The 72,089-nt window shown below is 42.2% G+C and overlaps 1 protein-coding gene across 1 annotated transcript; it reads right to left on the reverse strand.

Moving 5' to 3' along the window:
• Window positions 1-3,515: 3,515 nt before the first annotated feature.
• LOC306715927 (sodium- and chloride-dependent taurine transporter-like) lies at window positions 3,516-36,890 on the reverse strand. Its single transcript, XM_079186428.1, has 15 exons — window positions 36,725-36,890; window positions 26,359-26,588; window positions 26,131-26,265; window positions 21,000-21,088; window positions 19,418-19,572; window positions 18,511-18,643; window positions 17,160-17,294; window positions 16,815-16,918; window positions 16,589-16,713; window positions 13,549-13,661; window positions 12,623-12,760; window positions 9,612-9,714; window positions 8,709-8,809; window positions 8,131-8,301; window positions 3,516-7,933 (listed from the first exon to the last, which is right to left on the reverse strand). The coding sequence occupies exons 2-15, from the start codon at window positions 26,585-26,587 to the stop codon at window positions 7,775-7,777; spliced, it is 1,890 nt and encodes a 629-aa protein (XP_079042554.1). The 5' UTR covers window position 26,588; window positions 36,725-36,890; the 3' UTR covers window positions 3,516-7,774.
• Between the last annotated feature and the right edge of the window lie 35,199 nt (window positions 36,891-72,089).

Consider the following 72,089-nt stretch of genomic DNA (forward strand, 5'->3'; position numbering starts at 1 on the left):
CAGTTCCCACGGTTTCTGCATCAGATGATTTACTCTAAAACACATGTGGTGGAAAATAATCTTTTTAACACACACACACATCAAGAATATATAGCAGGAGGTTGTTGACTTTTTGTGGGAAGCTGGCTTTCTATCCTGAAGGGCTGCCATGGTTCACCAACCAGGGATCACCTGGCAATCACTCAGCCCAACCAATCACAGCCAAAGGAACATGTTTCCTGATAGATTCAAGAACAGCATCTAAGTTACCGTAAAGCTACAGTTGCTGACTGTAATTAAAATAACTTTTTGTCACATTTGCTCAAACTGTCACTATTTCCTTTGGCGCTCTTTTTGGCGTTTGCAAGATTCTAATGCAGCCGAAGAAAAACAACCAATCGGAGCCGAGGGGCCTCTTAACATCGCCGTCAATGAGCTTGTAAAACTTCAGTCAAACTGTCGAACTAGGCGCCGCCGATCGAATATTAAATCAAGATTATGTTGCTGCGTTGCTCGTTTCTTTTCTCAAATGTTTTCAGAAACAGATTTTAGTGAACTGTTTAGCTGTAAAATGCTCGGCTGTTGTTAACACGGCAGATATGTCATAAACCTTCTCAGTTTACACTGAAATATGAATCTGATTGGTTGTTTTCCTTTGGAGTCTTGCAAACGCCATCAGGAGCGGAACCAGACCTTTCCACAGATGATCTGTTTTATGTGGCAGTTTGGGAAAACAGCACCGCTGAGTGTCGGCAGCAAAGACACTGAAAACGAATGAACCTAACTGGTGTTCTGTTTTGCAATCGGATATCTTTAAAAGTGTTTGTACTCTCTTATTTACCCACAATGCAGAGAACAGCGCTGATTAGGGGGATTTACAGGTCAAAGAATGTCTGGATTAAATCTGCTAAGAAAATCACCAACTCAAACAGATTTACGTTGGTTTTAGACGTTTTTGACTTGCAACTCACCAACTCAGTCAACTTCTTCTTACTCCCGACCCCACAAACAGCGCCGCTTGGTCAGTGGCCCCGAGCTTCAAACTACGACTCTGAGTCCACCGCTAGCGTCAGTTCTGGACAAATAGGGACGGCGTTAGTTTGAGTCTTTTTTTTAAATAAGCTTCAGTCCTGACAGGGAAATAGTTTTAGGCAACAACACCGCTTAGTTATAGGTTTAGGGTATGAGTGGTTAAAGTTAACTTGACTGATTAATGAGTCACGTGACAAGAGAGAAAATCTCTTTTAGCTTCGCACGAGACATAAACAGCATTCTCCTAAAAAAAGTCAGGTGTGTTGTGGAATATTTCTATGTAGATGCGGGATAAGAGTTGATTAAATAAACAGAGTCTGATGAATGCTCAAAGTAGTAAGAGTCAATTTAATGCTTGCAAGCAGGAGAGCGGACACACAGACACGTATCTCAGTGAACTGTGCAAACACTGTCAACGAAGTACAAGGCACATCATATTTTATGCATGCTAGAAATCACGCCTTTAGTTACCTCATAGGAAAGGGAGTATAGGTTTTTGGACACGGGTTGATTTGTTCTGCTCATTATTTTTGAGTCTTCCAGGTGCGTTCAACTGGGAGTCAGTTTCATACAGAGGTCAGAAACAATGCTTCCTTTCACCTTCTTCTCGTGTGTGCATATGAACAACCTTGGAAGATAAGACATTGGTTTCATGAACTAATTAAATGCCTCTGTAGGACTGCAGTGATCTTTCCCTGTGTCTCTGTACTTTCCCATCAGTAGAACCTCTTTCAAAACATCCCAAGATACTAAAATATATTTTACCATTATTATACTTAATACATATTTTACCATTACAGGTGCCAAAAGACATATATGTTAATTATATACATATAATTGCTTTTATTATAATTGGCACAAAGCTGTTTCCAACCCATTTGAATACTTTCACATATGTAAGGGAACCGGGCAGCAGTGAACGTGTTGGAATGCAGCCTCCTGCGTTGGCCTGAGTACCTTAACTCTTGTAATGCAGGATTTGTAGGATTAGAGTTTATTATGCTGTCGAGAGGATTTAGGTACATAAGTCCCACCAGTTGGGAAATTGAACTTGAATGGAATGATCTTTGTGCGTGTCTGTGTTACCCGTACATGAACATACAGACACAAAAAAAAACTCAACAGCTCATTTTCAGAAGACAAATTTTTTATTAAGAAATAAAAAAAGTTTTACACCTTTTGTAAAACCCGTTCAAACACATATTTTTTTCATATTTTTTTTTTAACCTAGCTTACAGGTTGGCCATAGAAATAAAAAATAAAACCTTTCAAATTCTTTTAAAATGTTTTTTTCTTCAGAAAGAATTAAAAAACATTTTCTAATGTACATTCCTTAAAAAAAGGAAGGGCTGGCATACAGTATAATGCAGGAGAGACAGAGGCATCGTCATTGGGAACAATATTCAGAGCGAGTCTGTCGACCGAGAGGATGGGGAGGAGGAGAGGGACTCCATTTCCCAGAGGACTTAGCGCTGAGATCATTGTTTAATTTAAAAAGAGGAAAGATGATTGTACGGCCAAAAGTCAAAACTTGATTAAAAGCTAAAAAAGCCAAAAATGTAATTGGGTTCCATGACGACTACGGTTCTCCGAGTGAGGACGACATCTTTTTCAGAACATCGAACCAAAGAACTAATTTGCTCTTTTTAAGGAAATGGAGCCCCGTCGATCCTCCTCCGCAGTCACAGTGACTTCAGTGATTAAACAGATTTTGTGTCACCTCACATCCGTTTGGTCTAATGTTGAATCTTTATCACAGAAACAGAACATTAGATTCCGAAACCTGCAGATATGGTGTTTTCATACCAGCGATGAAGACGATGTAGGCAACGCGGGATTTAAAATCAGGTCACATGGTCCTGCGTGGATGTAGTTTGGTTCTTCAGTTTCTTTGATAAAGCACTGAGGCTGCGGGGGGGGGGGGGGGGGGGGGGGGGGGGGCAAGTGGAGCTGGATTTAGAAATGTCTGAATAAGCCGAATGTAGAAATTGCATACAAGGTTTTAAAAGAAAAGCCCACATTTGATATGGTTCCATCTGGTTTTTATTGGATTTACTGCATTTGTTGCTGAGGGGCAGGCTTCCCAAAAGCAGCCGAAATCACTCCGATGTATTTGTTCCATCACAAGCAAATTAGACTTTCAACCCTCAGAGGGGCACTGGTCAGATTTCGGGTGTGTGTGGATTAGAAACGGTGAACTTTGGTGGCGGCGTGCTTTTGGAAAGCTGCCGGATGTTGTAGCAGCACAGCAGGACTGAGATGAACAAAGCAGGTAGAACGATGGCGGGCTTAGTGGCAGTGTTACTGTGTCTCGTACCCCTCACAAACTCACACTTTAGCAGTCTGTCACAAAAAAAATAAAATAAAATGTGTTTCGCTAAGAAATTCAATTTGATGTCACAAAATGTTAGTATCTCTCTCAGTGCATTTTAAACCACAAGATCTTTGATGGAGTAGTGGTTTGGTTTGGATTACTTCCACACTGTGGAGCATTTTGTGGCCGGTTTTAATTTAACTGGACCCTGAAGGTTCAAATTGTCTTCATCAAGAATTCACAGGCTGTCGTTTTCTTTTTTTTTTCAAAGGTTGGTACCACCTCTTGGAAAAACAGCGAGAAAAAGAAAAGTATTCTACAAAGTATTGCACGTAACAAACCTTAGCTTTTTTTTGTTGATTTTTTGCTTTGTTTTTTTGATTGATAGTTGTACAAGTTACTCCGATGACAGAGGTTCAAATACACTATATTTGGAATACAAAAGGCAAATGTGACAGACACACAATCAAAAATAAAATAAAACAAGAAAAACTGCAGAATTCAATAAAACTAGATCAACAAAAATAAAAAAGAAGGAAACTAATTCTTTGTTTTCACCCTAAAAAATAGATCTTCAGAAACTTTTACAATCACCCGCGGGCGACCTTCACATTTCAACATTCGGCGGTAAAAACTTTGTGCATCGCTTAATGCTTCGATTCTCTTGCAAATTCGTTTTTCTCTGAGAAAAAATCGGTTAGCTTAGGTTAAAGGAAGGTTTACTTAGGCTAACTGAAGGGGAGTGTAAGAAGGCAGAGGAACTGGCATATACTTTAAATATACACAGAGAGGCAGAACAAACCAATAAACGACTGCATTAGTTATTATTTCTGGTCCACGTTGCCCCACCAAAAGAAGGATCTCAGCACTAGGGAACGGTTCCATTCAGCTCCGAGAGGAACAGGTTCAGTCACATTTACCTGCCCCGGATCGACTTTTGTGTCTCTTTGCAACAGATATTTAGTTTTCAACATTGCTATTTCTTGTGGTCCCCACATTATAAAAAACATGCATTTCCATTTTGTGCATCTTATTTATGACCGAGACATTTAATAGATGCACCATGTAGGCAAAATGGTGAAACTGGATATTTAGCTTTCCATAGGTGCTCCGTGCGTTTCGCTAGGACTAGTTTTTTTGTAACGTTTCTGATGCTGTTGTTCTATCTGGCAGATCTTTTCTTTCAGCATTACCACCATTCTTCTCCCCACCTTAGTGCAAAGATCCTTCAGGGCACCGAGGGACCAGATCTGTACAAAAGTTCAACATTAAAACAAAAGCTTTGTATCGGTATTAAAATGGGAAGTCTGCGATGGGAGCGTAGCTGTACAAAGACGACTTATATAGGAAAAGTTTATTACTGTATGAAAATAGATGTCTGCTGTGGATTTGGTTTCACAAATCCCTTTTAATGATATGAACTACTTTATTCTAGTTGAAGAAATTAAATAAAGTGAAATAAAAAAAGGAAATGATCAAAGCTTAGATGACACACGAAATGACGCCCTGATTTCACGATCACGTCTGATGTGATGTCGTAGGTCAGATTCCTGCAATGCATGTGTACTGTATAACTGTATGTGTGACGTGAATGAATAGTTTAATAACATTTTGATCTATTTTAATATGTCTGCTGTTGTGCTTTTTGGAAAACAGAAGGGTGTCGACAGTATTCAGATTTGCTTTACTATAGAGGCCAGCGAGGCCCTGAATAAAAAGATGGCAGTGTTTTTCTTTTGGCCTCATCATTTCACATGAAGTCCAAATTATACAAATAAGGTGCGATAATATCTCACTTTGACTCACTCTTTTTTTTGTATTTCTGCCTTCGATTGCGGATTACATAGGCAGTAAAGGTGTGATATATATTCCATTCTATGTGGCAACGAACTGATCCAATGGCCTCTCAAGACGGACAATAACATCGTTCTCAACTGCTACCGTTAAATGTCTCTTTGTCGGCCACAGTTACAAGTCAAATTTTTTTGGACGCTGGGTTAAAGCAGCTAAAGAGAAAGTCCTGAGTGGATGGTCACTGGCGACACACACACACACGCGGGACACCCGTTGTTCCACGGACCTGTTAAAGCGAATGCAACGGTGGTAAATGTCTCAGATAATCATTCAGCCAGTGTCCCGTTTTTATTACATCTTATATAGTTGCCTAATTTCACAGCTTTAATTTACTAATATATTCGATCCGAAGTTAAGTTTACTATTCTCTTCATTTGTGTCTTTGGTTAGGCTTAATTAGAATTTCAGGCAGAGTCCGACTTAGCGCAACATTTCGAGTTTTGGACTTATTTGGATGTTGCGATTGTTCTTTTTATTTGCCGTCGCTACGCCTCGAAAATTCATTCTGATAATCCCAAATGACGACAGAACACCAAATTCCCACTAACTTCCGAGGTCGATGTTGCAACGTGTACAACCGTCTGCTACATTTCAATTGCTTTTCAGAACAGTTGAGGTTCCCTGTTTGATATGAAGCTTCTCAGCTCTCATTTAGAAGTGAAGTGGAGCAACATGGTGACTGTGGGGAAAAAATAAAAAAACGTGACCAAACTCCGTCGTTCACTGGCTCCGATCTGTCCGCAGCCAATAGAGTCTGGAAAGGAGTTTGACTACTCCTCGCGTGGAGTCATTGAGTTGGTGACATGTCGGTTTTACCATCTCATACAGTGCCCTGTCCGGCAGAATCTATCCAAATGAAATACAGTCCCCCGGTATTTACAGAAGAGGAAAAGCTATAAACCCCCAACACCTACCGATTTACAGATGGAGCCATTGTAGAATCCACATACTTTACTGTACATTGAACTGCTTGCCGAATGTTTGACCCACACCCCCAAAAGGAGAAAGTATTTGGGGATAAAATAAGTTGCATTGTTTGTTTGCTTGACGCTAAAGACGGAATTTTTGGCAGGGCCGACGCTGCGGAACGAGGATTCTCGTTACAATGGCTGCCACTGTAAATGTATGATTTGTATAATAGCTTAGTATTTTCACAAGTGTTCCTTCTTCTATGTAAAACTACAGCAATTATCATCAATAGTGAATAACAATAATATTATAGTCTTAATAAAAAAAAGAAAAAATCTAAACATTGACAGAGGAAAAACTAATAATAATGTAACTCCCTCTGTAGAAAATAAAATAAATCCAATCCAAAAGTGTAAGCCAAGAGTGCCTAGTGCAGTCACTAACGTACTGTAAACTGGTCTAGGACAGAGAAAGATAGATAGAGATAGATATAGATGGACTGATTAGCTACTACTGTACAGTACGCCACATACAACACACTCAAGGGTTCAACCTCCACACTTCAAATCCTTTCAGATACCTCTCTCTCTGTGCAGGAGCGGGTTTCCTCGGTCGCAGTCTCAGTGCTAGTTTTCTCATTGACCCATAGTTTCAGGCCATGGCGGATGGGGATGTTTGGGCTAAGGTGCATTTCAAAAACCAGGATCCTGGCTTGATAAGGGTCATCGGCTGTCATGGCTGTGAGAATACATTTACTGAATTTTTTTCTTTTTAGCTGCACCGGGCAATTTTGTGTACTAGAAATGAGAATACTGGAATTTCGATTGGTAGGTTTGGTCCTATTTCTCACGAAAGGTCTCGCCTTGTGCAGCTGGAATATCATCGAAATGTTTCAGACATGGATAAGAAATATGTTTTTTTTATTATTCATGCTGTACCTGCAGTGCCTCGATCTTCTACCTCCTCTCTCCTGAACAAAGTGGAACCGAATAACCCCCACGGCACACACCCTCAGAGAAGTGCACCATGTCCATTATATATATATATATATATATATATATATATATATATATATATATATGTGTGTGTGTGTGATATCATATCACAGGCAGAGAGCTGTTATATATTCCAAAAACAGACCCAAAAACTAATGTTGGTGATATGTGTTCAATATGGGAATTTCTTTTTTTTTCATTTTGTGGCTACAACATTCAGTTTGATTCCAAGACTCAATAACCACTTTCTTCTTCTTCTTCTTCTTCTTTTTTACAACAATGGCTGATATTCTGCAAAACGTTGCTGGCGCAGCAAACAGAAATGTACCAGCGTATGACCAGAGGCCGGTACTAATTTGCCACTCTGCTTTTAAACAAGACTAAAGTGGATCATACAAATAGGGGGAAAGGACCAGCACCATTGTGAGTAATTCAGAAATAGATTTGAAATGTGATTGCTACCCTCTTAAGAAAACCCACCAAGAGCAAACTACTTCCAGAGTATTCCTACAAGATTTGAAACGGGAAACGCTTTTTTTTTTTTCTTCCTTAAAACCCTTATCAGTCCACCAGACAGACAGATAGACAGATAGACAGAAAAGACTAGCTAGCTTTAGAAGCATTGTAGAGGAGAGGAGAGGAGAGGAGAGGAGAGGAGAGCGATCTCATGGAGAGCCTCCGCCTCATTCCTTTACATCATGGTTTCTACGATGGTGTGGGTGGGGGCCTTCATCAGGAGGCCCTTGTTCCCGTTGGGGTCCAGAGGGTAGGACAGCTCCTTGAGGCCACGGTGGTCTGCGGGACGGGAGCTGGCGCCGCCGCGAACCGGGGCTGCCACCGCCTTAATCCTCTGCGGGGCAGAAGGAGGGAGAGGAGGGCGGGGTTTAATTAAAGGAGAGGTGGAAACAACAGAGAGAAGCAGGTAGGAAGGGAACAGTATACGCTTAAAAAAAACGGACTAAAAAACAATCGCATACAAACAAAACCTAGAAAATCTGCGTTCGAAAAACAAAACCTTTCGGCAGAATTTGTGCATAAGCCACCCACCTCAATGAGCGGCCCGTCAGAGCGGATGATCTTGATGACAACCACCATGGGGATGCAGATCATGGAGGTCAAGGCCAGAGTCCAACCTATTCCGACGGCCCAGTCTGGATACTGGTAGATCTTGTTGTACGTCAATGGCTTGTATTTGACCAGGGAGAAGATAAAGCAGCCCTGAGGAGGAGGAATGAGTACGAATGTCAGCGCTGTCAGGGAGAGTTTCACAAACTAAATCCAATGCACACCGAGTAACACTGTGTGTATTATTGTGTAAGTCCACAACATCACAAGGTGACAATGACTCAAGGGTGTCAGTGTGATATATCATTTATTTCATTATGTTTTCGGTAAAGTAATGAAGGCAAATACTGCACATTTAATGTCAAAATGACAACGTGTCTCTTTAAGAAACACGTGAACGTCGTGAGGACTCAAACACGTTTCAGGAAGCAGAAGAACGGTTTTCATAAAAAGAGGAAGAAGAAGTCAAACTCCTTTTTGTTTTGCTGTGTCATAATCTGCAGACTGAACCTGATGATTATGGTTCACCGTCTATCACAGCAGCAGCAGCAGGCTCTTACCATGCACAGTACAGGAGTGATAACAGTCCAGCTCCATTTCATCCAAGCATTTGGTCTGTAGCCAAGCATGTCCTCAAGTGCATCGTAGAAATTATCAACGCCTGTGAAGACAGTCAAATACCCACCCAATGGTTATTTAATCTCCAAAAACACTTTTACACAGAATGCACCAGGACTCATGTGAGATCATGTGTGCAGAACATTTCAAGCACAGAGGCAAAATGCTTTAAACACAGTGTTGTTGCTGTTTACATCCATGTCTGTCCAAGATGTCAACACTTTATCATTTAATGCCATTAGACATTCGTGTGAAATTGTCATAACTAGCATGTGAATTCTTGATTTCGTGTTTTGCGAGGTGACCTTTCACCACCTACTTCGAAACGGTTCAACCTCGAGTACAAGTGGACCTTTGTGCCAAATCTGAAGAAATTCTGGTTGCAAAAAGAAGTTTGATTGTATAGAAGTCTATGAGAAAATGACTCCAGAGAGTAACCGTCAACTCAAATTTCCAATCTTTGGATGCCTTGTGCATGGTTCATGTTCAGCTACAACTTAATGAGTCAAGTCTGAGTTCAATGCATACTTCATACAGCTCCAACAGTGGCCCTGGTCTGTATTTAGCTCAACACAACAGGGCCAAACGTTGTCCTGAAAGTCAGCATGTCTTTTGCAGGTCCACAGTAACCTGCATCCCGTGTTCCATCAAAACTACTAGAATGTAAACATGTGTCTTTTGCGGTTGCATTCCCAGAAGAAGACAACACTGAGTTGCTGTCTCTGGATGCTTGCATGGAGACATTACAATCCAATACATTAGAGGCATTCACTTCCTGTAAGTACATGAAGTATACATCCTGCAGGCTCACGGTACTTTGTTGTATTCAGAAGGACGGTACTCACCATAAACCCAGGCAACAGCTATACATTCAAAGAATGCCACCCACAGAAGGCACACACCGCTAGCTGCATAGTAATCAAACAGCTGGAAAACATACATGCCACCCTGCAGAGAGAGACAGACAGACAGACGGGTTTAATATCACAGGTGGTCTTTACACACAATATTTCACTTTCTTCCTCTCACTTTAAATATGCAATATCAATATCAATGTACTTATGTGCACAATAAATACTCTGTAATACCAACACTTCATATGTCCGACTCCATACGTGCAATAATGTGTATTATATTATATTTACGATTGACTTATTTATTATACCTTTACTGTTTGTTCTGTTTTTATCATCTCATCCTAATAGAGAGAACGGCCTTTCAGTGCTCACCGGCTCAGTTTAGAAGTTCAAGAGCTTTTAAATGAATACATGGAGGGGGGGGGGGCAGATACATGAGACATAACCAAAACGGGAGACAGGCCACTGCAGCGTACACGCCTGTGTGTGCGCTCACGTGTGTGTGTATATGTGTGTGTGTGTGTGTGGGTGTGTGTGAAATCTGTTTTAACAATCATGGGAATCCTAAACTTGAACCAGGCCACGGCAGCCATAAAAAGATGTTGTCATGGGAACAGTAGAGGGAGAGGGGAGGGATGGAGGGAGGGATGGAGGGAGGGAGGAGGGGCAGGAAACAGAGAGACAGTGAGAAGGTTGGATGTTGCGTGAGACCAGGTTCGAGAGGAAGGAGAGGATGAGGATGGATGAAGAAGAGAGGGATGATGGAGGGTGACGGTATGATCATCTTGTGGTCAGAAGGAGAACGAGGACCGTGAGACTAGGTGGAGGAACATTTTCCACTATCAGCATTAGTTCAAAAGGTCTCATTTGGCTTTAAAGTAGTTTTTCACTGGAAAGAAAAAGGCCTGTAGCTCAGGAGACATGAAGTCTCTTACATTGGGACTCGTCATGTGACCTGCAGCGTGTAACTCAGCAGTTCCAGTCAAGATAGTGAACTGGTCTTCATTTAAACATTTTGGCGCATAAACAACCTTCATCTGCATAAGAATGCAGAATCTGAAGGCAACGGGACAAGACATTGGTATTGGAAGCCTTGTGGTTTGTAGTCCGAGTAGTATTGACCAATCACACCTGAGCAGGCTTTGGTTGAATGCAGGTAAACGGTGTGTGTGGAGAACTAGAGGCGGAACACATTGGCAAAAAAAAAGAAAATCGCAGAACCCACCGGCTGTGTTTGTGTAGTGATTTAGCTTTTTACTGGTTTAAAATGAGCTTGTGAAACACATCGTCTCGCATCGCAAGTTGCTGATCGCACGGAAAAGGAATACGCTGGCTACACTGAAGAAAACCCATCGGGGTCTTATCCGTCGTCAAACCGACATTCAACGGGTTCACAGATTGCACACATTTCTTTCCAAAGTGCGTTGTCACAGAGACAATAGGTGTGGCAACATATTTTCACCCTCTTGTCTTACGTCTCTCAACACAATCGGATATTATTTTCACAAAAGAAGTGTGATGGATTATTTTGGAACTGGATTCTGGAGTCACAAAACACTCCTCTTATAGACCCAACGGTGCTTTCAGTAAAGGTCAACATTACCACCGATGAGAAGCTTTAATACTTTTCTCACAGACAACTGTGCTTTGCTGAGACTTGCCAGGAGAAGCTCATGCGTAACACATGTTGGGGGATTTGGTTCCGTCTTGTGCAGGTGTGCTGCTCTGCGTGCACAACACTAGAGCCCTTTATCAGCATGACAGATACACTTGTATTTGGGAAGTCAAAACGTCCGCAGTGAGAAGGGTCGTTCGGTACGACGATACATCTCAATGTGTCCGTGTAACTCAAGGGGGAGCAAATGTCGTATTTGCGATGTGGAGAGGATGAACATTGGTGATGCGAAGAGGAAGAAGTTTTGAGAAACAGAAAAGAGAACAAGGCAAAAAGATTTTTTTTGGAAAAACAAATGAGAGAACATGACAGGAAGGAGGAAGACGTGATGAGAAACAGAGGGAGAACAGACGAGAGACAGAAATAGAAGAGAAGGAAGAGAAAAAAATTGGAAAAGCAAAGTCAGGTCTAATGCATCTATTAATACCAGAGGAGGGGAGGACAGTTCTCATGACTTGACACTATAAATAGCCCCGTCATCTCCACAGGGACAGACACTAATAGCTGTACGAACAATGTCGCTGCCGTTTAAAAAATATATATATTTTATCATCAATATGTGCTGTGAGCTCGTTTATACTGCGTACATGCTGTGATTGTGACAATCTAACTTTTCCTCTTCTATGAAAACGTTCTAGTACTGTTTAGTATACAGTACATGTGCTCTGAAACCATTAGGCTGTTTTCTTTAGAGTTGTCTGAAGTTGACAAAGTTCCTCCGTACGTTCTGGTGAACGGACCCTTTGTTGTTAAGCTCCACCCACGGCTGCTACCACCTCACGCTGTCAGCCCAACCGTCACTAACTGCACTCCCCACATACATATCATCTAATGCTTTGTTAAAGTATTATCAGACAGAAGAGTCTACATTATGTGTTTGAAGGATTTATCAGTGAGGACGGGTTTATTAAAAGATAAAGATAGAAGCTAACGCTACGGATCACAGTGTAAAAGTGAACCAACACGTCAGCTGGAGATACGAGACAGAAGATAACGACTTTAAGGAACAACTCTGTTCCTCTTTCTTCACCGTTACAACCATTAAAAGAGCAGAAGCAGCAAGTGTACACATTCAGTATACCTTCAGTAGCTAGCGTAGCATAGCAGGGCTAACTCTAGTAAACGATAGTTCGGGTTAATGTGCTCGGCTAATGTTCGCTCCACAGGTTTCTACGTAGAAACGTTACGTCCAAACCCTCCGGGTCACAAGCATCACTGTGATTGGCCAGTGTGCGTTCGAGGGGCGGGACTTAGTAAAGGGCTGGTTACTGGTGCTGGTTTTTTCTTTTTGTCTCCATTTTTTATCCTTTAATAGTGTTGTTACCTTGGTAACCATGGTGAGTCCAAGCAGGTAGCTGATGCTGCAGATGATAGCGATGAAGATCTCTCTGCGGTAACCCTTCCTTAGGAAGGACGGATACAGATCCACCAGTGATGTGATCTGCCCTTCCACCTCCACAAACTGCAGGGCACACAAAGAACACGGGATGGATCGCACCGACAACATGGCCGCCATTTACACAAACAATATGCTTTAAACCGTTATACTTTCTGGTCTGTTGTCTTTTTGTGACACAACGTAGAGCGTACGAGTCTCATCGATCTCCAGTTGATCTTCACTTTAATCATTTTCACTGTTTTGATCATCAAATGATCGTTAAAGCTGTTCAGCCTCTCAAATCAGGAGATTCCCCCGCTCTTCTGTTTTTCATGATATTAAACAGAATTTTGGAATAAACATTATTTTAAAGACATCATGTTGGACATTTTATAGACCAAAACGATTCATTGATTTATCTCAACAATAACTACAGTAATCTTTGATTAAATGAATCGTTGGTATGATGTATGTTGGTTTCTTCTTTTTTTTTGTTAAAAAGCTTTATTGAAGGTTTTGTTTGCCTCGAAATTCAAACGCACAGAAACTCACATTTTCCACCAAGAAATAAAAAATACAGCAGGAGGCTTTTTAAACTCCCTTAAAGTAAATCGTAAATGGACTGTACTTGTAGCGACCACTCAAAGTGCTTTAACACTACATGTACCACACTGATGGAACCGCCGATCCTCTGATTGAATGACGACCGTGCTCTACCACCGAGACACAGTCGCCCCACAGAGTCCGTGCACAGGCTTCCACTATTGGCCAGTGTTTTGCTCGTTGGAACCTCAGTACTTTCTGTTTGCGAGTGGCCATCACCACTTCCTTTTAACGGCCGCACATGTGTGAGAGTTCACGTCTCTGCTAACCTGACTGTCGAGGCCAAGCAGCAGCAGCATGATGAAGAACAGAACTGCCCAGACTGTAGGGAAAGGCATCATGGATACAGCCTTGGGGTAGGCAATGAACGCCAGGCCAGGACCTGCAGAGGAAGGGGGGGGTGGGGCGGGGTGAGAGCAGACAGAGGGGGGTGGGGGGGAGGCAACATTAGTATTATGATAAGATGATCTGATCTGCCTCCCTGTGGGAAGAAAAAGCCCCAAACAATGGAGATGCAAAACCAGATGTGAATGCATGATCAAACCTGAGCTACAATACTGCAAAATAGTTGTTGTGTATTTATATGGAGCTAGTTTTTTGCCAAAAAAAAAAATAGGTATTAAGTGTGTCACACATCTCTACTTACCTGCTACTTCACTTCGTATGACACATCACTATATAGCGATATAATAAGAGTATAATATGTGATGTAAATTATTCTGCATCTCTGTGGGAGTAAGTCATGAGAGCTGTAGATCATTGGAGACATTGCAGCGAATATTTAACCCATGAATGCTTGATTCACTTTTCTGGGCGTCTGAATAAGTCAACTTCTAGAAAAGGTAAATCAAGTGTATCTTGTTTTTTTTTTTTAATATAATTTAGTTTTTAAGTATGTCAACACCTACACCACTCTAGCCATTCTGCATCCCTGACTGACTTAGGCATGATCCTCTCGATGAGGAATGCAAAATGGCCGTAGCAAAACAGCAGCAGATGCAAACTTGTATGTCAAATAAAAAGCAAATGGCTTTTTTTGTTTTTTTTTGTAGTTACGAGGTTTAATTTGACGTTGATGCCACTTCACATTGGGAACTGTAAAAACAGAAGTTAAGAAACAGGGAAGCAGCCGTAACAGCAACACAGCATTGCAGCTGATAGCAAGATACGGAAATATGTTCAGTTTTTGTTGCAAAATATGACAAGGCATCCAACCAAACACCGCGTTGACTCGAAAAATAGTACCAACTTCCATTCTCTGAGAGAGGAAATGCTAGCAAGTATATTAAATCATGAAATCCACATCAAAACAGTCTGATTAATCATTACTTGACTGTAAAAAAAACATTAAATACTACATGTCAAAACCTAGGTTTTCATATAGATTTCCTTTTCTTTTTGATCAACAGAAGCCAAAGTATATAATCTCTCATGCATCAGCATCAAGCAGTCGCAGTTAAGGCGGACCTCCTTGAGATGCACTTTAAATAATTCTATTCTTGTGCTCGTTGCACACGGACACATGCTGTCTAGTTCGTGTGATAGACACTTCTATTCTTTGGTTAACCTGTGGAGCATCAACCCACTCGCCAAACACAACGTTGATATTGGATAATTCTGCTAAATATTCATTCGGCACTGGATGTAAATTGGAGACTACAGAATTGTCCAATATTCGTATCGACTGGGCTGGCAGCATGGACAGTGTTTGAAGTTTTTAATTTGCTTTTGTCAACCTGGATGATCTTGGGGGGGGGGTAATAGATGAAGACTTGGGTCTCACATAAGCATGTGACGCTAACAACATCATTGTAATCAGCAAAAAATGACAAGTTTCAAGTTTGTGTCTAATTTGATGTCAAACAAGATGTCTTATATCTTAATGTATCACCTTAATGTAGCAGAAACAAGTACAATCCAGAAAAGAGGAGATTCAAACAACAGCTTTCACTTCTCTGTCGGTGCGTTACCACCGTTCTTTGTAATCTTGAGTGTATTTTTAAAGAAAGAGCCGACATTCATCTTTTATCCGCTTTAGGATGTGAAGAACAAGCATTAATGAAATCCTTGTGTGATTATATCGGAACACTAGGCATGACTTCCAGCTTGAAAAAAAGGCTATTTTTGTCTCCACACAAAGACAACGGTTGCATTTGCAGCCTCATAAAGTATTTATCGATAGACTTATACACTGTTAGAGATATACTTTAAGTCCATGGAAACGATACTGGCTACTTACGGTAGCATGGAAGCTTTCTGAAAACCCCTTTGTGTTTTTAACTGTGATACAGTCTTTTCTTACTGCGCTGAAATGTTTAGTAGTTCATGTTAGCCGTGGATTTTCCTGGTTTAGTGATTTCATGGCCGTGGGCCCTAATAAATTACAAAAAGAGGAAGCTGCCGGTTCTAGAAAAAATTAACTTTTGTAGAAACAACGAAGAATACCACATGCTAATGCTTCACTCCGATAGATGGGAACCACAGCAATGGGGATGTCAGTCAATGATTGGCAACAACATTGGTTTTAAAACACTGCAGTGCTCCATAATACAGCAGCCGTGCCCCGAGTGGACACCAGGAGAAGAGCATGTGTTTGCTCCATCGGCCAAACTTGGAGAAAATAGTAAAAAATACAATCTTGAAGCCAGGGACTTAAATAAAAGACTGATATAATAGAATACGTTATTTAATACGTTAATGGCCGTGTAATCAAACATTGCTGTATTATTATTATTGATTGGGTATTTTTGTCCCTAAGGGTCTGAGTGTCAGTATTTTAACTACAGTTTATAAAACTTATTATAGGAGGTTGAACTTCAAAAATTAGAAAAAAAAACAACTCACACACCTGCCAAAATGTATGCCATATGCATAAACACAGCCAAAATGATTGAACAATTCTCCATTATGAGGCACAAGGGTTAAGCTGGCACAGCATGCACCGTATCATAATATAGCTAGTTCTAAGCGTAAATTCAAGATAATCTTTTAACGTCCCTCAATGTCTCTTGAAAAGCTAACACCTCTATCTGAGTCCTAATCCATCCAACTTGCTTTCCTTCGAATGATGCGCTAACAAACTGATCAGATGTTCATATTTGCTCACATTCTGCTTTTGTCAAGTAGTGTTTGATTGCGGAAACTTCCATATTCCGATGCCGTCATTTGTAATTAATCAAGGAATCCATTTAATACCAAGTTCAATTCGTTTGGGATTCGTTGCTGTTTTTCTTTGTCATAACTGTTGTTTAATTTGTTAACCAGGAAGCAGCGCCCACCATCACTGCCGCCTTTACAGAACCCTCGTACCTGACTCTGCCACATCAGCAATGTCCACCCCTTGCTCTTGTGCCATGAAGCCCAGGACGGAAAATATTGCGAAGCCAGACACAAAACTGGTACCACTGTTGAGGGCTCCCAGCAGCAAACAGTCCCTATGTCACACATATGTCATGAGGAGGATTTGTTAATGAACACACAAGGACTCCCCTCTCTCCCCTACCGCTAAGCCCCTCACTGAAAACTGATGCCTCACCTATAGCAGTTGTATTTGTACTTGTTGTAGCTCCCCAAGGAAGTCATGGCGCCCAAACAGATGGCGTAGGAGAAGAAGATCTGGGTGCCGGCGTCAATCCACACCTGTGAAGTAGAGGGACAGAAAGGCTGAGGCCTGCTGCTGAGGGGAAGCACTGGGCATGAGGATGATGCATGGGGCGTGTTTCCATATGATTGTCAAGCTCATTTTAAGTCAAGTTTTTGAAATTTCGCCAAAAAGCTACAACTCAGCTACAGCATACTTTGGTCAAAAGTTGGCGCTGTAATCCGCCAGTAAACCGCGTATACGTTTTTTTTTACACTCAGGCAGCAGAGGGGCACCTACCTCTGGGTCCTTCAGACGAGCGAGGTCAGGGTACAGGTAGAACATGATGCCAGCAGAAGCACCCGGCAGTGTCACACCACGAATCAACAGCACAATGAGCATGACAAACGGGAATGTGGCTGTGATGTAGACCACCTGTGGGAGATGGAGATACAGGAAAACAAGGTCACACATGAGGGAAACACTCAAAATCCTCCAGTTTGTAGGATTCTACAGGGGAATACGTTACTTGAGTTTCATAAATGGTCCGTCTTGGCCATGACATGATTGTTCATTTGTTATTGATATATCAGCTAATATCTCTGCAGTCGAGACAGGGACTTGTGTTTGATGAAGGTGTAAACTCCTGGCAGTGGCTCTCGGATTATCATCACAAGCAGAGACCACAGGCTGTCCCTTAAATCAATAGCAGTGTATCAGTGTCCGCTGTGGGAGAGCGGTGACCACACTTGGCCTTGCAGCAGCGGCTTTATTGCAGGAGTTACAACTTGGAACAACCAGAGAGCATAAATCAGGCCCGACCAATCAATAAATAGTGTTGAGGTTCTAAAAACAGCAGACTGAGGATTGAGCTGACTCTAGTCTCGGGCGTGTTGTTGGTGTTGTTGTTGTTGTTGTAGCAGCAATTGAAAAATGGTCTGATATGTTCCCTTTATGCAGTTATCCAATAGGCTACATCCATCCTGCAATACTGTACAAAGCAATGATTCTCATCAAGCTGTCAAGAGGAGACATATGCGTACTGTGACACAGAGTCGTAATCCTCAAAATGTCAGCCTGTTCCTTTTACATTTAGATGTGCGTAGTTACACCGACTGCTTGTCTCAGGAAATAAGGAAGAATTGCAGAAAGGAAATGTTTGGGATTATTTTACTGTTATTTTACTGTTTTCAGGTGAAACATTTATGTGAGAAAATGCTGCTGAGAAACTACAACAGCAAAGTGGAACCAGATCATGTCCTCTTCTTCCTCTTGAGAACTATTGCAACCTAAATGTTGGCACAACTAAAACTCAGTCTTTTAATTACTTTGATTCCTTTTCTGTTTCATTTAGACCCTCTACTTAGAAAAACTTGCATTTCCCTGAACTCAGTTTGAACATAGACCCTATTGTTGTCTTGGTAAGACTGCAGTTACAAAAAAATAAAAAAAGAAAGTCATATGAGCATCACCCTGTCAGGGTTCCCGGCAGTCATTATGAAAGTGGGTAATTCATTCGTGCATTCACTTTAAGTTCAGCAAGTTCAAGAGGAACAAACTCTTGTTCCTCTTGATTAAGAGTGCAAAACACTAGTAATAAAAAAAAAACATACATACAAGACAGTATAGGATGACAGAAACACGCGTTTACCTTGCCAGTGGTCTTGACTCCCTTCCAGATGCAGAAGAAGCAGATGACCCAGACGAGCAGCAGACACAGAGCCAGGTCCCATTTGACAGGACCGATGTCATCTATGCCATTGGAGATACCCAGCACGTTATGTCTGCAGCATAAAAAGGAAAGCTCTGTAAGTGTGTGGGTCCATTTGTACAACTCAGTCACAGCACTATGATTTCATCAATTTCAAATGAATCAAGAGGGTGTATCACACATGTGGGAACGTCTTTATGAGGGTAATGAACACATCACTGATGTTTGAACTACTTCCTGCGTCCTATGGAGAGTTAAACAGGTTTTCTTTGGCACTACCTAAGAACCCTTTAGTCTTTGGTGTTTGACGGTTATTCCAAATGTGTCCAGGTCGCTTTATAGTCACTCCGGCTGACAGCCAATCAGATCAAAGCGAAAACAAAGCCTCTGAATTAAAGTTCCTTAACGTCTGCCCTGAAAAAGCCTTGATGGATTAAAGTAAACGGGGGGCCGCGACTAACAACAGAAAAGCTACTTCCCGAACATATGCCAAAATCGTGCTACTTAAAAAAACACGTCCGCCGCTACCATCTCATGTCCGTACAAGAGACGAGAGAGCGTAGAGAGCAGTGTTACACCCGGCCTCCAAATGTCCATGTAGTGGTTGAAGTATTCCTTTAACTATAGTCTGACTCGTGGATGTAGACTGTGGGTATAACTTGCCACTGGCTGCGTATGTATTGGCTGACCCCCTTCCGTTAACTACACTATCTATCTGGAAGGGGCACCATCACTGCATCCTGTGCTTAGCACCACCCAAGACCATTGTGATTTGGTTTAAAGAAATACAATCAAGCCAGAGCGTTTTTGTTCCTCTATACCAGAATGATTCTCTTATGTAACTCACTCCCAGAACTCGGTGACGGGGGAGGTGAAGTTGGAGAAGTTGGAGGCGTTGGCAGCCAGGAGGAAGGATTTGTTCTTGCGGTAGGTGTCCTCGATGCAGCGGTCGGTGTTCCAGGGCTGATTGCACTTGGCCCAGGGCAGCTCCGGCTGAAAACACTGGAACGAGCAAAACAAAAAAGCAGAAGTTATGTTGGAGGACAGCTTTGGGACGTGCTCGCTTGACCTTAATACAAGCGCTGCTCTTTGCTTCAATTTTGCCGGAATTTTGTTTTTTCACTCAACATTTCCAATTTGTCTCTTTCAATACTACTTTACATGTTGTTGTTTAAAACACAGATATTACACGTTTATGATGTCTCACAAATGCAACATCATAATAAAAACACACATTTGGCGTTCTCCTATAGGCAGACTGAACCCATTACACACACATACACTTCTTCTGAGCGAGCCAAGATGAGCTGTGAAGTGATTGATTTGAATTCTGTACGCTTTGACCTGATACACAAACACACACAAACATTATCTACGCTCACACGCTACCTTTTTCAAGTGAGTGTGAGAGTGAGAGTGAGAGTGAGAATGAGAGAGAGTGAGAGTGAGAGAGAGAGAGTGAGAGTGAGAGTGAGAGAGAGAGAGAGAGAGTGAGAGTGAGAGTGAGAATGAGAGTGAGAGAGAGAGTGAGAATGAGAGTGAGAGTGAGAGAGAGTGAGAGTGAGAGAGAGAGTGAGAGTGAGAGTGAGAGTGAGAGTGAGAATGAGAGTGAGAGTGAGAATGAGAGTGAGAGTGAGAGTGAGAGAGAGTGAGAGTGAGAGAGAGTGAGAGAGAGTGAGAATGAGAGTGAGAGTGAGAGTGAGAGTGAGAATGAGAGTGAGAGAGAGAGTGAGAGAGAGTGAGAGTGAGAGAGAGTGAGAGAGAGTGAGAATGAGAGTGAGAGTGAGAGAGAGAGTGAGAGTGAGAGTGAGAGAGAGTGAGAGTGAGAGTGAGAGAGAGAATGAGAGTGAGAGAGAGAGTGAGAATGAGAATGAGAGTGAGAGAGAGAGAGAGTGAGAGTGAGAGTGAGAATGAGAGTGAGAGAGAGTGAGAATGAGAGAGACGATGACACCCTTGATCTTCCTACTACTGCATGCTGGGTATTTTGAACAGTGGCTGGGCCAACTTTGAGCAGATAAACTCTTTTGTTTTATTGGACTTAAATGTATTTTTCCAAACAAAGGAGAGCTTTCAAAAGAACAACGTATTCCTTAGAAAAGAACAGGAATAAACTGGTTGTTAAATGACAACGCTACATTCTTCAGTGGATCAGAAGACGATGAATTTGCTCCTGACGGGTTTAATTCCATCATCACTGCCTTTATATGAACCAACTTCAGCTTACATTGTGTTCATCGGCTGGTAGGAAATTATGATTTACCTTTTATCAGCTGTGCATTACCCTTATACTAGCTAGCCAGTACATAGAGGGTCAAGTACCAGAAGTCACTATGTCCTGATAAAATCCTTTATTATGATGGAAATGAAAGAGCTTAACTTTATTGCCACCAGAGTTGGTTTTTTTTCTTCAAATTTCTTCCCAAACCTACCTGGAACAGGTAGTAGAGGCCCCAAGCCAGGATGACGATGTAGTAGATATTCAGCAGGGACACGATCACAATGGAGGCGTAACCAATACCTGGAGAGAGGAGAGAGGAGAGAGGAGAGAGGAGAGAGGAGAGAGGAGACGAGACATGAAGACATCAACGGTTCAGCGAAATGGAAAAAAGCAACTAAAGGTCCAAATATGACGAACAGACAGCGTTCATTGATAAAAGTAAATAAACTGAACCCTCTTTAAAATATTGTATTGTTATGTCAAACTACAATTACTGCTCCTCTGCCAACCAATCATGATCCACATCCGTGTCTGTCCAAAATGTCATCACTGATATTTCTTTTGTCCCCAAGAGAAGGAATGATGAACACATTTGTTTGTACATTTTCCTTGAGAAGCTGGCAGCAGGATGCTTTCTCTGTGGCGGTCCTCCTCTGTGCTGCTGCCAGAGACACGTCTGTTCAAACCCCACAGAGCTGTATTATATAATCTACTGCACCTCAGGCTACGTCACATGGAAATGCGTTTGAAATGATGTAAATCTGATGCAATAGTGCAGCCGTCAAAAAGAAGGTTTACATTGAATGAGAAAAACTCAGAAGTCAGTATTATCTCCTCGTGCATTTGGCCTCCTCAAGGTCGACAGCAATGTGTTTTTAAATATTTAACCTTCAATGGTGTTACCCTGCTCTTAAATGGTATTTGACTGTGTGTGTGTGTGTGTGTGTGTGTGTGTGTGTGTGTGTGTGTGTGTGTGTGTGTGTGTGTGTGTGTGTGTGTGTGTGTGTGTGTGTGTGTGCTCCTACTACACAAGCATAGAAAGATAAGAAAATGGGAGCAGGTGTAGGAGTTGGGATTTGGGTCAAGATTTGAACATGGATTAGGTTTTAGGTAAGAGGTTAAGTAATGATTGTGGTCGTATAAGTATATTAGTGTGTGTGTGTGTGTGTGTGTGTGTGTGTGTGTGTGTGTGTGTGTGTGTGTGTATCAGTCAGCACACACCGCCGACAGAGGCCACTCATCCAAATTAATGTCCTTCAACGTCATTGGCCATCTGTGTGTGTGTGTGTGTGTGTGTGTGTGTGTGTGTGTGTGTGTGTGTGTGTGTGTGTGTGTGTGTGTGTGTGTGTAAGAGTGCTCGCGCCTGGTCTTTATGAAATATCCGCATGAATTCTAGAGTGTGTGTGTGTGTGTGTGTGTGTGTGTGTGTGTGTGTGAATGTGTGAACTATTTCACCATCGCATCATGTCCTTTTAATCACTCCACTAATTAGCAGCTGCCATGAATCTACATCTTTAAACACACACACACACACACACACACACACACACACACAGGCTCGGATCACATGGAACAGTGCTGATCAAACAAACAGATGCGTCCTCCTCCATGATGTCATTTCTTGTGCTCGTCCGCTGACCTCGGCTGACCTCGCTCGCTCTGTTTACATTCACACTCGATCCTTTTTCAACGCACATGACCAGCGTAAAGAAACGCATCGTCTCACTTCCCAGGTGACGACGGTATCTTTGGAGGATCGAGACCGAGGGAATAACCACCAGTGATATTTAGTGGCAGCGTGATAAAATGACGGTGCGATGGGAAATCTTTCATTAGCGTCATTAACCGTTGAAATAACGGGAACCACTCGTACCAACAGATCCGGTCTGATGCGGCTTGTACGAGTGATTTAGGAGAACTTGCTGCAGAAGTCTATTTTCTTAGCTAGAAGCTAAATTTTGAAGCTAGTACTTCATAATGGTGTTATCCTCGTTGACTCTGCAATTCAAATTATTGGCTAATATGATTCTCAATATATTCATAAAGCCTAACAATATCAAACATATAGATTGGCAATTGATGCAATTGTATAAAACTATAATATCAGTATAGACGTCTTCAATTATTTGAAGCCCTTCCCGTTTCCGTTATTGACGGCGAGACGTTTCTTTCATACGGAACCATCTCTTCCTTATTTCAGTGACACGGCGTTAACAGCAGTCGTTATTTGTGCCCGTTACTCTTTATTGGTCTCTTAATTCTGCTGCTGGCGCCATTAAAACAATTAAAGACTTTTCCTTTTTGGGATCTCCAAAAGCAGGACTTCCAACGTAGGACATACGGGGCAGAGCACGCAGCCTTATACGGTATTCATGGGTTTTAATTTAGCGTACTCATAAACACAGAGGTGGCCTTCATCATGTTTACGCTGGTCATTGTCACGAGTATTTAAAGTTAAGAGCCTTTGGGAACCTGACGTTGCACACGCGTACGAGCCCGACGTACCAAAAAGACTTACAAGAAAGTTCAGATAATAATATGAAAATGTTCTTCCATGAGGCCCAATTATGCAGATATTAAATCAACTCGGTAATCAGTACTACACTTGGTTTGAATGGAAACCCCCAAAAAACACAGAACTGACCTTCGTGGTTCATTTCGATCACATCTATGAAGCACGATTAGATGGAGACGCACATTATGATCGGTGAGCGAATTATAAATAACGGCGATCGGATCAAGTTTGATGGATTCTGTCTCGGTCCGTTGTTAGATTTGCCTGAATACCAGAGAACATTCAGCGACGGTCGTATTTTATTCCGGGATACTTTCACGTATTCACGCCCGCAGCTGCTCTCTTTGATTTGAGCGAAACAGGTTTGGTGTTTAAGACTGAACAATCTAACACCAACAACAAGAATACATTATGACATAATTATGAAAATAAAGCAACGGTGAAGATTAATGTTTCCGTTTTATCAAGAACGTGACTTTTGGCCGTTGCCGTGCGACACGACTCTTATTCCAGTCTGTGTGTTGTTAGTCATTCAATACGAGCTCGGCTCCCGGACTGAACGCGAGCGTGTTGATGGAAACCGTTGAGATGTGTGCGGCGTATCCGGCCTTCGTTGGTGTCAATCGTCTTTAATCCCGTTCCCGGCTTCAGGCTAATTACCTGTCGCCTGATAGTTGAGACTGAATTCGGTTTCCTCTGGTTTAGTCAGTCTTGACTTTGTGTTCATGTTGCGTTATCCTGTTTGACTTCGTGGACCGGGGTTGTTTTCAGCAGTGACCCGTCTGTACTCTACTACCTGTGTCTACCACTTCTGTCTGCACAAAAGAACGACAAACGCTTTACATGTCGACAGAAATAAACGATTTGAGAGTTGCTCTTTCTGCAGGTCGAATTAAAACAAACTATCTGGCTGCACTGATCTCATCGGGCGCTTGCCGTCGTCCTTCTGTTGGGAGTGGATCAGAACGAATGATCGTTGCTCTCGGAGGTTTTTCAATGAGCACAACACGAGACGTGGGCAGCGACTCAGAAGTCTGCAGCCACATGTCTCCATTCTCTTTCTCTCATTTCAGATCAAACCCATAATGCCTCATTAGCGCGACGGGACTTTACATTTATATTTCCAAAATCATGTTGACAAGAAAGGTCTAGAAGGGGATCTCTGTTTTCCATCTACCGTGTCTCTCTCTCTCTCTCTCTTTTCTTGCTTTAATCCTTTTGATTTTCCACTCCCTTCATTCTATCTCCCCTTCTCTGTCTCTCTCTCTCTCTCTGTTTGTCTTCCCTTCATCCTGCCTCCATTTTTTTCCATGGCCTCCCTTCCTTCCTTCCTTTCTTTCTCCCTCTCTCCTCTCGCTCCACCTTTTTCCTCGTCTTTATCAATCCATCTCACGCCTCCTCTGGCTGATCTGCTTCTTTTCTCTCTCTCTCTCTCTCTCTCTCTCTCTCTCTCTCTTCACCTCTCTGATGTGTTGCCGCGCTGTTGCCGTAGCAACGTGTGATTTGGGACACTCTGTACACCGTCTCGGGCGTGTGTGTGTGTGTGTGTGTGTGTGTGTGTGTGTGTGTGTGTGTGTGTGCGTGCGTGTGCGTGTAAGTGTGTGTGTGTGTGTGTGAGACGGCGGGGGGATAATGTGTCTGAAAGGAAGAAAGTGAAAGCGAGAACAGCGTCATGAGTAAATAATTAAATGAAGATAATGAAACGGTCACGGCGATAAAATTACCGAACTAAAATAACAAACCTGAGGTGAGATTAGAGACGATGTTTACGTATGTAGAGTGAATATTAAAAAGCAAAAAACTGAAAAACAAATACCGACCGAGAGCAGAATAGATGATGATGAATGCGTTAACCTTAATCAGCTGGCGGCGGACAGGAGGAGAGGGGGAGGTGAGGAGAACCGACGAGGGGAATGAACGAGGAGGAAAGGAAAGGAAGGAAATATGATGGAAGAAGTGAAAGAGAAATAAATAAAAAGGTGTGATTCACTCCGATGTAAAATCATGAAATACATCGACTCTAAAGTGTGCTTTTCTCAGAAGAGAGAAGGTTTTCACCGGGGAGCGAGGTGAGAGCCGGAGAAGGTTAGCGCTGAATAGAGGCCTCAGTGTGTCGGTGTACCCGTGCAGTGCCTGGTTGCCTGGTAACGGTTGCAGGGTAATGTCTCAGCGGTCTGATTGGAGGAGAGTCTGGTGTGACTCAGCCTTATGTTGCACAGCCATTCCTCTGTGAAAAACAACAGAGGTCTGGAAAAATGTTAAGCCCAGTAGTCGGGCAGGAGACGAGCTGCTGATAGCAGCGCTGCTGCTGCGTGGCTCATCGGTCATTAGTGAGACGCCGTGGGGGGGGGCGGGGCAGGGGGCGGAGCTATAAGTGGAGCTGACAAAAAAAAAACTACCACAATTGGTTTAATCATCTATTAAATGTTTTTTTTTGCAGTGAAAAGCATATACCAGCCTGTAATATGTATGTAACACAGTGTGTATCATGTGGTATTCATGCTGTTCTCACACACTTCGTAGCTGAGAAGTAATGCAGTATAATTCATAAATAAACCTTTAAAATACATGTTATGGGATCCACGTAACTCGGCGTCGGGAGGAGGTGGGGGTGTACGGGTGGGTAACAAAATCACCAGATTGTTACCCAGTAGACCATTGTTCGTGTCCCGTGTGAAACCAAGAGTCAGTGTTCACTAATTTGTGACGTAGCTGCTGCACTAAAGTGACGCCACTTGCAGAGTTATGTTAACCGAAAACCGGCACTATGTTTGCCCGCAAATGTAACGCTACAGCAACAGTCAATTCAAATCACTGGGGGACGTACCAGTAAAGATGGGGCAGAGCTTCTCCCAGCAGGTGATGCCACCCTCAGAGGTGAACTGACCCAGGGAGACCTCCAGGAAGAAGACCGGCAGACCTCCGCCAAACAGGAAAATGAAGTAGGGGATGAGGAATGCACCTGGGTGGAGTTAAAACAGTCATTTTAAATGTGAAAAAAAAAGCAGATAAGCAAATCAACCCAATGAACAGATGAGGTATAACAATGCCTTACCTCCACCATTCTTGTAGCAGAGGTACGGGAAACGCCAGACGTTCCCTAAACCAACAAAGCCGCCAGCCACAGACAGAACAAAGTCCAACTTGCTGGCCCACTTCTCCCGCTGCGGATGTTTGCCCTCCGCCTCGTCTTCGGGCCGTGTGCCGGGGCTTTTACCGGGAGACGGCTTCAGAGTGTCCTTGTGGAAATCCTTCAGGCACTGAAGTTTCTCTTTTTGTGCCATTCTGTAGAAACAGGAGACGGAGAAAAAAATAAAAAATCCAGTGAGAATTGGATCGAAATGAATCCACTGACAGCAGCCTTTTAATACTGCGGTCAATACGTAGAAAGCTAAATAGATTTTCAGACCCCAACAGAACCACTTGACGGTGGCTGGCTACACTCCAAAGTGTTGGCTGGTGACTGGTGGCGGCAGCTTCGGACAACTAGGTTTGAAAACTTTCAAACGTGTGCTGAAAGAAGAGAGGAAAGACTACACGATATTCCAGGTGTTCACATCGTCTATTTGCCCTGAAAGCTTTTAAAATGATCCAACAATATATTTATGGACATCTTCAAGATAGAGTCAACTGTACTCCAGTAGATACAAAAATACAAGTTAGTTTTAATGGGAATCACACTTGTGATGTTATAGTTACAGTTTCCCAAATATTAGTCTGTTGCACAAACAATATCTCCAAAAACCGTTCAGCAAAGGTGGCGGTAGAGTAAATGGAAAAAACAGCCCCAAGGAGTGAGGAAGGGTAATGGTGACGTTCATGACTTCCAAGAACATTACAAGAGATCGTTTTTCACTAATTAATTAATAGTAAATATTAATACCTTTCTATTGCTCCCAAACTGCCAGAAGCCTGTTTCAAGCGTAACTTTGGTAAACTGGCAAACTATTTAACTCCACGTTTAACAGCATGGCTCCTCAATGGATTGTGGATCATAGCTTCCAACGTACGTGAACAAAAAATACATTTGATATCATTTATATCAACCTTGCATCACGCTTGCAGACACATACAATTAGTAACTAGTTAGGTTTGGGCAACAAACTACTGCGTTAAGTTTAGCAAAATGATCAAGTTTGTGTTCAAAATGAAGCACAACGTATCAGTGTAACGTAATATTTAACCTAACGTTACAAACAGCGAAAGGCAACAGCGCTACGTAACAGCACACCAACGCGACGCAACAATGCAACAGTTAGATCCCAAAAATAACCTTTTTTTAGCAAAATGTAATACATGCAAAAGCTTCCACCTACACATAAACCCTTGACTTCCATCTTAAATGTTTGTTTGCATTGATTTTGATTTTGTTGTAAAGTCATTCAGCTTCACCCACTAGCTCAATGTTGTAGTGGAAGTACAAGTTGCTTGTTTTCAATGTATCTGCCTTGAATTAAAAGCTACAGCTAAAACAAACACACTTAAAATGTCCTTTTAACGGATGAAGTCGGGGCTCTTCAGTCTTGTATGTGTATACGTGCAGTAGAGAGGGAGAGAGAGTCAGAGGGAGAGACAGACATACTTAGTAGTCAGCAGATGTCTGTCATTGTGGGAAATGTCATTTCTTTATCTATTTCCATCTAGCAGACTGCTGTAGCAGATCTTTGTCTCTCTCATTCATCCGTTCTCTGACTTTCTGCAAGATCCTGAAACGGGTCAGGATCGACGACAATATTACATCTCAGATGAATCCTTGTGTGTTTTTTATCTGTTGCTTATTTTATTTTCAATGATTACGAAACTTTTACCAAACAAGTATTAAAAGAAATCTGCTCGTTTCTTTTCTGGCAGCGACCAACTGTACAGTACATCCGCCATCTATCTGATAGCGCAGGCAAGTATCCTTCAAACTAGTTAATGATTTCACAAACACACGTACAGACACATTCGTTTTCATGACTTCCTAGACAGTTAATTAATAACACTGAGGAAAATGAAAGCACACGCTGTGTGTGTGTGTGTTTAATTTAGTATTTCCTGCTTGAGATACAATGGACTCCATTATGTCCGTGGCAAACTACAGCGGTTGATATTAATGGCCAAGAGTGATATTACTTCCACTACAGAGGCGGAATGGCATTTTGATGTGAATAACAAAACCAGCTACAATTAATGCGAGATGAGAGAACTATCCTGCAACACCGGCTGATGCTCTTTGACCACAGAGAGAATGGGATCATGGAGACTGTTTATACAAGAAACACTTGAATGAATCGATTGTGGTTGAATTATATTTTTAGACAAGCATTAATAGTAGCACACACTGTGATTTGCTTGCTTACACTGTATCACAATGCATTTCAGTTTAACTGCCTTGTTTCGGTTCATTTTGGCACAGCGTGCAAAGCAAATCCCTTCCCAATCCTACTGAAAACAAACAGGATGGACGCCACTATAGAGTTGGGTGTCATCAGCAAAGAAATACATTCTCAAACCTTGCAGATGGTGACTCCTAAAACTGAGCTTTGTGGCACTCCATGGAAGCTTTAAAACTCACTATAAAAGTTACCACAGAAAAAGTGGGTGAAATGTATCAAATGATACATCCACAGGCTTGGTTACATAGGATCCAATGCAATATCTAATCCATGCATCTCCACTGAAAACCAAGTGAAGGAAAAGATGCCTAAACATTACACAATCATCTCCACAGCTTAAGCCTTAATCACATTGAGCTCTTATCATTGTACCATATTTGGCATATTCAGCTATCTACAATGCAGAGCAACACATTTGTTCCTGAGCAAGAGGTAGAACAGATGGGAGTTACAGACGTGGATTATGGGAATTAATGAGATCCACAATCAATACTGATGCACAATCACATCAAATATTAAATAAGTAATCTGTGTGTATTAATACAAATAGAGGTTTGTTTTGCTACTTTGTGTTTCTGCATCATCCGTCAACCTTGTCGAGTTCACAAAAGCGTTTGCGTAACACTTGTGTAACACATTTACAACATTGAAGCCCGTTGCTTTACATTTGCACTTTGTACTATAAATTATTTTGGATAAATGCAAATAAAGTGCTTCAGGGCAACACTGTTCTTTTTCCTGACATTCATTTACTTCCTCTCAACACTTAATATGCGATCATATTTTGCTAGAGGGTAAGCATGGTGATGATAAATGTACAATAATTAACGTCTTCTTTAAAGTATAACTTTTGTATAAACGAAGAGTCAAGAAAAAATATTAAAACTGGGCAATGTGGTTGCAATCCTTTTTACAACACAGCAATCGGCAACCCTCGACACTTGTCACGGTGTGAAGGACGCTCCAATTATGTGTTAAAGCGTTAAAGCGTCGACCAATCATACGTTTTATTTTCACCTTGATCCGTGATGCTATTGAAGCTTGTGTGAACACAGCATTAGAAATAGGTTGAGGAGCGCAGCTATCCGGAAAAAGAACTTTGCATTGAAACTAGGCAGCTTAGGTAGCTCAAGGAATCTGATGTTGATGCTTCTTGGACACTTCCCGGTGGAGGTGCTCCAGGACAACCAACTGGGTGGAGACTCAGTGGCGGAACCTGACCCCAGGTGTGAAAGAGCTGGCGGACATCCCAGGGGAGAAGGGCTCATGGTCTACTGTACCTTCATTACTTTGCTGTCATCTCCTGCCACATGGACCCCGGATGGGCAGCAGAGAATGGGTGGAACTGAGCAGTGAGCATTAGCAGAAGTAGCTGCCATAGCTAATCTACCAGAAGAAAAGAGTGCCACCCAGAAAAGCTTCATCGGAAGACCCAAAGTAGAAGACGTCACCATGCTGTTTTAAAGGTTGACTGTCGGACGAGGAATTTGCAGATTTCACATTTCGAGCAAAGAGAGTTTGACGTTGTGAGGGGCGGTGAAATTCATCACAGTCATTAGAGAGCAGCGATACACAAGCAGGAAAGGTTGGTGTTGCTCGTTGCCTCCAGCGACCTCCAGAGAGCGAGACACGCCGTGGGAATCACGGTGACCTTTGGGATGATTTAAAGCACAGGCAACATTCTTGCTGTAAAACATAGAGACTCATTGTCTCGTGTGTGTGGGAGAGATCGCTGGGCTGAGACTCATGTAGTGACTTCAAAACCCAGCCACCATCACACACACACACACACACACACACACACACTTTCTAACCACTTACATAACACACTCTCCTATTCTAAGACCATGTACGTTTCCACTGGGCTGACCACCTTTTAATTCCACTCTCCTCCTCCACCTCCTCTGCCCCACATTTCTTTCACTCCTTCCTCTCTTTGAGAATCACAACTGATATTTTACTCCAACTAGGCTCGGGCGATATGAAGAGATAATTGTTCGACACGATATAGGTTGGCCACGATAATGGGCCTCAAATGTCCACGATAACTATTCTTCATTGCACTGTTGCAGCGTATCAAAAGAAATGACCAACATCCTGATCCTAGCGTAGCCTACGTGTCATTTATTTGTATTGTGGTTATACGTATAAAAGCAATTCATGGTGCTGTTAGATTGCTGCTGGAAAGCCTCGTTAGTACAGTTTAGCAAACAGTTTATGACTTCTGTAAAAATGTTTTTAAAAAGGCAAAACGCCAAAGAATATGGATTATAGGAGAATATATTTGTTTGATAAAAACATACATTTTGGAAATCAGCTACAGACGGGTTACTAAAAGAGAGAGTGACAAAGAAAAGTGAGTCACACGCACATAAAGACAAATATAGATGCAACAGATGCAGATAAAACAAAATTGAGCAAGATTGGAAACAGCACAGCATGAGGGACGGAAACGTCAAGTGTAACAGAGTATCACAGTAAGAATGCATGTGAGAGCTGGAGGCACAGACAGAGATAACAGGAAGTGTAAAAGTTAAAGAATGCAGAGAGTGCATACCTTCTAGTCTTATCTAACTAGGGTCAACACTCACTGTTGATTCTCTGTATTTTTTTGAGTTTTTTCTAGAATTCAATGTCATGCAGGTCAGTAGGTTCCACTCCTGTTTCCACACACTAACATAAACTAAGATTTGTAGCTAGACTGTGATACCAGAGTACGTCTTGGCATTCATGAAACGATCTGGAACCTACGGATCAGTACGTGTAGCATCAGTCTCAGGACAACACAAAGACGCTTTGCCCTGACGAGATCCCTGCTCTTATCCTGAGTGGGTGGTTCAGTGCTAAGCTGGGGTTTATCACCAATTTTTTCGGCGGCTGCATGAATGCGCCAGCTTTTATCATTTCAACCGTGCATTCATGTCGTATCAGATATATGTGTGAAGTACAAACGGCTACCTCGCACATTTACATGAACACCGTGTCACCGTGTCAGACCACAAAAGAGCCTGGTGCCAGGAAGTCTGAGTCATGAGATTCTACTGAAAAAAAGAGGAACTACTCATTTTACCAGCAGATGGCACTTCAAGTGCAGCTCATGCAAAAACGAAATACCATCGACAAAGAAGAAGAAAATATGAATTTTTGGTTGATAATCATAGTTTGCTCACCTGACCCAGCGGATGGTTTGTTACACAGAACCATCGGAGAAGCAGTTATTAGTACCTGCACTGTGTACACTGGGAAAGGCCGGGAACTTCAAGAACAATACATGACAGGTGATTGGATGAACCATCCGTCAATCAAACTCTTGCCGAAGCCAGTGGGGAGAAGAGCGAAACGCATCTTTTGCATCAAGGAAAGCCTTCAATGTTGTTCTTCGGTCTTCTTTCAATGATAAAATAAAAACACAGTTGTGATGTAACTGATGCTATTGCAGCATCTACGCTAACCTCTTCGGGAGCCGCCATCTTAGTTTTGAACGAACCTCGGGACTCTGATTGGTCAGCGCTCTGGTTTGTTGGGACACAAATGATTGGACGTTGGAAACAGCAGCCGACTAAATGATAACCCAAGGTTCACCCACTCTCTTGTTGTGGAGCTGTTTGGCCACATCACACACACACACACACACACTCTTCATCAGCAGATTTGAGTTTTCTCAGTTGTCGTGGAACGACAGATGTACAAACTTTCCAAATATTTAACATTTAGAAGGTTGCTACTTCCGCCTTCTGGTTGCTGTAATGATCCACGCAGGGTTTTTAAAAATCCAAGACATCCCAGTTTGAAGGGTGAAATGGCCGCATCGCAAACAAAAATGCACCAATTTGTTTTCCGGCGGCAGCTTACTGAACAGTCTTCGGCGGTCGAGTTTGCTCAGTGGTCATGGAAGTGCAGATGTCCAAAGGTTGCTTTTGCTTGCTGCTTCAAATCTCTGGTTGTTCAGATGATCCACTTTCGATGCAGAGTTCATCCATTATGTCAACTATCGGTCGGTAAGCGGGTCGCTGGTCTGTTACAGTCTGTCGTTCACCTTCCATCAGAATACTTGACCTCCACCATAAACATGTGAAGATGGGCACTTGGCATTCCTTCCTATAATAACAAGCTTGACCCCCCTGAAAGCCGGCTATAAATCAACATTTTAACTGCTTTCACCTTCAGCTGCTGACCGAGATTACTAGCTGCTCAAACTAAAACACAATTATATAAAACCATTGAACATTAGAGGAAGACCTCCAAGGACATCATTTTTCATGCTCTGGTCAATTTAGTGCTATTTTGTATAATAATAATAACATATCTTCTACTAGACATGGGGAAAGAAAACATACAGTACACATATATTTACTAGTTTGTCTATTTGCGTTACAAGATTTCTCCTAAATTCTCAAAAATGTACCTTTAGATAATGCTTAATTTGCATATTTAACCATAAACTTTCAGAAAATTTGTAATATAGAAAATAGTCTAAACGTAAGTACTCTACTGGGGAAGTTTCATGATGATATATCTATTAGAATAAAATGTACCCTGTTCACCTGTAGTGTCTTCAAAATGTCTGTAATGTAACTAAACATCTCTTTAAAAAGACGTTTTCTCTAAATTTGTTTTTTCTCAGACGCTGATCCAGAAATCTCCACTTCAGCAGCTCTTACATACACAGAGGGGTTTGTTCACACATTGTTCAGAGACTCATTTATACAGCATTTTATTTGTAAAAAAACATGGCAAAACTTGTTTTTTTATGGATGTTGACAGTATTTTCTGATTTAGCTAGTGATACAAAGAGGTATCCAAAATCCCCTGAGTAAAAACCTTTGACTCTAATAGGTCAACAAAATGAAACAAGAGTTTTTAACTTGGCTTTATCCAATGTTCAGATTTCGGTTCTGGAAATGTCTGCAACATTCAGCCCATATTTAAAAAGATCATTCCTTAATTGCATATATAACCATCCATTTTGTAGTACAAATGCAGTACAAAAAACGGCTTGTCTTAATGTCAGTAATCAGCCGGGGATGTTTTATCTACTAGTCAAATTTGTAACCCTATTCACCTGTAGTGTCTCCAGGGGCGGTTGTCTGGGTGTGTGTGGTTCAGTGGTTCATGCTGGTTAATATGTACAGTAGCAGTGGAGGTTCAGGAAGAGCTGATATCACTGACAGACGGTCATATACTGGAAGTCTGACGGCAGCTCTTGCAGTGTAACTGAGGCTGATGGTTTTATTCACCCTGTCACTGTTGGCTCTCTCAGTTTCCATTTGTAAAAACTACCCTGGGAATGCTGACGTGCTTATGACTGAGAATTCACAAACACACTCTTAATGAATGATTTAACAGCAAACAAGTTAATACAGCAGCTTTCATTTTTCACTTAAATAAATATCCAAACATACAACTGGATAGTTGGAACATTTCGATGCATTTTGTGTAATCAAGTGATGTTTTTTTTGTATTTTCCATGATCAGCAGCAAGAGAAAGTGTGCCACCTACAGAAGCAGCCACAGGACACAAAGAGAGCATTATAGTCAGAGGTGAGTCTCTGGATGCAGGAGATCTGATGCGACAGTGGCCGATTCAGAAGAGGACGCTACAGCAGCCAAGATTAGTTCGATTAATCTCAGGGTCAGGAGCTGAAAGGTTGGACTTGTACACCAGTTTATCAGCCAGTCTGTGTGATTCAGCTAGAAGGTTCCACCCCAAGTACATCTACAAAGAAGTCCCCAAATGGGACGTTTCACTTTTCATGCTAACCAACAAGAACATCTTTACACTGGGTTTCAGGGGAGAGTTTTATTCTTATTTATTACTTTCCATCCTGCCAAGAGTATAATCCATGGCAAAAAATGATAAATCCTTGCACAAAATAGCAGCAAATGACAGCCGTAAATAACTATAGTTACCAGTTGTATGCCTCTGCCAACCAATCATATTGTCTGTCCGAAATGTCATCCCATCATAGTTTTCTCTTATTATTGTCATATTTAGCAAATATATTCTTGAGTCATGGCCACGGTGAACAGGTCACAGTGAGCTTTGAGCCCCAAATTCTAATCAGTTCAACTTTGAGTGCAAGTGGAAGTTTTTGTCCTGGGATATTGAGAAAGGAACGGACAGACGGACAACCTTAAGATATAGATATAATGCGTCCGGCCACGGCAGTCGCCGGCACAAAGTCTTGGCAGAGTCCCAAAAGACTCTGCATTCTGGGAAAGGTATGCACAGGTTTATGACAACCGTGTCTCCATTTGGATTAGCATGTTTTCTCTGCATCTTGAAATCACAAACTTTCACACGGACAGCAAGTCATGCTCTCGTTGAACTACCTGCTAAGGAAGTAACGATAGAGGGCTTCACACTATGACTTAGGCGATCGCCAGGATTGCATGTAAAGGAAGATTTCAAACTAATATAAAGAATTCTGTTATCAAGACAAAAGTCTGAGAATATTTGTACTTCATCAAGACAACATAGAGAAGTTTGTAACTTGTTTCTATGAAGATTCGAAAGAGAAAAACTGTCAAAACCATCAGGACTATAACACCACAAAGGACAAAGTTTTTGTGCATTTGTGCATAATTCAATTAATCTCCTTAAAATGTACACAGCGTCAAATCAACAGAAGTTATCTTCAGACACTTATATAGTCATATAAGGTCCTGAGCTCTGGGTGGGCAGCCAGAAACACCAATTGTAACACCAGGAAATAATCGGCAGCAGAGCAGAGCAGCTCCCTAACTAAGAGATCCAACAGCGAGAGAGAGAGAGAGAGAGAGAGAGAGAGAGAGAGAGAGAGAGAGAGAGAGAGAGAGAGAGAGAGAGAGAGAGAGAGAGAGAGAGGGGCGTGGGATGGAATAAACCCACCTTGAAGACTGCCATTCTTACTGTGCTGATCTCGTACTGTACATACACACTGAACACAAACCTTTAAATCCATTCTGTTTCTACCTTAAGAAACCCATGAGAGGGGGAAGAGAGAGGGGGGAAGAGAGAGAGAGAGAGAGAGAGGGGAAGAGAGAGAGAGAGGGGAAGAGAGAGAGAGAGAGGGGAAGAGAGAGAGAGAGAGAGAGAGAGAGAGAGAGAGAGAGAGAGAGAGAGAGAGAGAGAGAGAGAGAGAGAGAGAGAGGGGAAGAGAGAGAGAGAAAGTGAGAGAGAGAGAGAGAAAGAAAGAGAGAGAGAGAGAGAGAGAGAGAGAGAGAGAGAGAGAGAGAGAGAGAGAGAGAGAGAGAGACTCGTGGAGAAGCAGCGCGCGATGCTGTGCAACGTGCGACTGACGATCATCTCCGCCTTCTCAGCGCTCTGAGCGCCTCACTTCCCCCTCTTTTCTTTTGCGGTTTAATAACGGAATTAAATGAAATGAAGTCAATGAAATAAAGCAAAAATAAGAATATACAACAGGACCATTTCCTTCCGCTGGAATAAAACTCAAATCTATACAGATGTTGGAAAAAGAGACGGACTGCATGACAAAAGAAAATAACCAGTTCATACCTGGAAGTCTACATAAAATGGACTGCTCGACATCCTTAACATGAGGGTGGAGGGAAAAAAAAGAGAAATAAAAGAATAAAATATCCCTTAAGAGCATCTCACGCACGAATGTATGAATAGTCTAGAAAACACATGAAGAAGACAAAAAGGTTACTCAGGTTACATTTAAAGCTATTAAAAAAAATTGAAATCCACCAACTCAACACAGAGAGAGAGCAGTCTGTATCCAACATCTACATCACAGCTTCCCATCCGCGTTAACACTGCCACCAGTACAAATGAATAGAAAACACCAAGAAATGCAAGAAAACGCAGCTAATTGATCATTTCCACCCATAAATGCACGCGCTCTTCTTTAACGCTGCTCTTGGTTTGAAAATAAAAGAAATCTCATTCAGACACAACACAGACGCAAATAAACGCATGGAAATCATAATTATGATAAAAATCGGAATAATGTGACTAAGAAGAGCGCAGTCATCCTTTCCAGACCCGTTTCTAAGGTGTGCAAGAGGATGTAAATTATTAGATTTTTTTTCCGTTACCTGCTCTGTTGATGTAATGTTGTATATTATTTTGTCCTTTTAATGTCCTTTGAGCGCGGTCCCTTGCACGTGTCGTCTTGTCTGTGTCCGCGAGAGCGACTGAGGGGCTGGACGAGTCGGTAGCTTATATTTTAGCCTGTTTATAAACCTCTCTTTCTGACCTTTGTCTCTCTAAACGGGGGGACATGAGACATCCGCGGCAGTGGAAAAACACCGGCCTGCCTCCTCTCAGCGCAACAGGAGAGCTGCGTGACGCTGCGTTGAGGGCCCGCCTCTGATTTTCTGTCAAGTGCGCCGTTACACGAGGAGCGAAAGTGGATTTGGAACTGATGCGAACCGGCGCGTCTTTTCCAAACGCACCCGGCTGAAAACACCGGACCGCCTCGGTGCACTTTCTTCTCCTCATCACTCCGCCACAAAGTAGCTCTGTCCCGGGGCTTATTTTGTAATCACCCACTCCTATCCAGGAGCATTTAAAGGCTCCGCCAAGTGACACGGAAATGTTTTCAGTTTTCAAAGTAGGGTGGGGGGGGGGGGGGGGGGGGGGGGGGGGGTTACGAGCAGCACGTGAATGCAGCATTAAGGGGGCCGTCCCCGTCCCCCTACCCATTTCACGAGTTGGTTGGTTGGTCGGTATCTCAACCGGCTCTCACGGGTACACCACATCAGATTCTGAGCCCTCCCTCACCCCCGCCCGCTCCCGTTACGCGCGTGAACCGTGCGCACACGAAAGCGCTGGATAGTGCACGCGGCGTTGGAAATAAAGGAATCGTGTGAGGAGTCTGTGCAGCACGCGAGAGACACAGAAGCAGCATCTCACTGAACAATGGAAGTTACGGAGTCATGTTTTCAATGGCTGCAGTAGGCTAAAATTATACCACCTTAACAATTGCTCCTACTAAATGCAAACTAATTAACAGGAACAACTTACAGTTGAGTTAAATTCATTGTTAATGCAAGCAGCAGTTCAGAACCTGAGAAGGATAATCTGCGGAAGAGTCTTTAACTCAAATTTAAATTTTACATGTGTAGCCTACATGATAAACTTCACATTGTAACGTGCAGATGGCTATTAAATGAACTGAGAATGATTATGGTCAACAAAGAATGTGATGTAATGGATGCAATGACTTCTTATCTTATTCACCACATGCTAACTTGTTTTTAAGCCAGTTGAATTTCAGACTGTTGACTTTCACCATGTTGACTGGAAAGTTTACTTTCAAGTCCTTCAAAAGTCTTGCAGGTATTCCAAAACTTTTACAAACGTGTCCCTTTTCATAATAAGTCAGCGTTGTAACTGTAGCGTCAGAGAGCACTCAGCAGAACAAATAAGGGTGAAAAAGGTCAATATGAAAACAGACTTTAAGCTGAAAGTATTCATTAGTTCCCCTGCTGCATGCTTTGAACAGAGGTGAATGATTTGAATACTTAGAAAGACATGGTCCTTTTAAGAGTGGCAACACGGAAAGAACGACCACAGAGGCTTGTTTAGTGTCTGATATTTAAATAAGGTACACAAACATGATAACCCAAGCTGTCCTTCCTGTCTCTTGGCTTCTACTAAATGTCTTTGCTCATTCACTTTTAGGGCAGTTTTCAGAAGCATTTCCCTGAAGTCATGATGGTGAATTGTTTTATCTGTTGGACAAAATCCTCTTCGTAGACCAGCTCACTCCATTTACATCTCTAGAGGCAACGTGTTGATGGCGAGCGTTAACCTCTGCCCTAGAAACCTTTTATATGCGCTTCTTATCTCGGTAGTGAATGTCACCTCCTCACTGTGTTTCAGACACTATTTCACTACTGTGTTTGTGCTGGCGTTGGTTTATGACTGAGTAACCTCCCAAATCTAGGATGTTGTTTTGAGAAAATGAGATAAACTGAGCCGACTGTAAGAATTACAGATTGAGGCAAATGAAGTGATCTGAACAGAAGTATTGAAAGAGGAAGCAAACCTGGATGTTTAAGACGCATACATGTAATGAAACCAAAAGGACTTCTCCTTGCATCAGGTTAAGAGACATTACAAAGTAAAAAGTCTAAGAAATTCAACAGCAGTTAAACAAGCAGCAGTAAATCAGTAACAACCTATCAGTCTTAGTTGGTACAAAAATAAATATTCATTCAGCTGGCAGGATTCAGTTACACTAAAACATTGAAACTATTCAAGACATAGTTTAACAAGACATATAAGAGATCTTTCAAAACAACTCTAATCAGAGGTGATGATCACATGATATACTTTAAAGATTACTTTCACTCAAGTAAAACACAAACAATACTGATAAATAATTATGATAGTTATATTCATTCACGTTTGTTTTGGCTATTAAATATCACAGACTTAAATTGAAGAAACATGTTCATTTTAAGTAATTTAGACTTGTCTCAATGTTCATGCAAAAACTAAGACGCAATCAGAAGCTGCTCAGGAGGAGTGAAGGGGCACCACATGCACCCACAGCGTTATCTAGCCGCAGCAAACGGGCCGTGTAGATGTGCTGCCGAAGTTAAACTGGTACGACGTAGCTCACAGGCCAAAGCCGCGGGGTGGAGATAAGGAGGCTGCTTGTTTTTCTGCTCATAAGATGTACAAAAAGTAAAGTAAACAAAACAATCTAGTGGTTTTGATCAACTCTATTTCTTTACTGAAATGAAGTGTTGTTTGTTGTGATCATGGGGCGAGTCCTGGACATTCTGCGCCTTCCTGTAACAAGCTCTGTCATTGGACAGCAGTGTTCATTTTTGCCATGTGATGATGAATCCAGTGACCTTACACAGTCTGCGGGCGTATTTCTGACACAATTATGGAGTACAGTGTCGAACAGGAAACTTTATTTGATTTAATAGTCTGATGTTTTTTCATTATATTCAAAAACAATAAAAGCATTGTTGGTAATCTTCAACAACATTTTTGTTGAAATGTTCAGGGCCTGAAGGGACGCACTGTCAGTGTTCTTGACTTAGCAACGTCCTTGCAAAAAAAAGAAATCAGATTGTATAGAAGTCTATGAGAAAATGACTACTTCTCTCTTGATTTATTACCTCAGTAAACATTGTAAACATGAGTTTATGGTCTCAATCTCTAGTTTCAAGTCTTCTTCAATGCAGCATGATGTATTCATTGTATGCATGATGTTCATTTAGTAAATAATGGCGTGGCAACCTTGTGATTGACAGGTTGCTACCGCTGCGTTTTCCATTCTGGGAGTTGTCCGTATTCATCTTAGAACCCTTTCAGTGTGTTTTCAGTTCATGCAAGTTGATTGAGTCGTGATCGTGGCCATAGACTATAACTTGTACAAACTCAGTCAGATAAAAGATCAATGAGTCGGGCAGGCTAGACTGAGAGAACCAAAAAACCCGTCTGCCTCTGCACTCTCTCTGCTGCTATGGGGGGAGATGTATTTTGGTTAAAACAAAGCGTGTGTGCTACTCCCAGTGGTTGTTACTTGTGTCATTTCAAACTCTAGGAGCTGAATTATTAAAACACTCGCTGTTGCCTCCAGTAACCACAAATGTAAATTAATATAAATGAGTCCTTCTCAAATTCTATGTAGGCCACAGTGTCTTCTCTTTGGGTCTTTGTGTTGTTTTAACAACATATGAACATTTCTAACTTCTATTGTCCTTACATACACAGGGTTGTGTTGAAAGGGTTACTGTAAATTGCTTTTTTATGCTGCCATAGAATCCATTGAATGGTTTGCAATGAACTCTGTCATTTAGGAGTATTTCAACACGACAGAAGACAAAGACACCAACACACACGAATATAGACGAACTGGCATGTGGATGTTCCGCACATAAGTTTCATATGTTTCTCTACCTGTTATATAAGCACTAAGAGACAGATTTGTTTAGGATCTCCATAAACACACACACAAACAAATTCCAGCTGCTTATTGCACACTGAAAAAAAGAAAACACTCAAATAAACGATACTAACACGCACATATTTGTTCCTGAAGGCACCTTTGCATCATTCAAATGAGTCAGTATGACCACTGAAATCTGCTCTGAGGAACCAAACATCCTGCCTACCTTCCCATCAAATGAAAAGGAAAGTAAAGTAGCACTCAAAGGATTTGAGTGTTCTGCTGTGATGCAGTTCAATTTATTTATAGACCATCAAATCGTAACGGGACGTTATTTCGTGAAACGTTTCATATAGAGCATGTCTAGACCGTACTCTAGAGAGACTCACGACATTCCCCCATAGACTGTAGAAGACGTAGTCTCCACGTGACGCCACCCATAGGTTTCCGAAGAGCCAAAATTAAGCTCAAAGTGGGCGGATCCAACTGTAGACATCTTGGCAGTGACGACACAGCCTAATACCAAAAATGGTCAGAGAGGTGGAGCGTGTACGGAGCTGAGGAGGGACGAATGAAGCCTGCTGAAACACGGCCAACCAGCTCGAAGCTACCAAGCTAGCCAAGGTTGCTAGCTAAGGTTGCTAGCCAGCTAACCATACCTATTGTTGGTATTGTTGCTCCCGGGTTGGTATCGATGCTAACATATAAATAAAACAATAAAAGTAAACTGAAGCACATAACTTCATTCAATCAATCAATACATTTGTCACAAGAAATCGTACAAACTAACGTTGCAACTCCAGTGAAATGCAATCCCGTCAGTTCGTTCATTTTGCGCATTAGCGTTAACATTATTCACCATAAAGCACAAGCCTCCTTTTTACTTCTTGCCAAGTATTCCAGGAATTTGCCAAGTTTCATGGACATTACAGTGGCACAACAATCCATATTGCTCATAGATGTCTACAATATATCTTCAATTTGTCATCCAGATTGTTCATACTGTGATTTTACAATTACTATGTCGATTAAGATAATTCATGTGTATTTAAGGTTCAGTTTACGGCAAAATGTTTAACCATCATTATACCAACGTTTTCAATAACGATCATTTCATGTACAACCTCACTTGTTCTGACCGACTGACAAAACGTCCGGATTAAACGTACCCGAGGTTTGACGAAACATAAAATACCAAACATGTTTTCATGGCGACTGGGAAAAATAGTTTTTGGAGGCTCAGGTGAGTTGGGTAGCTGAAGTGACATTGAATTTAAGTAAAACATATCATGTTTTACAATCATTTCAGATTAATGAGTAACTGTTGTCCTGTGTTTCAAGATGGAAATCTCCACTACAACCTCGTTTGACTCTAATCCTCATCAATTCAACCGGTCATAAAGCTTTTTATTGGCTCATTTAGCAGCAGGGAAAACATTTTGGAAATGTACTATCAGATCCTGTTGGCACAGAAAAGTGGATTTGTTTCAAAACTTTACAACACGAACAGGTCATGATCATTCTGCATTAGTTATACGGCTACATGGTGGATAAGGGGTTGTTGAAATAAAAGAATAGAGTTTTAGTTTGTGCAACATATACTGTATAAGATATATGTATATAAAAGTGTTGTGGGTTTGGTAAATACCACTAACAGTGAAGCAGGATGTGGTGTGACCTTTGCTCCCATGTTTTTATTGTGGAACAGTGAAAAGGTTATAACATTCTATGTTTTTTATTTTCTTTCTTTCTATATCTATATGTGTGTGTGTGTGTATTTCATCCATACCTTAAAGCTACAGTTGGCAATAGAAATAGCTTTTGGTCACGCCTTCCTCTAACTGTCACTGTATCCTGAAAGTAGTACATGAAAGATGTTATCTGTAAACATCTGCCTTCTTTTAATTATTATTTGGTTTGGGATTTGTTTTAAAATTCTACTTTGTTTATTTGGTATTTTAGACAAAAGATATTTACAGTTTCACTTTTACAAAGAAAAGAATTATGCATTGTTTTGCAAAGTTTGTACCCAGCTCAGAAAACAATGAATCTGATGAAGAAAAGATAAGAGAAAATATATTTCCTAGATTCTATCACATCTCTTGTCATATCTGGTTGTTAAATGTTTCCTAAAACAAATGATTCGACGCTTGACGTCTGCTTGAAGTTCTGAGAATTAAAGCTGCAAAGCCCGTTTCAAAGGTTTCCATTGTTGGCATTCGAGTCTCAACTGGGAAACAGAATTTGCAAGATTCCATAGCGCCTGAAGAAAAACAACCAGTCAGAGACAAGGAGTCTGTAACGCAGATATCAATCACTTCTCGCAAAGCAAAATGTCTGGATCAGTCCGTTTTTTGTTGACGCAAAGCCCGGTCGATGAACATGCAAAGTCATCTGGTGCAGTGACGGCTGCACCTTGTTTGCTCTTTGCTGCTATGCAAATTGAAAACAACTCAATGCACATGACACAATGAAACTTTCAGGAAACTTCTAGATCCAGAGGAAATGCTTAAAAACCACTGGATGGAGATGTGAAACTGTGGCCAACATTCAACTCGATCACAGATTGAGGCGATAATGTAGATCTACTGTGTACTGGACCTCATTTAATGCTTATGTTCTATACTTTAACAATACATGAAAGGTTTAATAGATTATAACGCACATAGGCTTACATTTATTACACATTTTATTGGGTCTCATATTGTCTGCTTAATAGTCAGAAATGAAGGACTGGAAGGTTATTACAACGAGGGTTTAGTTCTGTGCATCTGACCGTCAGTTCTATCAATAATAACAACACTGACCCTGATGGAGTAATTGCTTAGACCTTGAACCACAACTGTTAAGCAAAAAGTAGGTCATCCAGGGAGAGAAAAACAAGCACTCAGATTATCATACAGGTTGTAAATAAAGGTGCAGGGTAAAACTATATGACCCCAATTACCAATCGTAAACATCAACCACGGTGTACCGACTGAATTCTCGGCACATTTTTGCAGTTCTTGAACTTGCCATCATAATGCAGACTTATGGTTTTCCTGCAGTGAGGGATCATCTGGACTGTCATATCTAGATGATCTAGGTTTGCAATAGAAACGCATAAAGAGAGGCAGCAGGTGGGGACTTTATGTCAATTTTAATGTTCCCTCCAGACCAGAGACTGTATATAAGAGCAAAGCACAGATCTGACGTAACAAAACTACCTGAAATAAGTCAATCTTAACTAACAAACAGCGGCCTCTTGGGTTAAAGTCCTGTGTTTGTTTGGTAGCTATGCTATTTTAGGACAAGGGAAAAAAGAAAATAAGAACAAACAGCTCTCAGCGATCCTGTTTATGTAAGAAATGCAAAGCGTTTCTTAATTCTATCTTACAGTCCAATTAGGAGACAAGAAAATGCACGGCATATAAAATGGTGTTTATTTATTGTGTTTCCTCTCTTTCAGTCTCCATCTGACCGACACCAGCCTGCAGCCGAAGCGCTCTGTGCAGAACGTGTTTGCACAGCCGCTGTTAGTGTCGTTGAACGGAAGGTCATGTGACAGGAAAAGTGACAAACATCTAGAAGGTAGACTTCCTGAAAAAGAGTTTTAAGTGCAAGGCAGTATTTAAATGGACAGTTCCCCCCAACATACACAACACATATATTTCCTCTTACCGTAGTGTTATTTCTTAATCTAGATTGTTTTGGAGATGTCTGCCTTTGGCTTGTGGTGCTCAAAGTGTAAAAAAGAAGTTTTAATCTCAACAGCAATGGTTCTTTCCATAAATCCTGACGTGGTTACTGAAGAAAGTCCACAGACCTTGTTGTGAGCAGTTTTATGTATGAATATTTATGTTCATTAACTGTCCCTCTTGATATAAAAAAAAGTTTTATATCTGCCTTCAGATGGAATAAAAAAAAACGTAAATCAGCAATGATATTTAGTCTCCTGCTGTGGGAAAGTTATTTCCAATAAATAAAGTCAAATAAAGTCGAAACAGAGCTAAATGTGGCAGAGATAGAGTGACAGCGAGGAAGAGTGAGAGGAAAGAGAAAGGGCAACAAATGTGTTTATAAGAGTGAGAAAGAGGAAGCAGCTTCAACTATAACACTACATCTCGAGAGCATCACGCTTCAATAGTGTCAAGTAGTTCCGGTCAAAACAGAGTATTATTATAAGACACACATGTAAAAACGTATAAACTAATGGGATGTTATGTTCGGATAGTTTGATTTGATGGGAGGGTCAGGATTCAAGTGTCTGTGATGGTTTGCTGAAGTTTGATGCAGAGTGGTAAACATGTTCCGCTTCACAGGAAGCAACGGTTCACTTCTGGGTATCTGATTAGACGAAGAATTGGTTTTAGTGAAGAAAACCAAAGGAAATCGAACTAAACCAAAGTTGATGCTGCACCTCCGAGGACAAAACAAAAGTTTGGTAACAAATGGTTTAGGAGTAACGTAGTGAACGTTGGGGTTTATGCAACAAAACCACAAACACAGGAAATGTGGAACACCTGCCTCGTGGCTGAAAGACCTTCCTTTGTTGGCCCCATCCACCTCCCGTCCTGCCCTCCATAAGTGGTCTCTGTCATGGTCACGTAGATGCGTCTGATTTTATGTGTCCACCATGAAAAAACATCCTAATTGATTTTCTATTTTCGTTGTTTTTGTCCAACAATGAGATTGTTCTGCTCTTCTATGAACCCTTTTGGTTCACGTCCAGAAACAGACCTGTTAAACAGTCCAACGTTGACAGTGCAGAACGTTCGTGGTGGAGAATTGGAGGAAAGTGGCCAGTATATGTGCACAGGTGGGCGACTAAAGGACTGCAGGGCTGGAAGGGAATAGCAGACGCTGAAATGACTGGAAGACTGACTGACAGGAGGGAAAAACACAAATTAGGTACAAATGAGGAAGTGATTATATTTACATCTTCTATTCTTTAACATTGCAATATACCTTTACAGTTTGCCATTTATCCACCAATGTATTTTCCCTTGCTTTGATTTTAGAAGTGCAATTGTAGCCGGATCCTCGAGTTGATCAATGCAATTTGTAAAAATCCTTTCCCCTTGCTTTGGTCAAATCTGAGATAAAGTGCTTGAAATCACGCAGAAGCGATAGAACGGACAGTGTGGGGCAACAGGGTTCAGAGAGAATCAAAGACGTGACACAGCTCCTTCTCGTGCTGCTGCGGTTCACCAGTCATCCTCCCCACTGACCCCACTTGTTGGGTTTGAGAGCCTGCTACGTGATGGAGGCGTGCTAGGTTTTTAATCCCACATTAGTAAACAGGCAGTCAGCCAGGCAGGCAGTCCAGAGATTAGTGCCTTGTCATCTGACCGCTCCGTCCGGCCAGGGAGAAGGATTAAACTGAAATAAATGCACCACTTCCTCGTAAACACCAGCATTACGAGCAAAGGGGGCGGGGGTCTTTAGTCTCCGAGCAGGAATAAAAAAAGGTTTTATAATTAGACGAGTGCTGAGTGAGGATACATGTACTTGTTTTATTTCCTTAGGGCACCATTTATACATAGTAAAGCTGCACGCTTAGATGGCTCAATCTAAGCAAAGGCATAATAATTAGTTATCGATTTGGATAAATCCACATTTAACAAATTGAATGATGTACATTCAAGTAAACACACAGTTCCCCGCTCGTAGTCTGCTGGTCATGCACTCTATTCCACGCCATTTAGTCAATCGATCAATCGAGTATCTGCTGTTCAATCATTTCCTGGAACAAAGTGTGAGCCTCGACAAATGGTTTCAGCCAATTTAATAATAACTGAAGCTGGACTTCGCTGAGAAAAAAACCTTTTAACATTGTTTAAAGGTTGGAGCCTTTATCCTCTGTGGAGCTAAACCCGTCTCTCTTCCCACAATCTCATTAGTCCGCCTCCATTCATGCAGCTCTCAGCAGTCTGACTCTGGTCATGACATCGGGATTATTTAAAGGACCAGACTACTGTTTTGTTTTTTGGTTCTTTTTGTATTTTTGAACACTTGAACTAAAAATCATATATGATTTATAAAAATGCCAACTATTTTTGAAAGCTAATTACATTCCTTACATTCCAAGCGGCCATTGTTTCCACAGATTTTCTGAACTTTTTAAGTCTTCAGCAATTGTTCAGCTTTATTTTTGCGAATATCTGGTGTCTGACATTTGAGCTGCATTTTAATGCAAGACATGCAAATATACAACTGCATTTCTATACCCATGCGTGCTTTTCCCAACAACAGATCTTATCAATGTCCTGCTTTGGCTTCGGACTCTTAGTTCTTGCTGCTGGAGCATTCATGAAGAGAGCAAAGAGACTCCGAAACAAAGAGCTGGCTAACATGTTAGCAAACAAAGGGCTACTTATACATCGAGCAGGTTGTATGGAGTGTGTGTGTGTGAGCATTTAGAGTCATGTTCTTGTCCATGTGATGAAAGTCCAGTGTTCACTCTCCATTTAACTGGTTTGGTTTCTACCAAAACCAGAACAGTATACAGTATATCTGGCTCTTGAGCTGCTAGAAGTTCAACATTTGTGACCAGCAACTTGTTTCCTTGCTACTTATGGTGTTTGCGAGTAGCGCTTACATGTACATGTATGTGTGTGTGTGGGTTTGGTGGGAGCTAAGACGCTCGGCCTGTGTGCAGCAGGAGAGCTAGCCCAGCTAGCTTCTTAAAATGATTGTTGGTGAGATTCAGACTGTGTACAATTGAGCGATCCTACTTCTCGCCGCCCATAGTTAATGTCGCTATAGGTCGGACAAGAAGACAAAAAGTAAATATAGAGGCGCTGGTTCCATTTAGCCGGTTGCTACGGTGTGTTTTAGCTTCAAGAAGCTGACAGCGAGGACTACAGTATATGATGGAAGGATATATTCAAAATGATAAATCTCACAGAACTTTTCCCGTTGCTGGACGTCGTGTATATCAAAATATTTAAGATCAAGCGTTACTTCAGGGCAGCTGATATAAACAAAGGAACTAAACAGTTGAAATCATGCAGGTTTTCATTCAGCTCAGACTCTCCCCCCCGGTCCCCTATGAGAGCTAAAACCGGCACCACGCTGCTGGAGGCCCCGGGCCTTATCGCTGGTAAAATAAGAGGTTTTCTATCTAAAGGGACTCTGGTGCTCAGAAACACTACCGCTTCTGTCCACAGGCGCCTACGAAATCGACGCTAAATGACAGTTCCTGGTAGTTACTGTGACTATATGAACAATGTAATGTGTCCTTGAAGTTCGTTTGAACAGACGTAGCGTATTTAAGTACAACAGGAAAAGGGAAAAGTTGACTGAGGTTCTGCCGGGTTCCAAGGTCGCTCTACTGTTATTGGAGCACAGAGCAAAAAGCGTTGGGACATGGGAGGAGTCAATTGTGATATTTGTTTAGTTCGAAATGTAATTTAAATTTGTAAATTTGTAAATTTCCCCAATCCAAAATGTGTATATAGCCGTTCAATGGGTGAATGTTAGCCACAGTCATGTGAACTGGTAGTGATGAGCCTGAACTGTTGGAAACAACTGAAAAGAAGTGCAGTTGTCAGTGGTGCCTGAGACAGTTTCATGGTTGATCAAACAATAGGCAGCAGGATGTCCTATCATACCGCTGCCGTGCTGTGTTTTATGGTCTTAATTCAACACTGCAGCAGAGTTTAGCGTGCAGCTAATGTGTCCCTGGAGGTGTTTTGTTTAATGTTGCCACATTATCTATGATTTATTGGGGATATAATTACAATTGAAGCAGTATAGTGTAAAGGCACTGTTTCCTCTGTTGCTCACTTTCAAATGCAAATAAATGAATGAATCAAACCTTACCATTATGCATTTAAATAGGCTTTTGCCATTACAATAAAGAAGCAATATGAGAAGAAGATGTGGGACGGGACGTTTAAACCGCAGCATTATCTTTCTCTGCGCAGGCTGAAAGTCATAAAAGACGGACAGGAAAGGCACTGTTCAGATCTGGCTGGCACGCTTATGATTGTTGCCACGCAACTTTTCATAATGTTGCCATGGAAATAATCATTGCTGCAAAAAAGCACGAGGCTGAAATGTCTGTTACCATGACGGGGGCTGTGTAGTGCAGAACATTCTGGAAGAGGGCCGCGATCTCCACACAAGTCAAACAATCACGTTCTTGTATTGGCACGATGTCTCCAGGATGTTTGAGTTTTAATTCAGTTGAATTCGTCCTGCGAGGAAACAAAGTATGAAGGGAATACTGAGGCACAGCCAACAGTAGAGAGGTAAACAGATATCCAGAGAGGGGAGGCAATGTTTGGTGCCGAAAGGGCTGCAACACTCTGCCGATGTCCGAACGTTCTGCATAAGAGGCTGCATGTGAATTGTTGGAAGATAACTTCCTCTGACCTCAGGTCCCTCATGAGGACCTGAACTTTGTTCTGCGCTCCAGAGACTCTGATTTGGAATCTTATTTGTTTCTTGAATCAGATCTTGAAGAAAATAATCTATTTTACGCCCAGCAAAGCTGAATCTTGTGCTTCCGCTTCCGTTGAAGTGTTGTTGGCGTCACAGAGCTGTCCACCATCGTCTTTTATGAACGTTGTCGCCACTACCACATTGCATTGTGGGATATTTTACTGCCGGCGTAGTGTCAGGTGTTTGCACGCTGTAATATTTCAGTGGACATAATTTGTAATTCTTGTCCCATTAGTGTCATACTAAGCTTTCAGACACAAAGACTCTTAGTAGGTACTTTAGTGTGATAAATAAGATGTTAGTTTGGAATTTCAGACACAAGCCAAGTCTCTGTCATGCAGCGTCTCAGAGAGATTACGTATGTCGTATTAAAACATCCTTTGACTGAAGCCTACAATATAGTAGGCTGCAAGATACATATGTGTGTGTGGTGGTAGTTTAGCACTGTAAAGCAGCAGTAAATCAGCAATGGAGCAAACAAGAGTTTCCCCCAAAACTTTAAAAATGTTCTTTTGACATAACCTCAGATCGTGCAGTACTTATTTCCCAAACACATACATCTTTCAGCTCTCACACTTTGCTCCTAATTAATTCAAGTTGCAGTTAAACAAAGAAAACCCCTCCACTTATAAAAAATGATGGTCTGACAGGAAGTATTTGAAAGCCATTATTCATAATATTGGTCATATTTGCGGTGTTATTAGCAAGTGTCCACCGTATGTTCCTTGCGTCGATACGATTCCTCACTTGTTACTTGACAAAAGACTCGTTATTGCTGAGCGTCTGGTGGGGGATTTAGCCGGCAGGCCAATCAGCGTCTCCTTAACGAAGCATTATCCGGTTGGCTGAGCTCCCGTTCTGCTACTCGCTCATTAAACGCTCTAAGTCACTTATTTTCTTCTCCTTAGAAACAGACGTTAAATCCCTTCTTCACTGGAGTTGAGGGATAAACGCATTCTTAATCACATTCTCTCCGTCTCGTTCTGAACCGCACATTATTCACTGGATAAGATATGATTTTTACACACACAACTGTGTTTTATCATTATTGAATCATACTTCACTTTTTTGTACTTTTATTGCTTAGATTATACACGTTTTATTGCTGATATTCATCCATGTGTGAAGTTTTTAATGCAATGCTCCATGAGAGGCTGACGCAGCTGCCATTCTCTTGTGCTTGCACAATGACAATAAAGTTCTTGAATCTTGAATCATGTTGTTTGTCTTTCTACATAAATATTCTCTCGAACTGTTTTCCTCGAGTCTAGCTCTCGTCCTCTCTCTCAGGGATAAACACATGCTCTCTGGAATGTGTTGATCCCAGCTCACCTCAGTCAGTGGGTCACTTCGCTTGACTGCTCGCCTCCTTTTCCTCCTCCTCCTCCTCCTCCTCCTCCTCCTCCTCCTCCTCCTCCGATTTAGGCAACAAGACTACTTGGGTAAGGTTAGAGAAAACATCATGGTTTGGATAACATTAAAACACAACAACATAGCTATAATCAATAAAAACCCTGCGTAAACAAGCGTAGAGTCGAGGTTTACTTATAGTTTCACACACACACAGCGGTCTCCTGGGTGAAAGTCCTGTTTGTTTGGCCTATCCTCCCAAACCTTTTCTTGCTCGTCATACTACGTAACTTTCAATAACGGTCGCTGGATATACTACGTCACATGCTCCGTCCACATTCAACATATGTGCAGAACGGTACAATGCCTCATTCTTTACATGGCGACTGGGCGGTCTTTTCTAACCTCCTCATCTCTGCTCATTTTTTGGTTCTCATCACTTTTTTCAACTCTCTTTTTGTCCATCTTTATACTCTTTCTGGCGTCAATTATTCCTTCTCTGGGCTCGTCCTCTTATTTTCACTTTCTCTTCCTCCCTCCCTGCTTCATTTACCCTCACTCTTCTCTTCTCTTCTCCTTTTCTTTTTTTCCAGCTGTTTTTGCACCACGTCCCGAGTCAGGCAGGTGGGGCAATAAGCGATTAAAGGGTTTATTTTTTGGTTTCAGTCATGAGTTGTTGAAGCGGTGGTAGCGGGGTGTCTCGGACGTCTTTAAAGTTCACGAGAGGGAGAAACCGGCGCCGCTCGTGCATTATACGGGCATTTTCCCGACAGGGACACAGTAGGGCGGTCATTTACTGATTGGACTTATTCCACCGGGCGGCTCGCCCTCAGGGATGCGGTGAGCAGATCACTCGTGTAGATGGAGGTAGAGCACCATGGTGCCCTTTATGCCTGTCCTGAATGCCAAATTTGGGACTTGGAGGCTTCAATGACAAATATTAAATGTTAAGCGTCAAAAGAGGGGTTGGCACTCTGACGCAATATAGAAGTTACAGATCAGTGCGTCACCAAAAGCTAGAGGCCGGCTCACTGTAGGTCAACTGTATCAATCTCTCTCACACGTGAGGCTAAATGTATCGACATTAGATCAGACACACGTGAGTCGCTATTCAGTGAAGTTACCATCAACCGAGCTCTTATCCTAAAACCGTACCAAGTGGTTTTGTTGCCTGAACCGAACTTATTTTGAAGACGGAAGTTTATTTTGAAAAGCCGTCCCTGAAATGTCCAAAACTGATGCTAAAGGGTTGCTTAGATGCGTCGTAGTTTGAAGCTTAGGAGCAACGACCCAGCTTTGATGCATTGGGATGAAAATGTGTTGGACTATACAGCAGTATTCATAAGTGGTATGAGCACCACAAACAAAAGCCATATCCATCCTGGAACAGGATTTGTTCAGTCTACCTTTTACTTATTTACTCTCCTCTTACAGGTCGTCTTGATGCTCGCATGGATTGAAACAATCGCCAGAACTACACTGGTTATCCGAGCCAGAAGCTTTAAAACCCTTCTTCATAGAGGTGCAGGACTTATATAACATCGAGGCCACAGAAACTAAATTGTGACAGAAGCAGAAAACGTCTCCCAAAGGTGCTCGGGGTTCAGAGGGTTGATGATTCAGAGCAAACAACAGACGGAATCAGGGAGAAAACTGAGCCGACATTCGAAGTGGATCAAGCTCGCTGCCTAAAAGATGAGCGATGCAACTCGCTCAAAGAACACATTCTCGCTAAAGAGAACAACACAATTGATTAAAGCAGTGAGATCGGGATGCGTGAACGCTGCACACACACACACACTGTACAGGCAGAATTACAGCGAGAACCCTTCTTCCTGTTGTTGCAGTATTGAACCGGAGAGAGACGTCATGTCCAGCCTGGTATTGACGGACTGTTAGCTGGTAATGTCGTCTAATGTTTTCCCTGTCGGTCTTCCTGGAAGCTTTTCCTCGCTCTCTTACAGAAGCATTTATATCACCCTGAATGCTATCTGATGGATGCGTTTGTGCAGACAGCAGGAATGTGTTCCTGTTTTGGGCAAAGAGCGGGCCGCGTGGGAAGTGAACCCTCAACCCTGGTGATGTTAATGGTCAACTCAGGGACCGGTGTCCACCACGAATAAGGCTCCTAATTGACTTTCGTCTTGAGTGACACAAAAAACAACAACAGACAATTCATGTCCCCGTACAAGAAACCGATGTTTGTATCGGTTTGCATTTCATGACTATTTCACGCTCTCACCAATCGACTGATACGACGATTTGCAATTCAGTTAAGCGAGCGATAAGAACGTCTTTCTTGCTTTTTTTTATGCACCATGTAGTTTGCACTGACTTCAATGTAAACACATCAGCGTGAATATGCTCCAACATGAACAAGTGACGTCGTGATGTAGGTTGTTCGATACCGGTGTCCCAGAGTTTTCTTTTTTTTTTTAAAGTAAACTTTTCCTTTTACAGTTGTTTCCGTACTTATTTCTAGCCCAACCATAAAATGCGTAATAATAACACACAGAAAGGACGTAGATCTCGTGCTATTTGTACCCCTTCGCATGAGATCGATTCCCCTTCTACCTTCAGATCATAAGGACCAGTACACAAGTACACAAAAACAATAGTTTGCATGAGATGACTTTATCGTTGAGCAGAGAAGCAGCTTCTCCTGGAGCCGTATTATTTTCAATAAGTTGTGAACCGATTTTTTGCTTCATAACAACAACGTCACGCATTAATGCCACGGGAGCCCTCGAGTGAGAAGGAGAGCTGAAGGATAGGAGTTAACAGATGGTTGGCATGGAAACAAGGCCTCCACAGAGCCCAGGGAGGACCCCGCATCCGACTCCTGACAGACAAGATCGCTGGGCTGAAAGCCCGGGTGATGTCGACACACAGATGGGATGAGAGGCAGATACAGTGTCGATGTGTCCTGCTGTCAGTAGAATGCTCTGCTTTGTGCCCGGGATCATCTTTGTAACAGGAGATCCTTCCAAAATGTAATTCCATTTAAAAAAATTTAATAAATGGCGCTGGCTTTGACAAAATAATATCACTTTGAAGTTTGCAGAAGATTTTGCCTCTTAGTGAAGAAAAGCTGCGAGTGGAAAGTAGCTTGTTTGAGTCGTGAACAACCTGGGCAGGAAAAGGTTACTGCAGCACGATCGCACAGAAGCACATGAAATGACCACGACCTCTTAACTGCACATTAGGCGGCGGCGGCGGCGGCGGCGGCGGCGGCGGCGGCGGCGGCGGCACGTGACGTGTAAAATAAAGGATCCTTTGTCGTAGTGGACACACAAATTAAGCGCATTCACGTGAAATTGCAACGCTCAGAGCTGCTGACATACGCTGGGTGAGGAGATGGATGTGCCAAACGAACACAGGACTTTCAACCAGGAGACGGGTGTTCCTTTCCCAAAGTGTTTTTGAGCTATTGTGGAGTTACATTTGTGATGTTTATGTATTTTACGTATTTATTTTAAGCCCCAACCGTGCGTTAAATTGTTTCTGTGCTGGTGGCACATGCGCTGTTAACGTTCAAGGTCATTTGACGTACTACTGTGAGGTCACGTCGGTTTTCTTCCTCCCTCAACAACACATGGTTAATGTTGTGAAACGGTGGCGGTTACAAAACCAACAAAACCACTTAGTTAGGTTTAGAGAACAACCTCAAGGTTTGGGATGGAATAAGTTCCCTCGTAACGTAACTTAAGCTACGAATGTAACATAACGTCACATGACATCTAAAACAGCAGTTTGTATGAATTAGAGATTAATATTAGCCGTCTTGGAGCTGGATTTTGGGCCTACATCATGTCAGGAAAGGATTTGAAAGTTTGCTTCCATCACACACACACACACAGACTTACTGTATACATCCATGTAATAGTTATACATTTGCCAATTAGAACACATTCACACTTGCTGACTTTACTAAAATGACCATCTTTGCGTACAGGCCTCAGATGAGAGATGAAGAGGCTTAAAAAAAGAAGAAATGGTTGCAGTTGGTTTGATTTTAGAAAGTCCAAACCTGCTTCTTTGCTCTCTTCTTTTGTAACGGCCACTCCTGCATCACGTGACGGCAGCTGATTGTTTCTCATTGTTCCAGGAAAAAATGTCAAAGGGAGGACGAGGACGGAGGAAAGGAGGGAAACACTTGTTATCTGGATCAGTCGGGTGTGGTTGGATGACAGTGTTGAAAGAAGGGAGGGAATATCGCTGCAAGGAAACCAGTGTGATGAAGAGGTAAGGAAAGGTCACAGGCGTGGGTGATGAGAAGGAAGAAACACTGTTTAGTTTAAATGTTTGCAACATACAGACACATGCAACCTGTAATGAGTGCTCCATGGGTGCACGGAACTACTTTATAAAGGGTTACAAGCCAAAAAGGTGAGGAACTATATAATATACTGTGTTTAAGAATCCAGAGAATACGTATACATCAGAGGGTATTAAACAATTACCATCTTAACACTATTTCACCCAACCCGATTCCACTGGAAGGGCAAAAATTGACGGTTAGGTATTAAGAAGAAGTTTACTGTCAATGTCGTGAGAAATAAATATAAAAACAAAGTAAACATGACGAGGATTTGCTCTGTTCTCTCTTTTGCAAAGAATGTTGCAAGCTAATTTTATTGTGTAGCGTCAATGCAAATCAATCAGAGATGTGCTGCGTGTCGGTGGGAGGTGTTGGGTGCTGCAGGAGGGAGGGGGTGTGTGTGTGGGGGGGGGGGGGTGAGGGGGCTGGGTGCCATGACAATAAATCCCCACCTGCCACTCCCCACTGTGTGTCACCGAGTCCCGGATGCTTGTCGTGCCTTCTGCATGGTGGCGGAGACAAATGCGGTGGAGAATGCCGTCGCGCCTCGGCTTCAATTCCAGCACCAATATTTTCCGTCCACACATTCCTCTGAGCAGCGCTGAAGCTGCCCCCTCGACTGCTGCTGCTGCCACGGGAAGCGAGCTGAAGGCACACCGATACTCACACGCTCGGAGAACCCAGAACTCAGGACGTGGATTTTTCCTCATACTGAAGCTTCTATATCGTTTATTTCAGTGAGTGGGATCCTGTACAGTTCTTCTAAGAAAAACACTCTCCCATAATTTAAACTGAGCCTTTTTAAATCACATCCTGACTGAGATTCTGTGTTTTAAAGTCAAATCTCTGAGTGGGTTTTTTTTGCACAAAGAGCAGCAGTTTGTTCTGTGGGACAATGGTCACATGATTGGCCTCGCACATTTAATTGCCCTCTTCCCTCCCACTGGAATGTTAATCCTGCTCCACTGAGTGTTAAATCTGCAAATGCTGAAGTTTGCAGTAAATGATTGAAAACTAATTGGAACGCATGAAATATGAAATGTCACAGCCGATGGGGCACGTTTTGGGATTTGGGAATGTTTGTGACTCCTCGAGATTACAGATATTGTTTCTTTATCAGAAACATTCTGTTCCTCTGAATCTGGATTTCTACCTGATGTAAATATTGCTGAAAAATGTATGAAAAATGTGAAATGTGCAGATACATGTCAGCTTTTTTGAAAATGATATCGAACATCCCTCCATCTTCATCTCACGGGGGCTGCGGATGCAACTTCACCACCCAAACCTCCTCGTATGGAGCAGTCTGTCCCCCACAGACAGCATGTGAACGATGAATCAGAGGCGAGAGAGCGTTTCAAAAAGCAAAGCTCACAACCTTCAGTTCACTGTCCAACATGTTGCATCACCGGGACAGGCAGAGACGATAGATCCTCCAAGTTCGTTTTAACTTTTAAAATGTAGACACAGGTGGCCTGTATGTTAAAACATATAATCTTTTTTGCCCAACATTTCAATCATTAATGCGTTTAAACATCGGGGGTGTGACAAAAGGAACAACATTGAAAAGCTACTGTAAGATATGTTCATTGAGTTTCCTTTTAGATAGATTAATAGATAAACTTTATTTCAGACTCAGGGTCCAGATAGACAAATACATAAAATGACACACAAACAACAGAAGAAGAACATCGGCCTAGCAAAGCCTTACAAAGAGACAGCGGTACCACAGCTGGGATGGTAGCGTGTGCCACTAAACCTTATGTTGGTTAAAACCAATATGATCTCATTTTCAGAGTCATTAAGTCGACAAATGAATTCATACATGAGATTTCTGAACACAGGAAAGTATTGACTCGTGCAGCCACAAAGCTTTCACTAGCACGACTCCATCTCGGTCTCTTTAGCAGTATTCTCATCATGGCGTCATTAGAAGCTGAAGTCTCTGTAAGCTTTTTGTTTCGTAGTGTGCGGTGTAGAGTGGTGCACAATATGCTCTGAACAGACACATCTTTTAGAAAAATGCTCTGAGTGAATTTGAGTTTCCTCTGGTAAATAGCTACACAGTCAGTATGTCGAGGGCTTTTATTGTGGAAGGTAAGCACAGAAGTGGTGGATCTGCAGAAACAGCAGATTGGAAAAAATATATTGACATACAAAATAAATGACACTTGGGAAATAAAACACCCCCGGTGTTTCAAAGGCCTAACACATTTCCATTTAAATGAAGCTCTTCTAGCTCGATGGGTAACCATTTTGGGGGGAAAAACCTTTAGAAGAAGGGAAAGAAAGAGAAAAGGAGACAGTGTACATGTTCTCTGGTGATCTCAGTGGGAATCAAACCTTCAACCCGTTCAGCTATAAGCTCGCTCTGACATTTACGCTCACATGTATACGTGCTGCCAGCCTATTTAAAGAATCAGCAGATCAGAAGCCGTCTGGCCGCTTATCTGATTACTCGCTGTATTGTAAATATTACAGTGTGGCTGTCAGATAAGCATCTGGTAACCTCACACTGTGCTCTGTCACTGGCAGAGAGGTGAAACAGCACTCAGTGACGTCACGGAGCACTGGGAGGTTTTACCTGCATCAGTGTGGACAAAGAACAATAAGAAAGAGCTGCATTCCCACCAATCAATTCACTTCGTCACACAATCAAACATTTTTGTCATAATCCAAATTGTGGAAGTTCTGGTCCTTTTTTCACACTAGAAGGTGGAGTTAAAACAATGCAGGACACTGATTGGACGGCACGGGACTTCCGTCAATAGCGAGCTCCTCCGACCCGAAAAACCCAAATTGATGCCCCCCCGAGTCTGACAACAGCTGCTGCCGAGAAGTTATGAAGGAACCTGCCGACAGCTTTTAAGACCACAGGTGGTACGTTTATGATAGTCTAGAAATAGATTATGGACGGAGTACCAGTTTGACTCCATTGTGCACTTAACATATTAAATGTTAAAAGAAGTTTAAGTAGCGCATGTTAGACGGCGAAGACACACCAGTGTTTTTTTTATTACATTTGTAACAATGCACTGCGCATGGACAAACTGTTAGGTGGAAATCTTTTTGATCTTTTTAAACATGACCATCAAATAGTCACGAAATGCAATCTATTGGTTTCGTGTACAAGGACACAATTTTATTTTTTTTGTCGCTCAGGACGAAAATAATATCAATGGAAATGTCTAATAGGAGCCTTATACGTGGTGGACACACAAACTAAATGCATCCACTTGACTACGCAACAGTCAGAGCAAATGATGTACTTTATAATATCCCAAAAGAAGACTATTAGTGGGCGGGATGGGATGGGATGGGATGGGATGGGATGGGATGGGATGGGATGGGATGGGATGGGATGGGATGGGATGGGAGGTGGAAGGGTCCAACAAACTGGACTTTCAACCAGAACACTAGTGTTTGACACCACGATGTGGTTTTATGGTGGTTTGTTTCCTAAACCTAACTGTACATCATTAGTTTAAGGTTAACCACGATGTTCTTCCTTTACCTTACTAAGTGGTTTTGTTGCGTTAAGCTAACTCTTGATTTTAACGAAAGTTGTCCAGAAAGAAAAACAATTCTTGTCCGTGTACACAAAACCAATAGATTGCATTTTTTGACTATTGCAGGAACTGCTGTGTGTTGCACAAGGACATGTTCCCAGAACAGTAACTCTCACGTAGCACCCAGGAAGGCAAAAGCAAACAAGAAAATAAAATGACAATCAAAAATAAATGATACGTAGCTGTTTTTCTCAGAAGACCAGTTCTACCGACTCAAAGTCACTCAGAGAAACCTATTGGCACCTACTTTATGAAATATGTCTTAAAATCACATTTCTCAGGGTTTGCTAGGCCCACTGATCTACCTCTGGCCTCTCTTTGAAAGAGAGCTGTCTGTCTGTGTTTAAGCTCTGCCACACCCTCTTATCAACGCCTGGAGCATCCACACCTGAGAGCCATCAATCAGACAGAGGCTGGATATCGACCCCCAGATCTGGTGATTCTGCCCCTTTTTTTCTCTTGGCTTTGGAGCTGTTTGTTGACTGCTGCAGCGCTGAGCATTGCTACTGCTACAGCTCTTTTTTGATTGTTCCTACAGGTCGACGTAGTTATCCTCTGTTCTAGCCGGCTAGTCGGTGGGGAGGAGTTACCAGTCTGGGTAACTTTGGTAAAGTTGTGTAGAGGTCCTCTGCCATTTAGTTTGTCATTGTTTCCTCCTGTTTTGTGGTCGGTTAGTGAGCTTAGTATTGTTTTTCTGTTGTTTCTGTGGGCCAGTTGAACTTCTTGTTTTCTAGATGGTGTGGGAGTTTTGTTTATAATTTTGGCCTTCGAGACCCTGACGTCCCTGCCTTAGTTGGTTTATTTCTATAATCATTATTTTATGTTGCATGTTGTGTAATGTGTGATGTTACTCAAGTGTTCCAGCTGCCTTCTCTCATTTTGTTTAAATGTTTGCAACGGTTTCTTAATAACTAGTTATGTTACGTCCTGCGTACCCCAAGACACACAAAATAAGCCGTAACAGGGTTCTTCCATTTGTTTTACCCAGCATGCATCGGCAATGAGCAATCGGTGGGTACTGTGTGTGTTTCACAGCTGGGTTTGCCATAAACAAAAATGCTACAAGAGACACAATGTGATTCAACGTGACCTTGAACTAAAAGAACATTGGCCCAAACACACACACACACACACACACACACACACACACACACACACACACACACACACACACACACACACACACACAGCCAAGATAAAACCACTTTCAGTATGTCCACCACAGGTGATAGAGAGGCGACAGCAAACAGAGGTAGAGAACATAAGTGCTAGACAGAAGTCAAAGAAAGGAAATGAAACTGATCTGCTGTGCAGAGGTGGAAGAGTCTTGTTTTAACCATGCGGGGGAACAGAAGATGGTAAATCTTCATGACGATGTTAGGTGGACGAAGTGGATGCATAGAAATTGCAAGATTGAGGACTGAGCATCATGAGCCGACCACATGGGGCTCAGAGCAAAACTGAAAATAGAAGCAAATTCAGACACAAATACAAAATTACATAAGATACTGACCTTTCGTGCTGCATCATAGCTTGAATTAACACGCATGGAGGGCCAGAAGCCCAGCAGCGGGTTAAACAAGACTCGTTGCTCAATGAGCCCGAGGCGTTACGCACAACAAACTTCAAATGACTAATTCAAAATCCTGGCAGATTGACCGCAATGATGCACAGTCAGTATTTTGCAGCAGTGTCTTTTTTGGGTGCATGTTTTGCTGTTCTTGATAGATTAGTTGAGGCCAAACAACGGTAGGAAAGTGAGATGGATCGTGGTCAGAAGGTTTGTCGAAGGTTTGATCCGCTCATCATCATGTAAAGCAGGGGTGTCAAACATACGGCCCGCGGGCCGGATCCGGCCCGCCACGTCATTTTATGTGGCCCGCGAATCTACCAGCAAAAAAAAAAAAATGGAAATCGCGCACGGCGGAGCTCCTCCCCGATCCGCGCGCACACACCTCCACCAGCGTATGTGACAGCAGCAGCCCCCCCCCCGCCGCCGACGATGACGAAGGAGCAGCAGCACCCCCCCCCCCCCCCCCCCCCCCGCCGACAACCGGCCCTTTGGGGGCAACCATGATGCCGATGCGGCCCCAGAGCAACAATGAGTTTGACACCCCTGATGTAAAGGTACTTTCTCACCACTAGTAGTGCTACGGAAAGATGATTTTAAGAGTGCCCTGTTTTATAAGTATCTCAAACACACATGAGGTACGTAATCCATATGGTTTCACTCATGTTCACAGATGTTGCTGGACTTTTGTAGGAAAACGCACAAAAATTGAGGAGCAACTTTTTCGTAAGAACTCCGACGAGCTGCAGTACGTTATAAACCAAAAGTTAGGTTGAGGCAACAAACCACTAAGTTAGGTTTAGAAAAACTGTCACGAACGTATACTGTATGTACTGTATATAAGAAGTGGACGTAGTTGTCGTGACCACTCAGTGGTTTGTGGACTGATGTTTTGAAGCCTCGAGTTTTGGCATTTTGGTCGTTGCCATCTTTGTTTTTGCAATCAGTGAACGGAAGTGACCATATTTAGACCGTGAAAGAGTGACGTAGAGACGCCGTATACGGCCCTTGTCATAACCTGTCAATCACAGTAAGCCCCGCCCCTAAAGCATCCCCTGCTTTATGGTCTGTTTGACTCTAAATGGACCATCATTTACGAAATGAACATCATGCTGTATTGAAGAAGACTTGAAACTAGAGATTGGCAACAAAACCACAACAACTCTTTGGGATTCTTTTAGGTCTCGAGGTTGACTGTCCTGTGTTTGTACGTCCCACCTTAACCACCATAAGAGGTATTCCTTGGTATTCAATACTACGACTTTACCTATGAGCGTTATATAGTCATGTGGATATAAGAAGTTCTCCTACACCTTAAAAACATTAAACATTAAACATTGACATTAAAGCAGCACCGCCCATGTTGACAGAAGGCCTATACTTCTTGTTGCACTTATCAGCGAACTCTAGCCTATATATATGTATGTGTGTGTGTGTGTGTGTGTGTGTGTGTGTGCCATGAAGAGGTAGACTAAGCTAACAGGATGTGTTACATAATCACACACACACATATACAGTACATATCCAGACACACGTGAACGGTTTTAACAGATTATTCTCTTGGCATGTATTCTCTTGTCGACAGTGTCATAACCCGATTTCTATCTCCAGCCACCATTACAGACTCCAGGGGCCAGATGCATTAAAACTCTTTGCAGATTCACAACTAAAACTGTGTGTACGCACAAAAACAGAAATGTGAACATGCATGCCTAATCAATTGATTCATGAAACCGCGAGTTTGCATCCGTCAATGAAGAGAAGGGCGAAGAAGATCAGTAATTACATTAATTCAGCCTCCAACGGTTCCAGAGCAGCTGTTGTAACATGCGACCGTTACGCACAGCTGTGGCTATTTATATTCAATTCAATGTACTTATACAGCGTCAAATAATAACAGAGGTTTTCTGGAGACACTTTTCAGATAGAGCAAGTCTATGACGTATTTTATTATCGACACAGACCCAACATTCCCCCGAGAGCGAGCACCGGGGCGACAGTGGCAAGAAAAAACTCCCCTTTACGATAAGGTTCCTCCTCTCTCCTTATATTTCTTCTCCACTTTATTGTTTCACCAGCATCTGGCTCTAGAAGACCATGTGTATGGCTGGTCTTACGTCTGCATGAGGTCTGCTCATGGTGCTTTTGTAAGTATCAGTTTATGTGCCGTAAACGACGCATGCAGGGTATTTGTGCACACACATGATTTGTGCATCTGGCCTTAGGAGTGAGTGCTCTTCTGATAGGACAGGCCAGGTCATGAACAAGTCCACCCTAAGTAAATAAACCTTGAAAAACAACCCTCTTCAAAACCAATGTTGAAACCTGTGTGAAAATCGACTCCACAGGGAGTCAAAGGTCATTGTCATGTGTGGCAAGTGTCCCCATTTCGAGCCAGTGTTTGATTTGTCCATTCTGGGCTACTGTAGAAGAGTAGCCTCCGTGAACATGACCCGCTCCGTATGAAGAAAAGGATCATTCCAGTAACGAAAACACAACGATTCCTATTTTCAGATGATCATACACATCAAAACATACTTATTATATTATATTCCATGCCTGCCAATAGATTTCCCTAAATACTATGCACTGTTTCTTTAAGTTGTTGGAAATGTTAACATTAAGTCAGAGCGGGTAAGCTATGAGGGCTGGGTACCTGACTCGATACTTCTAAGGTATCGACCACAGACTGTATATAAGAAGTGGACGTAGTCATCATGACGTCACTCATTGGTTTGTGGACTGACGTTAGGAAGCCTCAAGTTCGACGATTTTGCCGTCGCCGTGTTGGATGTTGTGATCTAGAGACGCCGTATACGTCTCTGGTAGAGACCTGTCAATCACAGTAAGCCCCGCCCCTAAAGCATCCCCTGCTTTATGGTCTGTTTGACTCTAAATGGACCATCATTTACTAAATGAACATCATGCTGTGTTGAAGAAGACTTGAAACTAGAGATTGAGACCATAAACTCATGTTTACAATGTTTACTGAGGTAATAAATCAAGAGAGAAGTAGAGTCATTTTCTCATAGACTTCTATACAACCAGAGGAGTCGCCCCCTGGTGGACATTAGAGAGAATGCACGTTTTAGGAAACTTCTGCATTGGTTTCACTCGGCAGAACAGGAGGTTTCCACCTGGTATCGACTAAAATAACGAAGTACAAAGAAGTATCAAATCTTCTCCGGTCGAACACTGCCTGCAATCGATGCTTTTGGTGTCCAAAAAAAAGACTATTTGTATGGTTCGACTTAATGTGACGTGAGATTGGGCCACTACCGCAGCAGCTACAACCCAAACAGCCGTAATTTCCTGCCTGGCAATCCTTAAGATTGCCAGTTGAAAGAAAAAAAACTAAGAAAACAACTCCAAATGTGTTTTTGTTTCTTTTTTTCATTAAGCAATGTTTTTTTTTTCTGGCCATAATTCCTTTTCATCATGTTGATGTTTATTTTAGAGTTTCCTCTGACATTTGCTTTTCTTGTGAAGTACAGCAAAGTTCAGTCCTCTTCAATAAAACAAATAAATAATAAAAAACCTAAGATAGGAAATCACTCCACAGATACACACAGCTTATGTAAAGAACGTGCTGTCAGACTGCACTGCTGTATGTGAGTGTATGACCGTTCATCGGCATCACTGTCTAGTTTGGCCTCAGACATAAATAGCTGGGTCTCCAGCAGTGTGGTGTCGGCGTTGGCTCCCAGAGAGGAGAAGCTCTGCTCCTGGAGGAGGAGGTGGAGGAGGAGGAGGAGGAGGAGGAGGAGGAGGAGGAGGAGGAGGAGGAGGAGGAGGAGGAGACGCTGCTGCTGCTGCTGCCGGGAGCTGAGCTCTCCTCCTCCCTCCAGAGCTCCGACTGCAGGTCCAAGGATGCAGTGAAGCTGGATCTGGGTCTGTCCACGGTGGACCGGTCTCTGCTGGAGTCTGAGCTGAAGGAGGTTCTGGTGAACCTGCATGATTTCATCTGGTTTCACTAGAATCCGACCCGGTGGCTCCGATGACGAGCATCAAGAATAACTCTATAGAAACAGACCATCTTCTCTCTGATGGTCTAGAAGCATCAGTAACTGTTTCATAACCAGTAAATAAAAATCCTTGCAGTAACATCAAGTAAACATTGGAAAGTGTCATTATTAAGCGCATTAACACTTGTGTTTACACATCAGATTTTTGGGTGCATCTGATGGGAATATAAATTTTCATGTTTCTTAAAATTGACAGAATTTATCATTAAAAACCCCCGACAGCGATCTCATTATCGCCAGCTGCATTAGAGTGTGGTTGTAAAACAACTCTTCGCTGTCATTTCCCTGCAGTGAGTGCTCAATGACCAACTGCTCGTATAGCTGTCCGTTGCCGGACACATGCTGCAGTCTGTCATCGCAGCGTTCCAGCAGGAGATTTGCAGCAGCGAGCAGGAGGCTCAGCCCACCGGCCGACATGCTTCAGATCTTCAGCAGGCCAACCGTGTCCAGCTACAACGCTGATTAGCAACGCTGGAGTCAAGTTTCTGTGAACTGTGGAAACCTCTAATAATATCTACCCGACTCTACACCTCCGAACCTCAACGTGTTTGTTTTATCATTATCGGTCTTGTCGTGTGAATCTCATCCTTTGACGTTGTGTAAACATTACTGGGAGGCTCTGGTGGCCAAAGGGTGAAAGGAAATTTGCTTTTGGGGAATTTGCTTTCTTACCCAGAGTTACATCAGAAGATTATTACCATTCTCACGTCTGTACCGTAAATATGAAGCTAACTTAGCTTAGCACAAAGATTGGAAAAAGTACCTCCAAAGCTCACCAATCAGAATGTATCTTGTTTGTTTCATGTATGCACAATCTTAAGAGATAAAACAACAATTTGCCATTTTACAGGTAACAAGACCCGGGAACAGAGAGCATCAGAACCCGGCTGGCTACTGATCACTTCTGACATGCTTTTGATTCTCACACAGAAGAGAGAGATAAAAAATGTCATGCGAAGGGTGATCACGTGACACCCAAGAGGCTTATTTCTGAGAGGTTACTCAGCCGTTTTGCTTTTCATTTTACAAAGTGAAATGTCAGTAAAGCTTTGTTTATGCTCGCGCTTGGCTCCGTAGTGCGCAGACATGAAGCATGAACGGAGCCGTTTATAGGCCTACTCTACGCGCTGTACGTTGCATTATTCTCCAAAAAGACTAAATGTATTATGAAGAAACAAAAAGACAACGAGTGCACCTGCTGGATATGTCCAGAGGCTGTAGGTGTAACCGGCAAAAAGCCATAAACTAACAATGACGAGGAGGGATCGGTATCTGTAAACTCATATCTCATATTCACTACTTTATTGTTGTTGTACAAGCCCTGTTAAGAAAATATTCAAGTATTAAAAGCATTATCAAAGAACTGAAGGTTGAATATTCTGTAAACTATTTGATTTGGCTGCAAAATATTTACTCAAATGAAGAATTTTAAGAGCTCCTGTTTCTGAAGCATTTAGAAGCAGATTGGCCTTCTTTATGTCATCCCTCGACATTTAAATAGTGTTTTTATCAGTGAACTATTTCTCACAGTCAAGTTGTCACCAAGTTCCAAAAATGTTGAGGCGCAAGACCAAGCGCCGCGACCGCCTGCGCCCCGTGTGCCGGCCGTTTGTTATTATGCCGTTTATTAGGATTATAGCATTTTCTGGCGCCGGCTTCACCACGGCGAGTATAAACTAATACTGAGTCCCACTGAATGTATCAATGAAAAAGATGAGTAAATGCTGTGAATATGCAGAAAACAACTGAAGCTAGATAAAGCATGTAACTGGAAACACACTGAGGTACGATACACAGACGTCTCTGCTGTAGTTTGAGAACAACAGCAGTTTGTAAATTGTTTACGTTTGTAATTACATTTCAGTCCAGATCTACAGGAGGCGAAGCCAAGAGAACACAAAGTCGAGGTCAATGAGTGTCCTCTTTATATTATACATTAGCTCCATGCTGCAGGCTAATAGATTTTATGTACAAAGATCTATATTTAGAAATAGGCTTACAGCACTTACAGTTACATAAGCCGATAAGACATGAGTTCACATTTTCATGTGATGAGTTGTTACAGGAAAGCTTCTCACAAAAGCATTGTGCACTTTAAAGTGCACGGAGAAGCGGCGCACGGAATGACCATGCTTAAAGTTGGACCACAGGCTGTGTATAAGAAGTGGACGTCGTCGCTCATCGGTTCGTGGACGGACCTTTTGTAGCCTCGAGTTCGACGATGTGGCCGTCGACATCTTGGCTTTGTGCAACCAGTGAACGTGACCATATTTGGACAGCGGAGGAGTGACGTAGAGACGCCGTACACGTCTCAGGTAGAGACCTGTCAATCACCGTGTAGCCCCGCCCTAAAGCATCCCCTGCTTTATGGTCTGTTTGACTCTAAATGGACCATCATGTACTAAATGAACATCATGCTGTATTGAAGAAGACTTGAAACTAGAGATTGAGACCATAAACTCATGTTTACAATGTTTACTGAGGTAATAAATCAAGAGAGAATTTCTCAGAGACTTCTAGACGATCAGACTGCTTTTTACAACCGGAGGAGTCGCCCCCATCTGAACATTAGAGAGAATGCAAGTTTGAGACACTTCCGCATCGGCTTCACTCATCAGAACAGGAGGTTGCCGCCTGGGTTGGATGAGGCATATTTGGTGTCTGAATGAGTGCAAGATGTGTTGTGGGGATATTGGATGGTGCAGAAATAGAAACCAAACGTGACCGAATCAAACAGTCTGGAGATGGACTGATAATTAGCTCAATTCTACCCCGATGACTCTCAACCCCACATTTGATGTGCTGGTAATTAAATACCGACCCAATTTAAAACGCACATGTGCAAATAATGCGCAGAAAAAGCCACGCTACACATGAATTCTACGTAGGTTTTGAGCATGTTGTATACTACACGTCCCAATCACCAAGTCAAGTCAAATCACAATATACACGCCCGCTAGAGCGGCGCACGGAAGCATCCTCAGATCTGACACCACTTTAAAACCGCATGGAGGAAATAAATATATATATATTTATTTATTTATATATATATTTGTATACTGTATATAAGACCTGAATTCTGCCCAAAGAATATTAGCACAGAAACAAGACTGGATTTTCTGTTGTTTCCTGAGTCAAACAGTTGAATGAATGAACATTACGATGGTTTATTTGTTCACAGTAAAGATGTGATGCAGAGGAGCCGGCTGCTCAGAGCCAATCACAAGATAACTGACAACCATCTGACCAGCAGCCAAGAAGATGATATAACTCTTCATCGAGCGTGTGTGTGTGTGTGTGTGTGTGTGTGTGTGTAGGTGTGTGTGTGTGTGTGTGTGTGTGTGTGTGATATGACGGTCTCTGTAAGGAATAGGAGATGGTATCATGTCAGCCAGTTGGCTCGCTCAGAAACAACTGATACCACTAAACTCAAACCATCCATCTCTCCAGCTCACTCTCACTACTTCTTCTGTCTCTCACACACACACACACGCACGCACACACACACACACACACACACACACACACACACACACACACACACACACACACACACACACACACACACACACACACACACACACACACACACACACACACACACACGTAACAGCAGTATAATTTAGCACCTACTGAAGCTAGATCATGTATGCATGTTGCTAAGCTGGAGCCGTTCTGTGCCCGGTGCTTCCATCGCCCCTCAGCGACATTCTGTGGTCGCGCTGAAAGATCGGAAACCTTCACACCAGATTTCAGAGGCTTCATTCTGGAAAACATCCATGAAAGGCCGGCCTGTCAATGAAGTATCTGAGTGGTTAAGAGGCAAGTCCGGCTATATAAAAATACGTACTAATAAGTACTATTACTGTGTCCCTACCAGGGCATCCATATAAAGAGTGCAGGCAGCGTGGACACACTTGGGTTTAAGGGTAATTCAAAATCTCACATTAATCACAAGATGTTGGTGAAACCATTTGGTAGATAATCCCCCAAAAACGCAAACTAGTCTGTGTCATGGTTTTCTCGTTTGGGGGTAAAATAGTCAGTAGCAATAATACAATTGTATGATTATTCTGCATAAACATAAAAACAGCATCGAACATATTCTACTGAATGAATAATTTATTTTCTTTTGTACTTTTTGTCATATACAGACATGCAATTATGATTGCTGGGTAATATGTATGCTGATATCCAATGACAAGTCTCGATGGTGTGTTAACTACAGTCTGTGTGTGTGTGTGTGTGTGTGTGTGTGTGTGTGCATCATAACTACACTGTTCAATGAAATTGCACTCAGAGCTGAGTCATCACAACCATCCTGTTCCTGAACATTGTCAACATGAACTCGTGTGTTTCAGCATTCTGCAGCTGCATGTCCCGCTCCCTCTACGTATATCTCTCTGTTATTGGGAAACAGATTCTCGGTGGATTTAGGAGGAATCTGACATTTTCAGAAAAGCTGGCTGGATTTTTCCACTTTGAAATCCTGAAGGAAATGAGAACTGGCTCTCGCTGAGTCAGAATAATTAGGGCAGAGCATTAATCTTAATCTTGGAGACCAACAACAGAGTAACCTTTGATCCAAAACCTGACAGGGTGTCCGGGCTAAAGCCCTCAGGTTCCTGGTGCAACCCGAGAGGAATCAACAACAGCTTAGCTCTCAGTTTGGACTTTCTATGTTAAAAATACCTTTTAGTGATCGGGCCCACAGTTAACAACACAACAAATGCACGTCTCTAAACCAACTCACAGCGAGAAGAAGCGTGGAGGAGAAAGTACAAAAATGAATTCATCTTTTCTTATTCCTCCAAAACTGATGGAGGGTAAGACGTATATATCTACATATCTTATATCTATATGATTAATAATCCCCCAACAATGTCTTTATCATGATCGTTGGTGCCGTTTTATTTTATTTTGATCATCAGATCATCAGTATTTAGCTGATTATATTTTACACTATTATACATACAGTAAGCTATTTCAGTTATTAAATGAGTAAAAGTTGAGATGTATTCAAATGAATTGAAGCTACTTGAATGAACAACAACCAATATTTTTACATCACAATTCATAATTAATCTGGAAAGTAAACAACTGTTTTTGTTGCTTTAAAAAAACATCAAAATAAAGCTTGTTTCATAAATAATAATAATAAAAAGCTCCTGGGGGAGGATCTACCGAACCCCCCCCCCCTCGTCCTTAGAATGTGCCTTTTCACCGCATGTCAGTGTTCGGGTTATTCCCCAGAGACGGTCTTTGTCGCATTGTTTTGAAAACAAAGGTTTTACTGAGAGAGTCACTGATCAGACAGCGAGCCAGAGGAGCACCGAGGTGTGGAAGCTGAGCGCGGAGCACCTCGATCTGGTTCCTCCTGTTGTAGTTTTTATATTTAAAAAATGTATCCTGAAGGCAAACGATGGGACTGAAGTCTGTGAATTTGTTGACTCCTATTAGTTCCCAGTGTTCAGTACAAAGTGGAGCAAAGTGAAAGCTTATCCACACTGACTACATGCACACTACATATAAACATCATATTCTGGATCAGGTCTTATTTCTAATGGAGCATTGTCTGATTCAGACATGTGGGATATGTTGATATTATTTGGGTTTTAGCGGTTTTACCAAGTTTCTTTGGAATGACTGATGTCCAAAGAGTCTCAATACAGGTTTTTAAGGCACTTTAAAACACAGAGCCTCTTTCCTGTTTACAACCGGCTTTTTGCGTTGAACACAAACCAACTAGCCAATATTGTAGTTTGCAAAGCTGGAGTAGAGACGCATGTCCAAGAGAAACATATCGCATTTCTGGTCTGAAGGAGAAACACGGCTACTTTTAAACATGAAGGAGTTGGATACCAACAGGTTTTGGACGCCGACCTTTTCAGCCGGATGGTTGAAGGAAAGGAAAGAGGGAGGCCGTGTTCACACAATCAAACAAGTCCTCCACCGCTGGAAAACACGACTAAATCGCCCGTTCTACTTTTCCTTATTTTGACGTGTCAAACGACATGTTAGGGCATCGACCCGTCAAACACGGCCCAGAATGGCGTCGACGTGGGATTCACCGGCCCCGGTGATGAGGATATGGACCGCTGCATGTCAACGGGAATATTAGTGGAATATTCATTTTCACTAACCCATTTTCATATATATGGAATATTGTCTTAGTATTTGGTGCATGTAAACGTGGTGACTGTCCACTACTTGCATAATGCTTTATTACCTCACCAAAGTGCACGCATGCCTCAAGAAACTCAATTCATTCAGTATTCGGTGTTTCTCCGTCATTTGCTGGTTCCCATCCTCCACTGTCAAAAAACTAAAAGTGTCTCCAAACTACCGTGAAACGCTTCTTCCAAAACCACCGGAGCGCCGCTCCGAGGCTCAGCTTCACTCTACGAGCAGCAGGTCAGGGCAAAAGGCGCCATGACCTCATGGGGGGAGGAAAATTCATCTCACCCCCGACTTCCTGATGCTCCCTGCCGGGCGGCGCCTCCCCCGGTGCTGCACCAACCGGCACAGAGCTTCATTCATTCCAGAAGGCTACTTTGTTGCAAACGAGGAACCCAAGGACACTTGTTGACTCTTCCTGGAGCTCGGCAAATGAAAAACGTTCTGAAATGTGGTGTGAAATGTGTCTATTTGCTACATGGATTATTACATTATTCACATATTTTTATAGTTTTTATATTATGACTTTCATTTTTTTTTTTTTTAAGCCCAACAGCTCCTTTACTTGTACATGTCTGTCTGTGTCTGTGTTGGTGTCCTTACTTGCCCAAAATCAAATTGCCTTTTTGGATTAATAAAGTTGTATTGAATTGAATTGAACATTTAAACTGGGCTTCTGTTAAACAATACTCTAGTTAAATTACACTGTACTATTTAGAGTACTGATACTCGTAGCAGAATGCATTGCCAACTTTAAGTTTATGACTACGTACTGATGCTAATTTACTTCTTATCAATGCTACATAACATGTCAGAGGAGACCAGGCATCTTCAAGTCCAGAGGAATTCATTATCAGAAGATGATTGCAGGTGCATTAAAGAAGAACAGTGTTTCATTTGACATACCAGCTGTCATGCGCTGCACGTTATATGCTTATTTGGGAGTTGTATGTTTGCAGGAAATGGTCGTGCAACTCAAACTGCATCTTCTTAGAAGCGCCACCGAAAATAGATTCTTTTTTTTTTTTGAAGTCACTTCCTGTGTGACTCATTTAAAAGCGACCGTGTCTTCACACAAATATGTCACGTCGACTCGGAGCAGCTGGAGATGAACTTCTGTCCTCGCGGCGGTTCTTCTCCCGCTGAGCTGAAGAGTGCCCATACTGTGCACCATCAGCCAAAGAGAAGAGACAAAGGTCTTCAGGTCGAGTGTTTGTCATTACAGCGACGCAGTTTTGTGCTTCTGCTCTGTGACATTCAACAAACAGCATATTCAAAGTGTGACACACTAGTGGTGTGCACAGCTGTGTTTGTTTGACTTGGAGTTAACCGCCGCAGTTGATGTGATTTCATAATAAGTTGGTGCTGCAAAAGTCTTGATACAGGAGACAGAGAAAACGTTCAATGTTAAAGTTAACTACCAAGTATTAAAGAGTTTAAAGAGGTCATGAACTGTTTAGACCACCTGGACTCCAAATGTTGGTTCTTTGAGGCCAACCAGGAGTCTGATCTCCTTCTCTGTGCTTTTCTTCTGCAGGGTCTCATTCAGCCCTGACTTGTAGCTCCGCCTTGCAGCACATCGGCATTGGATTGATGTAAGAGGTGAGTACAGGGATCAACAGTGCAGCCCCATCTCACTGGGAATTCATCTTCTGTTTTTGTAAAAAATGAAATGTTGCAATTCTTGTACATAAAACATGTTTGAAAAAAATAGCCAACAGATTCAACCAGAAACTTATTTCTATATTTGTGTTGCAATTATGCAAAGTGACGTCTCTACTGGTGGCCACTAACGCGCCCCACGCGATTGCATCATTTTCTGGCGTGCGCGCCTCGCACCGGCTTTTCTAGTTTTGTCTCTTTGTATCTTTTTTCTGTCTGTTTTGAAACGTTTGCTGTTTTGTTTTTTTATTCTACAATATGCAAAGCGTCTTTGAGAACTTGGAAAAGCGCGACATAAGTGTGATTTATTATTTTTGATCCAAAAGTTGCAAAGGCGTGAGGCTTTTCTAACCATCGACGTCGGCTCCACCGGTGCCTTTACTTCTGTTTCTCCATAAATCCTCCGATCATTTCTATTCTCGTCTTATTTAATCCTCGCC

The sequence above is a fragment of the Pholis gunnellus genome (genome assembly GCF_910591455.1).
Source record: "Pholis gunnellus genome assembly, chromosome: 3".
NCBI lineage: Eukaryota > Metazoa > Chordata > Actinopteri > Perciformes > Pholidae > Pholis > Pholis gunnellus.

Coding starts and splice junctions, on each gene's coding strand:
- LOC306715927 (XM_079186428.1), bottom strand. CDS start 26,587: ATGGCACAAAAAGAGAAACTTCAGTGCCTGAAGGATTTCCACAAGGAC. Junction 26,266..26,358: donor CTGCTACAAGAATGGTGGAG/GTAAGGCATTGT, acceptor AACTCCACCCAG/GTGCATTCCTCATCCCCTAC. Junction 17,295..18,510: donor GAGTCAAGACCACTGGCAAG/GTAAACGCGTGT, acceptor CATCTCCCACAG/GTGGTCTACATCACAGCCAC.